The 60,652-nt window shown below is 34.6% G+C and overlaps 2 protein-coding genes, 2 long non-coding RNA genes and 1 pseudogene across 62 annotated transcripts; 2 read left to right on the top strand and 3 right to left on the bottom strand.

Moving 5' to 3' along the window:
- The first annotated feature begins 10,698 nt into the window (after positions 1 to 10,698).
- Positions 10,699 to 14,049, top strand: LOC144565025 (uncharacterized; annotated as a pseudogene).
- Positions 14,050 to 16,592: 2,543 nt separating this feature from the next.
- LOC144565358 (uncharacterized) lies at positions 16,593 to 19,970 on the top strand. 3 transcript variants are annotated; one of them, XM_078315087.1, is made up of 11 exons: positions 16,593 to 16,818; positions 16,910 to 17,104; positions 17,185 to 17,430; positions 17,537 to 17,899; positions 18,188 to 18,451; positions 18,530 to 18,843; positions 18,916 to 19,095; positions 19,189 to 19,302; positions 19,403 to 19,481; positions 19,614 to 19,709; positions 19,869 to 19,970. In XM_078315087.1, the coding sequence occupies exons 6-11, from the start codon at positions 18,689 to 18,691 to the stop codon at positions 19,962 to 19,964; spliced, it is 720 nt and encodes a 239-aa protein (XP_078171213.1). In that variant the 5' UTR covers positions 16,593 to 16,818; positions 16,910 to 17,104; positions 17,185 to 17,430; positions 17,537 to 17,899; positions 18,188 to 18,451; positions 18,530 to 18,688; the 3' UTR covers positions 19,965 to 19,970. The 3 variants fall into 3 exon arrangements, with proteins under 3 accessions (XP_078171213.1, XP_078171214.1, XP_078171212.1); XM_078315086.1 differs by lacking the exons at positions 18,916 to 19,095; positions 19,189 to 19,302; positions 19,403 to 19,481; positions 19,614 to 19,709; positions 19,869 to 19,970 and having other exon boundaries at positions 16,595 to 16,818; positions 18,530 to 18,685; XM_078315088.1 differs by lacking the exons at positions 17,537 to 17,899; positions 18,188 to 18,451; positions 18,530 to 18,843; ... (3 more) ...; positions 19,614 to 19,709; positions 19,869 to 19,970.
- A 5,127-nt stretch (positions 19,971 to 25,097) lies between these two features.
- Positions 25,098 to 44,292, bottom strand: LOC144565853 (uncharacterized). Of its 50 annotated transcripts, none has more exons than XR_013515036.1 (48): positions 44,182 to 44,292; positions 43,795 to 43,903; positions 43,408 to 43,516; positions 43,189 to 43,290; positions 42,986 to 43,099; positions 42,633 to 42,741; positions 42,246 to 42,354; positions 41,859 to 41,967; positions 41,472 to 41,580; positions 41,085 to 41,193; positions 40,698 to 40,806; positions 40,311 to 40,419; positions 39,923 to 40,031; positions 39,536 to 39,644; positions 39,149 to 39,257; positions 38,762 to 38,870; positions 38,312 to 38,483; positions 37,988 to 38,096; positions 37,601 to 37,709; positions 37,214 to 37,322; positions 36,995 to 37,096; positions 36,827 to 36,905; positions 36,439 to 36,547; positions 36,052 to 36,321; positions 35,665 to 35,773; positions 35,278 to 35,386; positions 33,308 to 33,451; positions 32,956 to 33,064; positions 32,569 to 32,677; positions 32,185 to 32,287; positions 31,967 to 32,068; positions 31,799 to 31,877; positions 31,377 to 31,520; positions 30,807 to 31,127; positions 30,639 to 30,717; positions 30,217 to 30,354; positions 29,647 to 29,973; positions 29,479 to 29,557; positions 28,487 to 29,200; positions 28,319 to 28,397; positions 27,327 to 28,040; positions 27,159 to 27,237; positions 26,772 to 26,874; positions 26,385 to 26,463; positions 25,998 to 26,100; positions 25,615 to 25,884; positions 25,396 to 25,497; positions 25,098 to 25,306 (listed from the first exon to the last, which is right to left on the bottom strand). It is a non-coding gene; the product is annotated as an uncharacterized LOC144565853 (long non-coding RNA). The 50 variants fall into 50 exon arrangements; XR_013515022.1 differs by having other exon boundaries at positions 26,385 to 26,487; XR_013515026.1 differs by adding an exon at positions 26,549 to 26,649 and having other exon boundaries at positions 25,998 to 26,463.
- A 2,231-nt stretch (positions 44,293 to 46,523) lies between these two features.
- LOC144565774 (uncharacterized) lies at positions 46,524 to 50,089 on the bottom strand. 8 transcript variants are annotated; one of them, XR_013514959.1, is made up of 12 exons: positions 49,988 to 50,089; positions 49,601 to 49,689; positions 49,214 to 49,322; positions 48,827 to 48,935; positions 48,608 to 48,705; positions 48,440 to 48,528; positions 48,053 to 48,161; positions 47,667 to 47,774; positions 47,446 to 47,547; positions 47,215 to 47,356; positions 46,891 to 46,969; positions 46,524 to 46,612 (listed from the first exon to the last, which is right to left on the bottom strand). It is a non-coding gene; the product is annotated as an uncharacterized LOC144565774 (long non-coding RNA). The 8 variants fall into 8 exon arrangements; XR_013514960.1 differs by having other exon boundaries at positions 48,053 to 48,131; positions 48,608 to 48,709; XR_013514963.1 differs by having other exon boundaries at positions 47,667 to 47,755; positions 48,608 to 48,709.
- A 599-nt stretch (positions 50,090 to 50,688) lies between these two features.
- LOC144564991 (uncharacterized) lies at positions 50,689 to 56,780 on the bottom strand. Its single transcript, XM_078314599.1, has 12 exons — positions 56,648 to 56,780; positions 56,040 to 56,165; positions 54,823 to 55,233; positions 54,210 to 54,429; positions 54,032 to 54,081; positions 53,683 to 53,709; positions 53,539 to 53,578; positions 53,092 to 53,436; positions 52,578 to 52,741; positions 51,672 to 52,064; positions 50,923 to 50,996; positions 50,689 to 50,830 (listed from the first exon to the last, which is right to left on the bottom strand). Exons 3-4 carry the CDS (start codon positions 55,229 to 55,231, stop codon positions 54,416 to 54,418), a joined length of 423 nt encoding a protein of 140 aa, XP_078170725.1. The 5' UTR covers positions 55,232 to 55,233; positions 56,040 to 56,165; positions 56,648 to 56,780; the 3' UTR covers positions 50,689 to 50,830; positions 50,923 to 50,996; positions 51,672 to 52,064; positions 52,578 to 52,741; positions 53,092 to 53,436; positions 53,539 to 53,578; positions 53,683 to 53,709; positions 54,032 to 54,081; positions 54,210 to 54,415.
- Positions 56,781 to 60,652: the final 3,872 nt, after the last annotated feature.

Below are 60,652 nucleotides of genomic sequence, written 5' to 3' on the forward strand. Positions count from 1 at the left end.
CCAAAATTATAAGGATTAATTGCAAGCAAATGTAAACCAACCACCGGACGACTTTGTGCTTAATTAGCTAGGAATTCTCAAAAAATAAAAATAAAAACATGTTCAACATTAAATTTTTAATCTTGCTCTTTAGACGTTGCAAAAGATGGGTTTCTAATTTCTTACTTTCCAATCAATATTCAATACAACATATGTAATGGTATGTAACGTGCAGAAGTTAAATTGTTTTCTTATTAATAGAAATGCATTGGAGCTCTCCATTCCAGAACCTAATGGACAACCAATTCAACAAAGAGAAGCAACATGCAGTACTAGTTGGTTCTATTATGATTAAATTGATATCTCTTTAATTATCACAGGATTAATAATGTTACCATCATTAATCTACGTACATACTAATTTTATATTGATTGATTAGTGTTCCTTCTAATTATCAAGTTTAGAGAATTTTTAGAGCATTTATTAATTTTATAAGAGTTTATAAGAGTTTCACAATTGAAGTCCTCAACTCAAATAATTATATATTTAATGATACGATACTTAAGAAACAAATATTTTATTCACATCGATCCCTTTCTTAATTGTTTAATAAAAAATGATTGATCTACTCCAATGACTTTAGATCAGATCGAATGTGCACCATATTAAAAATGTATTTAATTTTAAGCGCATCTGAATGAACGAAGCTGGCTCAAATCATGTCTATTATTAGATAATTAATAATGAATAGGAACAATTTATTTTGAATTTTACAACCTTCATTACGTAATTCTCTATTAGAACTATATATTTAGAAGATATTTATTGTATATAACTAATTAAGGTGATTAAATTAATGGAACCAACTCATTGTTAAAAGGAAGAGCTAGTAATTTTTGGGCCAATTGATAGATCAATAGCACATATTAATTGGTCCGTATTATAGATCAATAGCATATGGTCTTGATCATGCACACTCCACAATATATCTCCACTCAGTATTTTATTATTATTGTTTGGTAAAGTGCCCATTATGAAATAAATAAGACAATATGCAAGGTGAATATTGGGCCCCGAAACAAATTAAGCCCATAATTAGGTCCAATAAAATTTTAAGCAGTGCTCACTAATTGTTAGTAAAAACTTCATTTTCAATTTCATAGGATCGATGATCCGTTAAACACCATTTGGCCCAAGCAAATTGCCAACACCTAATTTCGTTAGAGTACAATAATAAATTTATTATAAGTTTGTTTTTTATTTTTATTGCAAGAACTTCAGCAAAATGCGAACTTCATGCGGACGGATCCAATCTGAATCCTTTATTTACATTTTGTTGAAGGTAGCTAGATGTTGATTGGCTTCCCTTTCTTCTAACATTATTATTAAATGTTTCCATGACAAGCATCAACTACAAGTGACACAATTTGTGTGATGTATCTATTTTCTGGGAAATTCCTTTTATCTCTTGGAAGAGTCTTCAACTCGGGCAACCAATACGATACATAATCCCCATCTTCATCATACGTCTTTGCCTATATATATAACAACAATTAATTAAATCCTTAATTAGTTACTATAATTCTACCATATCTCATCGCTTTTATCTCAAAAAAGCTTGATAACATATAAGAAGCCTCTTGTTGCCTGCTTAGGGATGCTGAAATAATGATTTTCTCTTGGGTCATTACCATAGAAGGAAAGATCAATATCGGTATCGGGATCGGTCCCAGCCTATACTGATTCCGAATCGGTGTATCGGCAGGTACCGGCCAATTCGGCTCGAAAAATCAGACTTTTTGGCCACAAACTTGTTTTACAATATAAATATAGGAAAAAATTGATAATAGAAATAATTTGTCAATAATTTATGTTTAGATAAATGATTACAATCAAATAATCCACTAATACAATATAATACAAGCATTAAAACTATAAACACACTCTTTCACTGTCAGAAACTTTGTTGTGCTGGCTAGATCACTTCATCGTCGTCTATATTATGATAAAAATGGAGATATTATTATCCGGAACCAAAAAAAGAAGACATTGTAGATTCAAATGAAGGATTGTTAATATTTCATATCCATATGCATATGGTGGCTGATTATACCCCCCACTAAACCTTATGTACTCAACATCTCATCATAAGAAATAACATTTTGACGTCTTGTTAGGTCATTAATATTTTTAAATCGCGTTTCTCATAGTTCAATTTATGAGGTAGGGCCCTATGGTTGTTCTCTGTGCTGATTAATCATGAGTTTTCCTCTATTTAACCACGAGTTCTCCACTATTTAATCACGGGTACACAGTGGATGTGCATAGTTCATTCTGTTTAAGTTGAATAATGACCAATATCATACCAGAATGGCAGAAATTGGACGAAAAGCACAGAATCCGCAGTATCGGATTAGTATCGGATCGGTCACGGCCGATACAGATACTTCCTTCTCACCGGGAAACCCTAGAGGGGAAGAAATTCTCTTATGTAATCCCAATGAAGCCGATCAAAAGCTTTTGCTAGATTCACCTTCAACCAAAATTCCGAGTTCTTATAATATTTTTGTTTAAAAGAGTGAAGCACCTCCTTGAAGAGAATCACATTCTCAGAGATATCAGTGATGAGAGATGAAAGCGCATTGAGAGTCAGAGATCAGTGATGAGATGAAAGGTCTCATTCGGTTTGACAGAATTTTAGAGATAGCTTGTACGTAGGTCACATTATAGACAGAAATTGGCTTGAAATGGGAGACTTGCAATGCACTCTCGGTTTTGGGTATTAAGATCAAATTAGATCTAGCTACAAGTGAACTCTTTGAGCCTCTTTGAAAAAAAGCTGTTACTTCGGCCCTAATAGCTGGCCCAAAATCCTTCCACCTATCTTGCAGCAATTTCCCATTGAACCCGTTTTGGTATTCTAAATATGTCAAATATGTTTACATGTTTCAAAAGCAAACAAATATAAAAATTAGCATATTTTTTCCAAATTGAGATAACCAATTGATCTTTGAAAAAACTTGTATGATTACATGATAACTAGAAATATAGAATTAATGTTAAAAAAATTACCTCATATTTGACATATTTAGAGGATCAGAACATGCCAAACTATATATTTGTCAGCTTCTGATCAGCCTATTCACATAAGAAAACAAATACCTGTTTATGTTACAAATGAAATACTTGAATCCCCATATCTTCAAATCAAACGAAAGACATGGTATTAATTTATACTCACAGCGAGAAAATTTTCATTAAAAACCTCCAAACGATAGTTTTTTTTTATATTCGGCCGAATATATTTTTCCGCATATTATCTATTCAGCCGAATATTTTCAAATAGAGAATAAGAATCCGAATAAAAACAGAATATGAACCGAATATTTTCGAATAGAGAATAATAATCTGAATAAGAATCGAATAAGTTATAATTTCATTTATTTAAATTTGAACTTATATTTTATTTATGCTTATTTGTAGTTTTGTAATTTGTACTGTGGATTGTTAACTTATTCTAATTTGTGTTATGTTTTATTTATTTTTATTTGTAATGTTTATCTATGTTTATTAGAGTTAATGCCTATGATTTTTCATTTGAAAATTCGAATATCCGGCCGCATACTGTATATTCAATATTCGGTGGCTTTCCGAATATCGAATAAGAACCGAATATTAAAACACTGCTCCAAACGATAACATATAAGTCACCTGTGAGACAATTTAAGAAAAATGTAAAACAACAAACACGAAAACCAAATATTGCAACTTTTAGAATTCACATCTAAAGCAAACAATAAATTTCAAAATGAAAACCTTGTCTTTTCACTAGTGGAAAACTTAGAATTAGTGTCGGCTGTTTATGGGTATTAGTGCCGGACATTGGGTGATACTAATGGAGCTGATACTAATACTTTGTAAATGACCGACACTAAAAGTAAGGCATTAGTGTCGGCTATTTAATAAAAAGCCCACACTAAATGTTTTTTTAAAAAAAAAAATTTAATATTTTGCCAGCATCTCCACTAGGCTTTCTATCTCTGATTTCTTTGCAGATTTAATCAGAGTACAAATAAGCTAATAAACAAACTATCAAAAATTCTTAAATTATCTTAACAAATCTCTGGAACTGTACCAGTATAGTTTTTACAAACCAAATATACCTGACAGTACGCAAATCAGCCCCTAAACTTTACCAAAACAGCCTGACACTAAGCAAATCAGCAAACTATATGTCTGTCATATTGTCGTACAAAACAATTATAAAATACCTTTGGATATATGCCATGTTCATTCTGGGGACAGTTCTTGCTCAAGTGCCCTGATTGTTTGCAGATAAAGCAGCTCGCAAATTTTGTACCACCTAGAAATAGACCATTGCATCATTACACAGCAATCAAACCTCTTAATAATAACAATTTTAACACAAACCTTATTTCTCTTCCACTGTCCTTCTTGGGGCAGAGCTTGGTGTCGTCAGATAGAGGGGCGGAGGTGCAATGCGCCTGGTGTCGCGAGAGAGAGAGGCTGAGGTGCGATGCCTGGTGTAGTCACTCAGAGTGGGCACGAGAGAGAGAGACGGAGAGGGAACCCTAAGTGAGCGGCGCAAAATGAGAGAGAGAGATGGAGAGGTAATTTATTCGCGTAGGAATGGAGGGAAGGAGAATTTGACTTATTAGTGTGGGCTGTTTATAAAGAGCTGACACTAATAACTGACAATTAGTGTCAGTTTTTTATAAACAGCCCACACTAAAGTATTAGTGTCGGCACGAGCCAGCTCGGTCGTTAACGAGCTATTTAATATACATAGTTTAATAGTTTAATCGGATTCGTTCACTTCAGATTGGGGATATTATGGTCTATGGATGTTATAGCCAATATTATGGCAATTGCACTTTGGACTGTGTTTAAGTTGATTGGTAATTTTGTATGGAATGTGTGTGAATTAATTATAAGCAATTAAGTTACTTTATATGAATTTGTTTGATTTGGTATGCATGAATTTAATCTGTAAATATGTTTGTATGAATTTAAAATTTTGATATATTTGTATGTATGAATTTAGCTGTAAAGTTAATTTATAGTAGTTGATTTGATTACAATTTAATTAAGAGTATTCCTCAGTAATTAGTCATATAAATATTATTTTATTTTAGTCATAATTAATAAGATGTGTTATGAAAATTTAAGATATAGCATAAAATAAAATATACAAATTTATAAATCAGCCAAGCTAGTAACAAGCTAGGTCGGCTCGCTCGAACAAGCCACGAGTCGGTCTTGAGCAATAGTTTTAGCTCGGAACCTAAAATTCAAACTCGCTTTCTCAGCTTGATACACTAACAAGCCGAATACGAGTGTGACCTAGCTCGCTCTTTAACTGCTCGTTGCCACCTATAGTACTGAATCCTTAAGAGCTTAAGGAGCCTTAATCTTGTCTAGCCGAACCGGGTCTATAAGCCTATCAGCTATATTATATATGATAATGATACCACTCAATTGACAACTAGAATACTACGGACGGTTACTACACCATCTATCAGAGTGCGTATAATCCTCTGAGATATCTCAACTTTGAAGTTGTACCAACGGACGCTAGTTGCGAAAAAAGATTATCGTTGATGTAATTCAAACTGTCTGATCCTAATCTAATGGTAAAAATGAACCCCGCAAGGATCCTCCTGATCTGGCACTTGTAGAGGTTTCTTTACCAAGAATTGCAAACTCACCGAAATGAATTCTGGACCTGGTCGGTTGAAATTGTATAGATTTTATTCATTTAAGATTTGACGTTTTAATTAAACTGGACAGTATACTAATTAATAGTCACTGCTTGTCCATGTGTCTGATTTTATTTTAAAAAATGATCTAGTAAAACTATTTAATGTTTATTAAGAGGGTTTAAAGAGTAAATATATTAACAATGTTGTATATCTTATCTATCTATCTATCTATCTAACTGTCAATTCACCTCCTTCCTCTCCTCTTTCTAGCAAAAAATCGAAGAAAGACTTGTATATATATGCTCGATGATTGAATTGTTTATTTTTGTAAAGCAAACGGCAACTCGACACAAATGATCTATCTTACCTATCTATCTATCTATCTATCTATCTATCTATCTATCTATCTATTTGTCCATTCACTTTCCTCCTCTCCTCTTTCAAGCAAAAAAGAAAAGAAAGGCTTGCTATATATATGCTCGATCATTGAATTATTTATTTTCGCAAAGCAAACGGCAACTCGACTCGACTAGTTATATTATTAAAAACAACATTTAGACAATAGCAAAATCAGATTTTAATATTATAATTTAATTAATTCGTACAAGATAGAGTAAATTAAATTAATATAAGACTTTTAGACGCTACGATATGTGTTTTCCTTTCCACCAACCAATGCATTAATTTTATCTGTACGAACTACTTAATTAATTAAACTTCTCAACCTGTACGTGCCTGTGATGAGAAATCGAAAAGAAAGGATCAAGTACATGAATTAATTAAGACCAAAGTGAATGACAATCAATGTATACAATTAATATCGATGTATTTAATTATATGATATAGATTTATTATTAAATTAATATTAACAAATCAATGCGATTAGGTTTACCTGGACTGGACTGGAGAGAATAAAATCTTTAATTTCCAGAAACAAACTCCTGGCCCTATATCTTGTTAAAGGAGCTCCTAGCTAGCGCTTTTTTCAAGAGACGATTACGGTCCGCATGTATGTTAAATTGTTTCTATATAAGGGTGGCAAAAAAATTCGTAGCTCGTGGCTCGATCGTAATTCGGCTAGGCATTAATTTATAAATTTGTATGCATTTTGTGTGCATTTTATACTGTATAGCTCAGTTCAGCTCGATCCAAAAAGTTTGTAGAATTTATTTTCTTCTTAAAAAAAGATCTAGACAGAGTCAGCTCATCAGCTCGCGAGCTAGCTCAGGCTGACTTGTCATGAGTTCAAGCTTAGGTTTTAACTCGGATGCTCTAGATTTAGCTCGCTAGATTATAGCTCGGTCCATAATTAACAAGCCGAGCTAGGGCCTAACTTGGACCGAGCTAGCTCGTTGACACCCTTATTTCTATACATAGTTGCAGAGAATAAGGATTCATGCTATGTGATGTGATACATTTCAGGAAATCTAATAGTTACTTGCAATTTTCTTTTTTAAGGGATCCCATATATGATCATGATCCCATCCCCCATCTTTTTTGCAGGGCTGAAAAGTAACTAGCCATTTCTTCCTTATAAATTATATATGCATACTAAACAATGAGCATACCGAATTAAAAAAAAAATGAAGCTATATATGATCTTCAAGTTTTGAAATTAATCAAAATTGAATGGAGTTCAACAATCATAAAATGCGTTAGTAGGATAATTCATTTCCACTGTTTATTCCTTTGAGATGAATATCAACATGTCTTGGATTACAGTTTAAATAGGATACCAAGTAAACCAAATATTAGCAAGTTTCTTTTTGGTGTTAGTATTAACACGATTCATATCTTTGTTTTTAAAATTCTATTGAATTATAGTAACAGGATTCATATTTGTTAGGTAGTTGGAAAATCACTCCTCTTGGATGGTCCAGAAATTTTTTGTTTCTAATTGCCTAAAAAGATAGTAAAAATATTTCGAAAAATATAAAAGTTGATCTTTAATTATATTTTCATATGGTAGTAATGTTGAACGGTTTAGATATTTAAACTTTGATAATGGAGATATGAAATCAATTCACATACCAATCCGCACATTGCAATGTACTAAAGATCGATATTGAGATTCTTTTTTTTACTTACACATTTCGCTATATTGGGAAACTTTACAAACTAATACTTTCGAAAAAAATCAAACAAAATACCCTCTCTAATTTTGTTGACAGAATACCGCCCTCTCTCTCTCAATTAATGTTACCCTTAATTATTTTATTTATTTAAACAAAGAACATGCAATTACCAAAATTTACTAATTAGTTTGTGAAATTACTATTAAAAAACTAATATTCACGGTGCATTTTTTAAAAGTATATATACAAAAACATCTAGTTATATCTAGTATCAATACATTTTTTTTTTATATATTTTCGTTAAAGTCTACCCACTGTTCAAACTAAAAAGAGAATAAAAAATTATATTAAATATCAAGTTTTACATAATTTTTAAATTAAAAGATGTTGATGCAAAAAAAAAAAAACTGAGAAATTACTTACTTTTATTCCCAATCTAAAAAAAAATTATAATTAATATATAATCCAAATAAATTCTAAATAAAAACTGGAACATTGGTGCTTTTGTAGATTTATTAGTGAGTTACTAAGATTGTATCGAAATCGAATAACTTAGAAACATGGCCTATAAAAATTAGTCTGCTTAATTTATTGAAAAAACAGCGCTGAAAACATTGGTTGAAATATTTTGAGATATGTAGTTGTGATTTTGTTTGTTTGTTTGTTTAATTATGTCGGATTTGATTGTGTAGAGATTTAGTTTACAATATTTAGGTGACTGATAAATGACTTTAATGCATAGACTAGCGGTAATAAAGCGAAAACACACTAGTACAAAAAGGTTAATTACTAACATGTTATTAGTCACAGTTCCGAAATTTTTTAATGAACCGTGGGTAATCAAGGAATTGAGATGGTCGGAGGACATATATACACGGTTGGACCGTGGTTGTTGTGGTTCAAAAAACTTTACCGTGAGTAAAGAATGAGGATTCTATTTACCCACGGCTTGATTGGATGAACCGTGGCTAATGAGGTGTGAGTAAAAAAAAATTCGCTATTTAACCATGACATGGATCGGTGAGTAAAAGGGGTGTGAGTAAAGGGGTGTGGCAAAATGTTTGAGCCGTGGGTAAAGAATGAAATAAAATTTTGGTTCCGTAAAAAGATAAAACTTCTTATTTTAAAAAAATATATGATTATGATCTAATTGGATAAGTAAAATGAACTGTTACCAAATCTAGCTACACGTGTCACAGCACATCTTTATTTAGACTTAGGTGTTTATGTGCTAAATTTTAAAAAATAAAATACAATATATATGATTCATTCGTATATATCATGTCATGTGACATAAATAAATAAAAGAAATTAATGACTTTGATATTATAGCAAAGAAGTAAATAGAACAATTTTCAAAAATAATAAATTAAGAAAAAAATTACAAAATGGGTCATGACCCATTTCAGTAAGAAAATATTTATCTAAATATATATATTTTTTGTATATGTCAGATTTTTTTTTTGTATTTTGGTTATTTTCCCATTTTATGTAATTATTTTTGTAATATGACAAAGTTAATTTTGGAACAAAGTTGCTATTTTTCACCCTCTCATACTTTTCATAGTATTTTTATAAAAAAAAATTCTAAAACTTAATGAATTAAAAAAGGCTTTCATTTTTAACATATAAAGTCCTATATAATTAGAGGGACTAATCAAGTTGTCTTTTATTAATTGGTGATACACAGAGTAAATTTGTGAAGAAAGGTGATTCTCATTATTGTAAAGAAAACTACCATTATATTTCACGGTGAGTTCCTCATTAATTTTCATTATTTTAACTTTTAGTCGGAATATTTTGTCTTCTTCATTTAAAACTTGTTATTTCCAATTAAATTGGCTTGCATTGGTAATTGATAATACCAGTAAATTTGTAAAAAAAAGGTAGTTATCATTAAAAAAAAAAAACCACCATTAGATTTCATGGGTGAGTTATTCAATATTTTTAATTAGTGTTTTAATTTTTAGTCGGAATTTTTTTGTATCCTCCATTTAAAACTTGTTATATCTAATTAAATTGACATGTATTTGTAACTTTTATTTTTTTTTATCAATAATTTTTTAATCTGCACAAAAAAAGATATTTTCATATATTTTTTTGTTAGAAAATTCACCTTCCAGTTCTCAAAATAAATAAAATAAGAAACAAAAAAATATATAAATTTGTGCAAACATCCAATGAGAAGAAGAAAATAAATATATCGTAATTTTGGAAATGTGACAAATTAATTTTGCCAATATAATATATCACTAATTTTGGAAAATATAATATATCGTTAATTTTGGAAATGTTACAAGTTAATTTTAGAAATAAAATATTTTGGTAAATTTAGGAAATATAATATATATATATATTTGTATTTTGGTTCTTGGCCTATTTTATGTAGTTATTTTTGTAATATGACAAAGTTAATTTTGGAATGAAGTTGCTATTTTTCACCCTCTCATTTTTTCCAAAAAAAAAAACGAATTGAAAAATATTTCTATTTTTAACATATAAAGTCCTATATAATTAGAGAAAATGATCAAGTTGTCTTCTATTGGTGATACACAGAGTAAATTTGTGAAGAAAGGCGATTTTCATTATTGTCAAGAAAACTACTATTGGATTCACAGGTGAGTTGTTCAATAATTTTCATTGTTTTAACTATTAATGGAGTTTTTTTTCTTCTCCATTTAAAAAAATGATACCATTTTCCTTATTTCTCATACGAGTATGTGTTCGTACGGATAGTTGATGTGTATCTTGCAAAAATGCTGTCAAACTTTCTTAAATTCAAAATCTGTTCATATGTGTTCATTACTGAGACAAATTAGTATTCAAAGAATGGTTTACGATTGTTGATCTGTCCATGTGTAATTCCTAAATTAAATACTTGAGGGTCTCTAACCATATTAAATTTCAATATTATATTATAGATGGATCGAAGTTGGATGTATGGAATATCACGTACTAGTGCTAAATATTTAGTCGGTGTGGAAGAGTTTATAAAAGTTGCTGAGACTCATAAGGAGCAAAATAGACATCACAATATCGTGTGCCCTTGTAAAGATTGTAAAAATTTTCAATGGCACTGTACCGCTGATGTTAGAGATCATTTGATTTGTCGGGGATTTAAGGAAAACTACACTTGTTGGATACGACATGGGGAGAGATCTGGAGAAACTAGTACCAGTAAAAATGTTGAGCAAGACCGTGATCAGAATGAATCGGATGATATGAACTTTATTGGTGTTGATCACATTGAAATTGATTTCGACAATAATGATGAACTGGACATCAGTAATGATGAAATGGATATTAATAATGAAGATTTGGATATTGATAGTGATGAATTTGATATTGATAATCATGATAATATTGAACAAATGTTACATAATGTGGAAGATCATTTTGGTGATAATTATCAAGAATTTGAGAAATTATTTACTGCATCCAAGGAGAAGTTGTATCCAGGGTGTACAAATTTTACAAAACTCTCGGCCGTGATGAAATTATTTGACTTAAAAGCAAGTAATGGTTGGAGCGATAAAAGTTTCACATCTTTATTAAAGGTTTCAGGAAAAATGCTCCCACAGGAAAACGAGTTACCTGATTCGGTATATCAAGCAAAAAAATTGGTGTGCCCCATGGGTCTAGAAATTGAAAGAATACATGCATGTCCCAATGACTGCGTGTTGTACAGGAATGATTATGCAAACTTGCATGCTTGTCCAATATGTGGTGCATCGCGGTATAAAAGGAAAGACCGGACAAATGGTAATTATGATGATTTGAAAAATGGACCTCCGGCTAAAATGTTATGGTATTTGCCCATCGAACCCAGATTGAAACGGTTATTTTCAAATGCCAAAGATGCAAAATTATTGCATTGGCATGCCGAAGAGAGAAAAAAAGATGGAAAACTAAGACACCCCGCTGACTCTCCTCAATGGCGAAACATTAATAGAATGTTCAAAAAATTTGGAGATGATCCGAGAAATATTCGATTTGGACTCAGTACAGATGGAATGAATCCGCATGGAAACATGAGTAGCCGACATAGCACTTGGCCAGTGCTTTTGTGCATCTATAACCTTCCTCCTTGGTTATGCATGAAACGCAAGTACATAATGATGTCATTACTAATTCAAGGACCCAAACAACCCGGAAACGACATTGATGTGTATCTTGCGCCATTGATTGAGGATTTGAAAAAAATGTGGAGTCAAGGCATAGAGGTGTATGATGCGTACAATAATGAGCAATTCACACTACAAGCAATGATATTTTGCACCATAAATGATTTCCCGGCGTATGGCAATTTGTCTGGGTATAGTACAAAAGGAGCAAAGGCGTGTCCTATTTGTGAAGATGACACACAAGATTTGTGGTTGAATAATTGTAAAAAAAATGTGTTCATGTGACATCGTAGGTTTCTACCAAAGCATCACCTATATCGTAAGCATAAAAAGACATTTAATGGGAAGGTTGAGTATGAAGTAGTTCGCCCACCATTAGAAGGGAAGGAGGTATATTCGCGGGTTAAGAATCTTAATGTTGTACTCGGAAAAGGTGGTAAATCCGTCCAGAAACATATTTGGAAAAAGAGATCTATTTTCTGGGATCTACCATACTGGGAGCATTTACAAGTTCGACATTGCCTTGATGTCATGCATATTGAAAAAAATGTATGTGATAGTTTAATCGGGTTATTGTTGAACACTCCAGGAAAGACAAAAGATGGCATCAAAGTTAGAAAGGACATGGTCGAAATGGGAATACGGACTAAGCTTGCACCTCTGGAGAAAAAAAGAAAGCGCACATACCTACCCCCTGCATGTTATACTCTGTCGAAAGACGAGAAAATTAGATTTTGTCAATGTCTTCATGGTGTTAAAGTTCCGTCTGGGTATTCTTCGAATATAAAAAAGTTGGTGTCAATGAAAGACTTGAAATTGCTTGGTATGAAGTCCCATGACTGTCACATTTTAATGACGCATATGATTCCTATTGCAATTCGGGGAATATTGCCAGTGCGCGTTAGAGAGACCATTACAAAGCTTTGCTATTTCTTTAATGCAATTAACGCGAAAGTGATTGATCCAGAAGTGTTGGATTCCTTGCAAAGGGAAGTTATAATTACTCTTTGTCAGCTAAAGATGTACTTCCCGCCTTCTTTTTTCGATGTCATGGTACACCTAATTGTTCATACCGTGGGAGAAATTAAGGCTTGTGGTCCTGTTTTTTTGCGATATATGTATCCATTCGAGAGATACATGGGTATACTGAAGGGGTAACTGAGAAATCGATATCGGCCAGAAGGCAGTATTATAGAAGGATATACTACTGAGGAGGTAATTGAATTTTGCAATGACTATCTGGCCGATGTAAAAAATATTGGCATTCCTAAATCTCGACATGAGGGGAGACTTGATGGTGTTGGGACAATTGGATCGAAGGTCATCGACCCAAATCCAGACCAATTACGGAAGGCACATTTTTTTGTCCTACAAAACATGACAGATGTTGCTCCCTATATATACGAGCACATGAGAATGCTCGAACAACAAAATTCATCAAAGGGTGAAAAATGGCTGACTAATGAGCATAACAAAACATTTGTAAAATGGTTGAAAGAGAGAGTAAAGTCAGATCCTTCGCGAGAAAGCGTTAACGAAACAGTTAAATGGTTAGGGAACGGCCCTCGACATGTTGTAACATCATTCCAAGCCTTTGATATTAATGGGTATACATTTTACACAAGAAAACAAGATGATAAAAGTACTGTAAGTAATAGCGGAGTCACATTAGTAGCTTCGTCCAAAGAATTTGCTAGAGGAAATGATGCTCGGGCGGTAATCGCCAAAAATTCATATTATGGTGTTATTGAAGAAATTTGGGAGCTCAATTACAGAAAATTTAAAATCCCTTTATTTCGGTGTCAATGGGTCGAAAACAAACGAGGTGTTAAAGTTGATGACACCGGTTTCACACTCATCGATCTTTCCAAAGAAGGATATAAAGAGGATCAATTTATCCTTGCCAGACAAGCCATCCAGGTCTTCTTTGTTGGTGATCCGAAGAACGATAAATGGTGTATCGTCCTTCCTGGGAAAAGACATATCGTTGGAGTTGAAAATGTAGTAGATGAAGAAGAGTACGATCAGTTTGACGAACTTCCCCCATTTTCTATTGGCATGCAATCTGACCAACCTTCAAATGATGATACTGACGAAACAATTTACATGAGATCTGATCACGCAGAAGGAATATGGGTTGATCAATGATCATGCTTGGTGAAGCTTGATAGGTACATTTAATAATAATTTTTTATTATAAAATTCAAATGTATTTTTAATTTATGAATTGACAATGAATATTTGTTATTGTGTTTTTCAATGCAGACTGAATAATATAAGCCGCAAAGTATTGTACGTTCAATAAGTGTTAATTAAGTTTTCATGTGTTAGACAAGAAAATTTAAAAAATAATTTTGTACTCTAATATTTAATTTTAAAAAAAAAGTGATTTATACATCTCATTTTATATTTCTTGTAATTTACATTTATCATAATTAAGCAAAATTCAAATTTTCTTCATTTAATACACTTCCATTTTCGAATTTTTTTCATAAACCATAATTAATAAATCAAAAATTAGGAAACCAATATGATTTTTTTTTAAAAACCATAAGGACCGTATGGCTCCTACGGTCTCCAAAATTACATTTTTTCAGACCGTAGGAACCATTCGGTCTTACAATTTTTTTTTATATAACAGAATTTTTTTTAAATTTTTTATTTTTTGTATTAAAATATTAGAAATGTTGAATATATTTCTTTTAAAATAGATGAAATACAATATAATTTGATTTATTAGAAAGGTTGCAACAAATAACCCGGATCAATATTTTTCAGGTCGAGTTTTTCGCGACTGTAAGAAAAATTACTATATTTCTTTGTGTTATTGGAAAAAAATAAAAATGCTTAGATTCTGAATTATTGGTCCCGGTTCAAAAGTCATTTCTAGGTAATCCAGAAAATATTATAATCTTTCTAGGACATTTAATTTATAAAAAATTGTATCTATTTTGAGAATTTTTTTTTAATAATAATCATTAAATAACTTAAAGTTTTTGTTTTTTTTTTTTAAAATAGATACAACTTTGGTTTGCAAAATTCATTTTTAAAAAAATCATCATATTGGTTCCGTAAAATTCATTTAATTATTTATGGTTTACAAAAAAAATTCTCCATTTTCATATACTTTTTCAATATTTCATTTTTAAATAAAAATCAATTGCATTGTTTATTTTTTTTTCTTAAAATATTACTTTTTGTATAATGAATGGAAACACAAACATAATTGTGTATATATAGTGACAAACAAATAATTCGACTTTGGTTTGGCGATGTAAATAAACACGAATAATTCGTAAATATATAAACACATATTAATATATTACTATGTGATTGCATGAAATTTCTTTGTTACATAAATGAATCAAATATGCAAATCCGGTTTCTCTGATTACTTATTTCCATATGGGTGATTTATGGTTGACACAGATTTATTGTGAACAAAAAACAAATGCCTTTTGTGTAATAGCTCAAAACTTTAAACATACTTCATTCGTTACACGATATTTCACAACTTTACATCTAGTATCTAGCAAAATGGAGACGGTCCTCTGTCTCCCTACGCAAAAATTGAATACAAAGGGTTTTTCAAGGGTTTTGTTTTGATTTCTCCGCCCCTCCACCGCAACTTCGTGTTTTTCAAAATTAACTTCTCTGCGATCAGCGATTTAGCCCTATGCTTCTGCCGCTCTCCTTCGGTTCTGCCCCTCCGCCGTTCTCCTTCGGTTCTGCCCCTCCGCCGCTCTCCTTTGGTTCAGGCCCTCCGCCTTTCTTTTCACCGCTCTCCTGCCGCCGCAACTATTTGGTACGTAGCAACCTCGGTTCAGCCCTCTCCTTCCGCCGCTCAGTGTAACGCTGCCCCCCGTCTCTCTACTGGTGAGTATCGATTTTTCTGTATTTTCATTCAGCAACTGTCTAAGATGGGTTATTCTAGTGGTCAAATAATTGTTAAAATGGTAGTTAGACCATACTATTTAGTTGTCTTGATGAACTATTTTAAATAATTTAAATAGTATGTTACAGTTTGGTTTAGAAATTGTGTGGTTAATTGATCTAAATATATGTATTATGCCATTGATTTGTTCTATTTATGATATATGCTTGACGAAACAGATCGATCCAACCATGATCTCATCTATGTGATCCCTATTATAATTAGTTATTTTCAGGACAGTCGAATAAAAGTTTTCGATTAAAATTGCACTGTAACCAGAAAAAGGATTATACACCTTATAAAGAAAACCATTTCAATATCATGATTCCAGTAGATATAAAGGAGCAAACAATTTCCATCAGATTTGGTCGATATTCGTATTTAGAAATTTAGGCCTCAAATAAGACAGATTTATTTTGGGTGTTGCTGTCTTATAATTTCAAACATATTTGATCAGTTATAGAATTTATTTTTAAATTAAAAAATTGGCCAAGCCCCTAATATAATACTATCTATTAAAGATACAGTATTTCACAGTAAGTAAATAGAAAAGAAATTTGTTTCTCAATCATTAATTGAATATCTTATTGTAAACTATTAAATCTGTCTTGTCTTGTTAAATTGCAGATTGGTTAAACCTAGGTCAGATCCATGTCAAATCAACCTAGAAATAAAGAAAAAAGAGGCCCTTCCTCGAGCAAAAATAGATCAGGTGAATTAATGCCGGATGAGGATTTCAGTGATCAAGTTAATAGAGCACAACCTAGAAATAAAAAAAAAAAGGCCCTACCCTTTGCAAAAATCAACCCGATGGAAAGGAATTTGATATTGAGTGGGACGAATATTGGAGACCCGTGGGCAAAAATGCGGGCAAATACGCAAATTGGGTGGGATTAGAGGCTAGACAACAAGTAGATATCCTTTATGATAGCTGGGATATGGTGGATGACGACAAGAGAGATGAACTCTGGGAGTCGGTCAAGGTAATATACATCCCAATCAATTTTTTTTTCCGTTGTCATTGTTTTAAGAGAAATTTACAATTATTATAATTTTCTGTTGTGAATATATCAGATTCATTGGAAGATCTCAAGCGATGAACCAAAACAACATACACTCAAAATGATGAATGAATCATGGAAACAATTCAAAAGCAAGCTTGTGACGAAATATATCAAAGAAAAAAAAGACCCCCTCTCGGTGTATACTTGGATGGATCGGGAAGTATGGGAGGCATATACAAAATTGAAGTCAACAGAGGAATTTAAGGTATATTGATTGATACACATGTATATTGATTTTTTTGAAGTACTATTTGTTTTAAATTTGATTTGACTATTTGTGTGAAGAATAAAAGCAAAAAGGGAAGAGAGGCCCGAAGCCATAACAAGTAGCCCCACCACCTAGGAACACGGGGATACTCTGGCAAGCAAAAAGAGTGGAAGGAAATGTTGAAAGCGGCTGGAGACTCTAATAATCCACTATTTTCAATACACAACAAAAGAAGTCAGAATTTGTTACTTGGCAGATCGATCATATCAGAGGACGGTTCACTTATCCTTCCTGATTCTTTGAGACCTGTGGCGGAGAAAATTGTAAGTAACCCTATTTCTTACTCATTTTCTTTACATTATTCAGTAGATATATATATATATTACATTAATTCATTTTAAAACTCATGTCATATAAATGCCTTAACAGATAAAGAAAGACCGTGAGGTAATATCGGGATCATTCAAACCCGAACGAGAGAATGATGTGCTCACTGCGGGGCTAGAGAAACCAGAACACACAGGTCGAGTGAGGGGTGTCGGGCACAACGTGTCTTGGAAAGAAGGCTTGCAACAACCAGTAGAGCACAAACGAAAACGTAGTGGTAAGGAAGCTGAGCTTGAACAATTAATACGTGCCGAGTATGACGCAAGATTTGCTGAGATGGAAAGAAGACTGATGAGCCGCTTACTTGGTGCATTGGATCAAAACAAGGTACCTGATACTGGAAGCCCAGAAGTACAACAGAGCAGTGCATCTGAGGTCTGCGTATATGGTTTGGACTTGATTGAGGTAATGTGCTGATCTGAACTTTTCTTCTTAATTATGTCAAAATTTGAGTGTATGCTTGTGAATTTTTGTTATAAAGAATGTCAGAGGGTCAAAACTGAAAAATTTAAGGGAGAACAAGTAAAGCAGTGGGCTTTTAGTTTGCTGATTTTATATAATCATTTAAATGTTCTTAATCTGTTGGGCTTTTGAATTATTGAGAAATTTTTTAGTCATAATTATAATGAAATTGTGTTTGGGTCTCTTTTAGGTTGTACATGAATTAAAAGAAATATATATTTGTACTTGCAGATACCTACCCCATGTGACCTTGTCATTTTTGAAAATAATGTTGCCGTCACCGTTGCTAAGGGGATGGTTTATCCACGGCCCAAAGGCGACAATACTATCCACCATGACAAGCTACAGTCCAACAATGTTAAGGTACAAGTGGATTTGGTTTCTGAAGGATTTGGTGATATTCATCTCCCCATCCAGAATGATGAAATGCGCTATCTTAAGGATGCATTAAACAGTTTTACTCAATAGCCCAAGATTGGAGTTATTTTGGACAAGGTAAAACATGTACAATTCTTACTATCTACTTTTATATTATATTTCTCATTTTAAAAATATGTACATTTATTAAAACAGATAGGGACGAATGATCAAGGCAAAACTAAGGCTATCAAAGTAGGCAGAGGAAAAAGAATCAGCAATGATGAGAGGCCACCCTCACTTGACCGACCTCTGGTCGAGGAAGATGAATGTACATTCCCGACATCTGACTTGAAAACACTTCACACTTGTTTGATGAAGTTACCTAAAGATCGGAGGTCCTTTGTTGTTGAAGTTCCACAAGGAGAATTTTACCATGACGGTGGGCCAATTCTGGTTCATTACAATGACATCAATCTTTTGCTAACATGTGGATGGCTCGATATCTCAATTCTGACTATTTTCACAATGTAAGTTTGTTAAGTTGTTGAATAGTATCAAGCATTTTTCTCTATTTTAATTAATTATCTAATAATTTGCAGGCACTTAAGCAAGTTGTGTTCAACAATGGAACAAAACTTTTGTGCTTTTCTGGATCCTGGATGCATTAATGAGGCATCTCTTGATATGGCACCCAAACAAGCAATAGATTACATGTGCAGTGCCCTCCTTCAATCCCAAGCCCAAGAGAAGCCATTTGTCCTTGCACCAGTCTTTCAAGAGTAAGTTGATTAGACTTACATCTATTACTTCAACTATTTATATTTAATTAATCTTATTTGTTGATTAAATATTAAAATTATCTAAAATTGCAGTAAACATTGGATCTTCTTCTTCTTTTGTCCTCGTAAAAATAGTGTGTTTGTGATGGATCCAAACCAGCCAAAAGATAATAAAACAAATTATAAGATCATGAAGTATTACAAGCGGTAAGTAATCAATTAAACTATCTTTTATTTCCATTCTTTTAAATAGTTATTCTTCTAATCTCTGATTAACACTATTTTACTATCCTTTATTTTTCTTAAGGGTTTTTCTAAAGTACACTAAAGAAGGAGGACCGCATGCTAAAGAGCTTAATTTGAAAATACATTGGAGAATGCTCAAGGTTAACACGCTAATTTAAATATAATATATATAGTTGTCATATTTACTTTTAATCTGAATTGGTTTATTTATATTCCTTTGTACAACTACCAAAAAAATTCAAACTAATAACCTTTCCACTTTTGCAATTCAGTGCCAGCAGCAGTACTTGGGTTGGGAGTGCGGATATTATGTGATGAAATTCATGCACTCATTCGTCACAAGGCATCAAAAAACATTTCCAAAGAATGTATGTTAGTTCTATTATACATCATTTTATCTAAGGGCATGCAGTGACCTTGCTGTTGCACAATATCCCTCTTTAGTTCATACTAAGGTTTTCCAAGAAAATTATGGGGTTTTCTAAATTTACTTGAGTTCATTTAACATTTTATAATCTTGCATGTAGTTTCCCTCACCAGGTGTTGCGCCTCTTCCAATGGATCAGCTCCATGAAATAAGGGGCATGTGGGCTAGAGTGTTCATGGATGAGCACTTCAAGTGATTAGCTTAATTCTAGTTATAGTTCTAAATACCTTGTAATTCTTACTGTTTAACTTGTCTAGTTTAGGTATGTGGGTTATATAGTGTAGGGCAGTGTTTATGTAAGTGCAATTATGATGTGGTCTTGAGAATTATCTAACTCTAAATAGTATTATGCAGTGATATATTGTTCAAATTGTGTGATTTTTGATATTTGCAATTGCTATTAAATATTGATATTGTTAGTCATGAAAAATAGATTTTAATATTGAAACTAAATTTGGGCTAAAAGAATAAGGGTGTGGCTAAAAGGTGAAATGAGTTAGAAATGAATTAGCCGTGAGTGAAGGGTGTGGCTAAAAGGGTGCAAGGGTGTGGCTAAAAGGTGAAATGAATTAGCCGTGGGTGAAGGGTGTGGCTAAAAGGGTGAAAGGAAACGCTAATCAAATTGGAGAAATGGTGTGGCTAAAAGGTGAATGAGTTAGCCGTGGGTAAAGGGTGTGGCTAAAAAGGCGAAATGAAATGCTAATCCGTGGGTATCCAGATTGGAGCGTTAATCTTATCACGGTTGCCGAACCGTGGTTATAAACCTTCACTTTTACTAACGCCCACATTACTCACGGTAGAGAATCCGTGAGTAATTTTAATTTTTGACCGTGGTTAATTTGTTATTCTGTACTAGTGACAAAATCTTCTCCCAAGAAATCAAGAGAAGGTAGCGTGTTAAATAAGTCACACATTCTTTTCTTTTCCCAAGAAATCAAGAGCAGACTTGTTAAGAGAGAGCTAAGCCTAAGGATCTCGTACTCATTCCTGGGATGGGAAGTTGAGGTCACAAGGCAATTAAGTCTTCTCTTCTCTTGTGAAAATATCTCAAAGGGTTAGTATTCCTTTGGATGTGTGCACAATAAAAATGAGGCAGCTGCAATTCTTTGAGGGTACGGGGTAGGCTCAGTTAAAACGAGTTGTTAATTAGTCATTTCACATTCCGTTCAATTTCACTTTCAGTCATAGTAACAAGATTCGCGTTTAATTTGCAAATAAAATGTTTTCAGGAAATTTCTACACTAAACATCAAACTATTTGATTAACCAAACCTTTGACCGAATAAAATGCAAATTTTACGAATAAAACACGAATTTTACAAATTATTCGTGTTTTTTAAAGATTATTCACGATATTTAAAGAAATTTCATTTTTGTGGGCCACTGTAAGTGCCCAGTAGGCCACGAGTCTCCTCTTGAAAAGATGACTCATTGAGGGCGTGTTCGGATGTCAAATTCCTACAGGAAATTTTATGGGTTTTGGGATGTTCCTGTTATTCCCATTTGAGGGTGTTCGGCAGACCAATTTTTTACCCAAATTTTTTCTGAGGGAATAACCCACTCTTCCCATTTCAATGCATTTTTGGGCCTCAAAATTCCCGACCTCAGAGTGCATTTTTTTGTTCCCATCTACTCCATCTCCGCTGGCATGGACCCCCTAATTAAAATATTCTCTCTTTCTCCACGTGACACATGAATTTTTGACTCTCCTCTCTCCTCTCTCCTTTTTTCCATCATGTTCATGGGAGATGGGTATATATAAATGATGCCTCTTCTTCTTCAAAATTGATTGTGGGACTAACCAAATTGTGGAACCGGATTTTTTTTCTTTTTTGCAATTGCTGAATTTATAAGTTGTTTGTAAAACAAATCACAAACTGTTAAAACTTTGTTCGGTGAATGTTTATTTTTTTAAATGATTTTAATTGTTGTTTTCTTATTTTTTAATTATATATTTTTAGTGTTTGTTTGTTTTCAAATTGGTTGTTTATATATTTTAAGTGTTTATTTGTTTAAAAATGTTTAATATTTTTAAATGTTTTTAAATATTTATTTTTTGTATATGTTTCTAATTGTTATTTTCTTATTTTTTTCAAGATTTACATATTTTCTTATTTTATATGTACCCATTTTAGGAATAATTTTTATTAGATATGTTTCATCTATTTAATATTATTATTTAATCAAATTTATTTAATTACATTATTATAATTTTATTAATAAAAATAATTGTATAATTTAAAAAAAAAGCAAACGAAAATATTGTATTAATCGTCCACAATTTTATTTAATTTCATTAATATAATTTTTTTTAAAAATATGTTTATCAAATGTTACAATTTACAACTCATTAAAATATTAAATTTATAGTATATTATTGGTCTAAATAAATAGATGGTGGCACGGAAAAAAATTTCCATTGTAATTTTATATTGAATTATTTTCTTATATTAAGTTAACTTTAATATAATTTGTTAAAATCAATACAGAACATAATGCTATACTATTCACAAAAAATCATTTATAACTAAACTAAACTAAAACAATCAAATAAATATACATATTTTAAAATAAATAAAGATTTCCCACAATTAATCCCATGATACAAACGAACACTTATTTTCTCATATTCTCATAATTAATCCCGTGCATTCCGTACCTGTGGATTCCCACTTTTTCAAAAGTGAATTCTCATTCCCATTCCTATTCTCATTCCGTAATCCCGTGACATCCGAACACGCCCTGAACCTGTTCAAATTGTACCTATTCTTATGCATCCCAACCTCCAATCAGAGGCGGAACTAGAAAATAGAGATTGGGGGGGGGGGCTGAAAAATCAAATATAGTGTAATATCATTTTATAAAGGGGGCTAAAAGATATTAATGCATATAAAAATTACAAAATTTAATGGACCAAACTATAAATTTTCAAACTATAAGGGGTGCTTAGCACCCTTTCCCCACCACTATGTTCCGCCCCTGCCTTTTATTATAGGAACTTTAGCGCTCTCATCATATTTTTTCTTTCATGTGGGACTAGGCTTGCGCAAGAAGCAATAGAAACTGGACAAGGTTTTTGCTCCAATTTTTCAAGACATTTATATTTTTTTTCATGAGTTGGCAGAAGCTGCCAAGTAAAATTTTATTATACAAAAGTAAATAATTACACGCTGCATTGGTTTAGGGGGATTTATATCCTACACACACTGCCATCCTTCAAGGCTTTTATATTGATAGCCTAATTTCATAGAAAAGGAAGTTCAAATTCTAAAACTTTTATGTCCACATAATTCATATGGTTTAAATTCCAAATAAAACTATTTGTTAATTGATTAAGAAAATAAATTATCCACTAATCCATATATATTCAATGGTTACTGCTTTTGTAGTGATGTAAAACATCTCATCAAATGTTTTAAATTGTCTTCTTCTTTTTTTCTTTTTTTGGGAATTAAGATTTCTGATCTAAACATAATGTATAATTTCCGAATTATATCCGAATTATACTCGACTCATGAACTTTTGACCTCACCGAACTGAACTCGAATAATTCATTTGTCACTATGCTTCCAGTTGCCTCATTCATTTATGTGGACCTCCGGACTCATCTAAGCTAGTTGTGAGCCCTCCTGTCTGTGATGGTTGGTTAAGGTGGGTGCTACCCATAGCATAGAGGGCCTCCGTGCAACGGCTCAATATTTGAGTTTTTTAAATTCTAATGGTCGATCCGAACCGTTCAACATGATATCCGTATGAATATGTACTTGCAAGCCAAATTTTACATTTTTTAGAATTTTTTTTACTATTTGTTTAGATAGGTAGAAAATCATTTGATCTGAATTTTCTTAAATTTTTGCAAACGATATTTTTGTTAAACAAAATTGAATCTAAATAAACGAATTATTTTGGTAAATTTGTGTTTCCCTCTTTGTCAAAATTTTTTATTTGACCCTCTGCCAAAAATTTAACTCTTCTCTCTTTCTTGCTGAGTACCAAAATCTCAAAATTTTATTTTCCCAAACCTAGCCACCACCTCCGCTGCCCACTCTCTAGCGGACCAACTGTTTTTGTCCAATCAGGTAATAAGGCAGTAATTAATTTCAAAAATTACTAGTTTTATATTTTTTTGGTTTAGCACTGTTGGTTAGCATTTGAATTGAAGACTAACCAAACATAAACTCTTGGTTGAAACATTTTATCAAATAGCAAGAAAGCATGACAATTTTGAACCATTTTGATTCAGGCATTTCATCAAATTAATCAATATATAGTTCTATTGTAGGAATATGGCCAGTATCGCTGAGATAAATCAGTGAGATATCGAAATTGTTTATGATTCAGTTTAGAGAAAGCACAAGCATCTCATATATATACATGTCAAGAAGGTTTTAGGGGTTTCGCTGCAAAAATTAACTGAAGAGCAAGCATCACTATTGGCTGGTATGTAGTTATACACACATGCTCATACTCTCTGAAATTGCAATTTGTCTCAGTTGACTTTCATGAGCAAATTACCTTGATATTGGGTAATTTCTTTATGTACTGTTTTTTTAGAAAACAGAAAATGACTTGATAATTTGAATAATATTGACTCAAGTTATATTAGACATGATATTTTTAACTTAAAAGAATGCTGGCTCCTTAGGCATGATATTATGTTAACAAAGAATGCTGGCTCCTTATATCTACACAACTCAAATCCCTTATTCCCTGTCAAATTCTAACTACATGAACTGCTCCCAATATTTACCTTTTCATTTGCTTCTGATATTTATTTTAGAATCGCATAAAGCACAATAACTGTAGATGTAATTAAAATTCGTATATACTGGTTTTTGATACTTAGACAAGTTAACTTCCTTGATGTCTCTTTTCTTTCAACTAAAATCCCTTAATGATAAATTGTCAGGTACTGAATTGATTGGTACAATTTCAAAACACTTCCAGATATGCAAAATATTAACATCTTTATCAGATATATGAATTTGTCGTGAAATTCTCTGCTTAACCAGACAACATCAAACGTGGAAAAGGAACCAGGAAATTCATGTATGAGTCCCAATAAGAGAAGCATGATCTCGCATATTCCAAATAGGAGTTATTTGTATTGTGTTTTTATTTTCTTATTTGAATACTTGTGTCCTGTGAAGACTCTTAACCTTTCTATGACTAAGTTGACAATGCATTATCGAATTTTATTTGTTGCTCTCTTGATAGGTTGATAGTTTACCTTGACCAACTACTCAAGTTAGCACGAGAAAAGATAAGGAACATAGCATTGCTAGTTCTGGTAAACTTGTCTTTTTGTTTACTGGGAATAACAGGAACAATGCCATCAAAATCAATGCCATCAAGTTGTGATTTGACATCCGAACATCCGAACATCCAAAAACATCCCAAAACAATGCCATCAACTCATTGTTTACTGGCTTCTTTCAATTAGATTTGCAGTTTAGTTACCTTCAAAATCAATGCCATCAAGTTGTGCTTCTCAGCTCAGCTGCCGCGGACTCCTCCCTTCAAATATTCCCCCAGCTTCCTTCAAAATGTCACAATAAAAGCCCTTAAATTAAAATGTAACAAAAAGTGAATTCAATTGAATGGGATGATAAAACAGAAATAACTAACAAGTCACGGCCAATTCAGCTTTAGTTGACTTCTACGGGTCAGGTATATGAAACTGCACTTCTAATGGGAAGCAAGCACACAAGCCAGCAATTCCTTAGCTATCTAATGCAATAGAAAGAAGGTAAAAAAAAGTAAACAACAATAATTGAAACGTACCTTAAATAAAATATGACAAGAATAATACCTGAATCAAACCAAACAGATTTGCAGTTTAGTTACCTTCAAAATCATTGACATCAAGTTGTGCTTCTCAGCTCAGTTGCCCCGGACTCCTCCCTTCAAATATCCCCTCAGCTCCCTTCAAAATGCCACAAGAAAAGCCCTTAAATAAAAATACAACAAAAAGTGAAATCAGTTGCATGGGATGATAAAGCAGAAATAGTTAACAAGTCACGGCCAAGTCAGCTTTGGCTGACTTCTACCGGTCCGGTACACGAAACTGCACATCTCATGGGAAGCAAGCACGTAAGCCAGAAACTCCTCAGCTATCTAATGCAATTGAAAGAAAAAAAAAGTAAACAACAATAATTGAAACGTACCTTCCATAAAATATGGGAAGAAGAATACCTAAATCAAACCAAACAGATTTGCAGTTTAGTTACCTTCAAAATCAATGACATCAAGTTGTGCTTCTCAGTTCAGCTGCTGCGGACTCCTCCCTTCAAATATTCCCTCAGCTTCCTTCGAAATGCCACAAGAAAAGCCCTTAAATTAAAATACAACAAAAATTAAATTCAGTTGCATGGGATGATAAAACAGAAATAACTAAGAGGTCACGGCCAAGTCAGCTTTGGTTGACTTCTACCGACCAGGTTCACGAAACTGCACATCTAATGGAAATCAAGCACACAAGCCAGCAACTCGTCAGCTAACTATTGCAATAGAAAGAACGTAGAAAATAGTAAACAACAATAATTGAAACGTACCTTGCATAAATTATGGCAAGAAGAATACCTGAATCAAACCAAACATATTTGCAGTTTAGTTACCTTCAAAATCAATGCCATCAAGTTGTGCTTCTCAGCTCAGCTGGCGCGGACTCCTCCCTTCAAATATCCCCTCAGCTCACTTCAAAATGCCACAAGAAAAACCCTTAAATTAAAATACAACAAAAAGTGAATTCAGTTACACAGGATGATAAAACAGAAATAACTAAAAAGTCATGGCCAAGTCAGCTTTGGCTGACTTCTACCGGTCAGGTACACGAAACTGCACATCTAAGGGAAGGAAGCACACATGCCAGCAATTCCTCAGCTATCTAATGCAATAGAGAAAAGGTAAAAAAAAAGTAAACTACAATAATTGAAACTTACCTTTCATAAAATATGACAAGAATAATACCTGAATCAAACCAAACAGATTTGCAGTTTAGTTACCTTACAAATCAATGCCATCAAGTTGTATATCTCACCTCAGCTACCGCGGACTCCTCCCTTTAAATATTCCCCCAGCTTCATTCAAAATTCCACAAGAAAAACCCTTAAATTAAAATACGACAAAAAGTGAAATCAGTTGCATAGGATGATAAAACAAAAATAACTAACAAGTCACGGCCAAGTCAGCTTTGCCTGACTTCTACCGGTCAGGTACACAAAATTGCACATCTAATGAGAAGCAAGCACACAAGACAGCAACTACTCAGCTATCTAGTGCAATAGAAAGAAGGTACAAAAAAGTAAACAACAATAATTGAAACGTACCTTTCATAAACTCTGACAAGAAAAATAACTGAATCAAACCAAACAGATTTGCAGTTTAGTTACCTTCAAAATGAATGCCATCAAGTTGTGCTTCTCAGCTCAGCTGCCGCGGAATCCTCCCTTCAAATATTCGCTCAATTTCCTTAAAAATGCCACAAGAAAAGCCCTTAAATTAAAATACAACAAAAAGTGAATTTAGTTGCATGGAATAAGAAAATAGAAATAACTAACAAGTCACGGCCAAGTCAGCTTTGGCTGATTTCTACCGGTCAGGTACACGAAACTGCACATCTAATGGGAAGGAAGCACACATGCCTACAATTCTTCAGCTATCAATTGCAATAGAGAAAAGGCAAAAAAAAGTAAACAACAATAATTGAAACGTACCTTTCAAAAAATCTGGATAGAAGAATACCTGATTTAAACCAAACAGTTTGCAGTTTAGTTACCTTCAAAATCAATGTCATCAAGTTGTGCTTCTCAGCACAGCAGCCGTGGACTCCTCCCTTTAAATATTCGCTCAGCTTCTTTCAAAATTCCACAAGAAAAACCCTTAAACTCAAATACAACAAAAAGTGAAATCAGTTGAGTGGGATAATAAAACAGAAATAACTAACAGGTCACGGCCAAGTCAACTTTAGTTGACTTCTACGGGTCAGGTACACCAAACTGCACATCTAATGAGAAGCAAGCACACAGGCCACCAATTCCTAACCTATCTAATGCAATAGAAAGAAGGTACAAAAAAGTAAACAACAATAATTGAAACGTACCTTTCATAAACTCTGACAAGAAGAATACCTGAATCAAACCAAACAGATTTGCAGTTTAGTGACCTTCAAAATCAATGCCATCAAGTTGTGCTTCTCAGCTCAGCTGACGCGGACTCCTCCTTTCCAATACTCGCTCTGATTCCTTTAAAATTCCGCAAGAAAAACCCTTAAACTGAAATACAGCAAAACGTGAAATCAGTTGAATGGGATGATAAAACAAAAATAACTAACAAGTCACGGCCAAGTCAGCTTTGCCTGACTTCTACCGGTCAGGTACACAAAATTGCACATCTAATGAGAAGCAAGCACACAAGACAGCAACTACTCAGCTATCTAGTGCAATAGAAAGAAGGTACAAAAAAGTAAACAACAATAATTGAAACGTACCTTTCATAAACTCTGACAAGAAAAATAACTGAATCAAACCAAACAGATTTGCAGTTTAGTTACCTTCAAAATGAATGCCATCAAGTTGTGCTTCTCAGCTCAGCTGCCGCGGAATCCTCCCTTCAAATATTCGATCAATTTCCTTAAAAATGCCACAAGAAAAGCCCTTAAATTAAAATACAACAAAAAGTGAATTTAGTTGCATGGAATAAGAAAATAGAAATAACTAACAAGTCACGGCCAAGTCAGCTTTGGCTGATTTCTACCGGTCAGGTACACGAAACTGCACATCTAATGGGAAGGAAGCACACATGCCTACAATTCTTCAGCTATCAATTGCAATAGAGAAAAGGCAAAAAAAAGTAAACAACAATAATTGAAACGTACCTTTCAAAAAATCTGGATAGAAGAATACCTGATTTAAACCAAACAGTTTGCAGTTTAGTTACCTTCAAAATCAATGTCATCAAGTTGTGCTTCTCAGCACAGCAGCCGTGGACTCCTCCCTTTAAATATTCGCTCAGCTTCTTTCAAAATTCCACAAGAAAAACCCTTAAACTCAAATACAACAAAAAGTGAAATCAGTTGAGTGGGATAATAAAACAGAAATAACTAACAGGTCACGGCCAAGTCAACTTTAGTTGACTTCTACGGGTCAGGTACACCAAACTGCACATCTAATGAGAAGCAAGCACACAGGCCACCAATTCCTAACCTATCTAATGCAATAGAAAGAAGGTACAAAAAAGTAAACAACAATAATTGAAACGTACCTTTCATAAACTCTGACAAGAAGAATACCTGAATCAAACCAAACAGATTTGCAGTTTAGTGACCTTCAAAATCAATGCCATCAAGTTGTGCTTCTCAGCTCAGCTGACGCGGACTCCTCCTTTCCAATACTCGCTCTGATTCCTTTAAAATTCCGCAAGAAAAACCCTTAAACTGAAATACAGCAAAACGTGAAATCAGTTGAATGGGATGATAAAACAAAAATAACTAACAAGTCACGGCCAAGTCAGCTTTGCCTGACTTCTACCGGTCAGGTACACAAAATTGCACATCTAATGAGAAGCAAGCACACAAGACAGCAACTACTCAGCTATCTAGTGCAATAGAAAGAAGGTACAAAAAAGTAAACAACAATAATTGAAACGTACCTTTCATAAACTCTGACAAGAAAAATAACTGAATCAAACCAAACAGATTTGCAGTTTAGTTACCTTCAAAATGAATGCCATCAAGTTGTGCTTCTCAGCTCAGCTGCCGCGGAATCCTCCCTTCAAATATTCGATCAATTTCCTTAAAAATGCCACAAGAAAAGCCCTTAAATTAAAATACAACAAAAAGTGAATTTAGTTGCATGGAATAAGAAAATAGAAATAACTAACAAGTCACGGCCAAGTCAGCTTTGGCTGATTTCTACCGGTCAGGTACACGAAACTGCACATCTAATGGGAAGGAAGCACACATGCCTACAATTCTTCAGCTATCAATTGCAATAGAGAAAAGGCAAAAAAAAGTAAACAACAATAATTGAAACGTACCTTTCAAAAAATCTGGATAGAAGAATACCTGATTTAAACCAAACAGTTTGCAGTTTAGTTACCTTCAAAATCAATGTCATCAAGTTGTGCTTCTCAGCACAGCAGCCGTGGACTCCTCCCTTTAAATATTCGCTCAGCTTCTTTCAAAATTCCACAAGAAAAGCCCTTAAACTCAAATACAACAAAAAATGAAATCAGTTGAGTGGGATAATAAAACAGAAATAACTAACAGGTCACGGCCAAGTCAACTTTAGTTGACTTCTACGGGTCAGGTACACCAAACTGCACATCTAATGAGAAGCAAGCACACAGGCCACCAATTCCTAACCTATCTAATGCAATAGAAAGAAGGTACAAAAAAGTAAACAACAATAATTGAAACGTACCTTTCATAAACTCTGACAAGAAGAATACCTGAATCAAACCAAACAGATTTGCAGTTTAGTGACCTTCAAAATCAATGCCATCAAGTTGTGCTTCTCAGCTCAGCTGACGCAGACTCCTCCTTTCCAATACTCGCTCTGATTCCTTTAAAATTCCGCAAGAAAAGCCCTTAAATTGAAATACAGCAAAACGTGAAATCAGTTGAATGGGATGATAAAACATAAATAACTAACAAGTCACGGCCAAGTCAGCTTTGGCTGACTTCTACCGGTCAGGTACACGAAACCGCACATCTAATGGGAAGCAAGCACACAAGACAGCAACTACTCAGCTATCTAGTGCAATAGAAAGAAGGTACAAAAAAGTAAACAATAATAATTGAAACGTACCTTTCATAAACTCTGACAAGAAGAATACCTGAATCAAACAAAACAGATTTGCAGTTTAGTTACCTTCAAAATGAATGCCATCAAGTTGTGCTTCTCAGCTCAACTGCAGCGGAGTCCTCCTTTCCAATACTCGCTCAGAATCCTTTAAAATTCCACAAGAAAAGACCTTAAACTGAAATACAGCAAAACGTGAAATAAGTTGAATGGGATGAAAAAACAGAAATAACTAACAAGTCACGGCTAAGTCAACTTTAGCTGACTTCTACCGGTCAGGTACACGAAACTGCACATCTAATGGGAAGGAAGCACACATGCCTACAATTCTTCAGCTATCAATTGCAATAGAGAAAAGGCAAAAAAAAGTAAACAACAATAATTGAAACGTACCTTTCAAAAAATCTGGATAGAAGAATACCTGATTTAAACCAAACAGTTTGCAGTTTAGTTACCTTCAAAATCAATGTCATCAAGTTGTGCTTCTCAGCACAGCAGCCGTGGACTCCTCCCTTTAAATATTCGCTCAGCTTCTTTCAAAATTCCACAAGAAAAACCCTTAAACTCAAATACAACAAAAAGTGAAATCAGTTGAGTGGGATAATAAAACAGAAATAACTAACAGGTCACGGCCAAGTCAACTTTAGTTGACTTCTACGGGTCAGGTACACCAAACTGCACATCTAATGAGAAGCAAGCACACAGGCCACCAATTCCTAACCTATCTAATGCAATAGAAAGAAGGTACAAAAAAGTAAACAACAATAATTGAAACGTACCTTTCATAAACTCTGACAAGAAGAATACCTGAATCAAACCAATCAGATTTGCAGTTTAGTGACCTTCAAAATCAATGCCATCAAGTTGTGCTTCTCAGCTCAGCTGACGCGGACTCCTCCTTTCCAATACTCGCTCTGATTCCTTTAAAATTCCGCAAGAAAAGCCCTTAAACTGAAATACAGCAAAACGTGAAATCAGTTGAATGGGATGATAAAACATAAATAACTAACAAGTCACGGCCAAGTCAGCTTTGGCTGACTTCTACCGGTCAGGTACACGAAACCGCACATCTAATGGGAAGCAAGCACACAAGACAGCAACTACTCAGCTATCTAGTGCAATAGAAAGAAGGTACAAAAAAGTAAACAATAATAATTGAAACGTACATTTCATAAACTCTGACAAGAAGAATACCTGAATCAAACAAAACAGATTTGCAGTTTAGTTACCTTCAAAATGAATGCCATCAAGTTGTGCTTCTCAGCTCAACTGCAGCGGAGTCCTCCTTTCCAATACTCGCTCAGATTCCTTTAAAATTCCACAAGAAAAGACCTTAAACTGAAATACAGCAAAACGTGAAATAAGTTGAATGGGATGATAAAACAGAAATAACTAACAAGTCACGGCTAAGTCAACTTTAGTTGACTTCTACCGGTCAGGTACACGAAACTGCACATCTAATGAGAAGCAAGCACACAGGCCACCAATTCCTAAGCTATCTAATGCAATAGAAAGAAGGTACAAAAAAGTAAACAACAATAATTGAAACGTACCTTTCATAAACTCTGACAAGAAGAATACTTGAATCAAACAAACAGATTTGCAGTTTAGTTACCTTCAAAATCAATGCCATCAAGTTGTGCTTCTCAGCTCACGTGCCGCGGACTCGTCCCTAGAAATATTCCCTCCGTTTCCTTCAAAATTCCGCTAGAAATCCCCTTAAATTAAAATACAACAAAAAGTGAAATCTGCGTGGGATGATAAAACAAAAATAACTAACAAGTCACGGCGAAGTCAGCTTTGGCTGACTTCTAACGGTCAGGTTCACGAAACCGCACATCTAATGGGAAGCAAGCACACAAGACATCAACTACTCAGCTATCTAGTGCAATAGAAAGAAGGTACAAAAAAGTAAACAACAATAATTGAAACGTACCTTTCATAAACTCTGACAAGAAAAATAACTGAATCAAAGCAAACAGATTTGCAGTTTAGTTACCTTCAAAATCAATGCCATCAAGTTGTGCTTCTCAGCTCAGCTGCAGCGGGCTCCTCATTTCCAATACTCGCTCTGATTCCTTCAAAATTCCACAAGAAAAGCCCTTAAACTGAAATACAGCAAAACGTGAAATCAGTTGAATGGGATGATAAGACAGAAATAACTAACAAGTCACGGCTAAGTCAACTTTAGTTGACTTCTACCGGTCAGGTACACGAAACTGCACATCTAATGAGAAGCAAGCACACAGGCCACCAATTCCTAAGCTATCTAATGCAATAGAAAGAAGGTACAAAAAAGTAAACAACAATAATTGAAACGTACCTTTCATAAACTCTGACAAGAAGAATACCTGAATCAAACCAAACAGATTTGCAGTTTAGTTACCTTCAAAATCAATGTCATCAAGTTGTGCTTCTCAGCACAGCAGCCGTGGACTCCTCCATTTAAATATTCGCTCAGCTTCTTTCAAAATTCCACAAGAAAAGCCCTTAAACTCAAATACAACAAAAAGTGAAATCAGTTGAGTGGGATAATAAAACAGAAATAACTAACAGGTCACGGCCAAGTCAACTTTAGTTGACTTCTACGGGTCAGGTACACCAAACTGCACATCTAATGAGAAGCAAGCACACAGGCCACCAATTCCTAACCTATCTAATGCAATAGAAAGAAGGTACAAAAAAGTAAACAACAATAATTGAAACGTACCTTTCATAAACTCTGACAAGAAGAATACCTGAATCAAACCAAACAGATTTGCAGTTTAGTGACCTTCAAAATCAATGCCATCAAGTTGTGCTTCTCAGCTCAGCTGACGCGGACTCCTCCTTTCCAATACTCGCTCTGATTCCTTTAAAATTCCGCAAGAAAAGCCCTTAAACTGAAATACAGCAAAACGTGAAATCAGTTGAATGGGATGATAAAACATAAATAACTAACAAGTCACGGCCAAGTCAGCTTTGGCTGACTTCTACCGGTCAGGTACACGAAACCGCACATCTAATGGGAAGCAAGCACACAAGACAGCAACTACTCAGCTATCTAATGCAATAGAAAGAAGGTACAAAAAAGTAAAACAACAATAATTGAAACGTACCTTTCATAAACTCTGACAAGAAGAATACCTGAATCAAACCAAACAGATTTGCAGTTTAGTTACCTTCAAAATCAATGCCATCAAGTTGTGCTTCTCAGCTCAGCTGCCGCGGACTCCTCCCTTCGAATACTCCCTTAGATTCCTTCAAAATTCCACAAGAAAAGCCCTTAAACTGAAATACAACAAAAAGTGAAATCAGTTGAATGGCACGATAAAACAGAAATAACTAACAAGTCACGGCCAAGTCAACTTTAGTTGACTTCTACGGGTCAGGTGCCCGGAACTGCACATCTAATGAGAAGCAAGCACACAGGACACCAATTCCTTAGCTATCTAATGCAATAGAAAGAAGGTACAAAAAAGTAAGCCACAATAATTGAAACGTACCTTTCATAAACTCTTACAAGAAGAATACCTGAATCAAACCAAACAAATTTGCAGTTTAGTTACCTTCAAAATCTATGTCATCAAGTTGTGCTTCTCAGCTCAGCTGCAGCGGACTCCTCCTTTCCAATACTCGCTCAGATTCCTTTAAAATTCCACAAGAAAAGCCCTTAAACTGAAATACACAAAAAAGTGAAATCAGTTGAATGGGACGATAAAACAGAAATAACTAACAAGTCACGGCCAAGTCAACTTTAGTTGATTTCTACCAGTCAGGTACACGAAACTGCACATCTAATGAGAAGCAAGCACACAGGCCACCAATTCCTAAGCTATCTAATGCAATAGAAAGAAGGTACAAAAAAGTAAACAACAATAATTGAAACGTACCTTTCATAAACTCTGACAAGAAGAATACCTGAATCAAACCAAACAGATGTGCAGTTTAGTTACCTTCAAAATCAATGCCATCAAGTTGTCCTTCTCAGCTCAGCTGCCGCGGAATCCTCCCTTCGAATACTCGCTCAGATTCCTTCAAAATTCCACAAGAAAAGCCTTTAAACTGAAATACAACAAAAATTGAAATCAGTTGAATGGACGATAAAACAGAAATAAGTAACAAGTCACGGCCAAGTCAACTTTAGCTGACTTCTACGGGTCAGGTACCCGAAACTGCACATCTAATGAGATGCAAGCACACAGGCCACCAATTCCTAAGCTATCTAATGCAATAGAAAGAAGGTACAAAAAAGTAAACAACAATAATTGAAACGTACCTTTCATAAACTCTGACAAGAAGAATACCTGAATCAAACCAAACAGATTTGCAGTTCAGTTACCTTCAAAATCTATGTCATCAAGTTGTGCTTCTCAGCTCAGCTGCAGCGGACTCCTCCTTTCCAATACTCGCTCAGATTCCTTTAAAATTCCACAAGAAAAGCCCTTAAACTGAAATACACAAAAAAGTGAAATCAGTTGAATGGGACGATAAAACAGAAATAACTAACAAGTCACGGCCAAGTCAACTTTAGTTGATTTCTACCAGTCAGGTACACGAAACTGCACATCTAATGAGAAGCAAGCACACAGGCCACCAATTCCTAAGCTATCTAATGCAATAGAAAGAAGGTACAAAAAAGTAAACAACAATAATTGAAACGTACCTTTCATAAACTCTGACAAGAAGAATACCTGAATCAAACCAAACAGATGTGCAGTTTAGTTACCTTCAAAATCAATGCCATCAAGTTGTGCTTCTCAGCTCAGCTGCCGCGGAATCCTCCCTTCGAATACTCGCTCAGATTCCTTCAAAATTCCACAAGAAAAGCCTTTAAACTGAAATACAACAAAAATTGAAATCAGTTGAATGGGACGATAAAACAGAAATAAGTAACAAGTCACGGCCAAGTCAACTTTAGCTGACTTCTACGGGTCAGGTACCCGAAACTGCACATCTAATGAGATGCAAGCACACAGGCCACCAATTCCTAAGCTATCTAATGCAATAGAAAGAAGGTACAAAAAAGTAAACAACAATAATTGAAACGTACCTTTCATAAACTCTGACAAGAAGAATACCTGAATCAAACCAAACAGATTTGCAGTTTAGTTACCTTCAAAATCAATGCCATCAAGTTGTGCTTCTCAGCTCATCTGCCGCGGACACATCTCTTCCAATACTCGCTCAGATTCCTTCAAAATTCCACAAGAAAAGCCCTTAAACTGAAATACAACAAAAAGTGAAATCAGTAGAATGGGACGATAAAACAGAAATAACTAACACGTCACGGCCAAGTCAACTTTAGTTGACTTCTACGGGTCAGGTACCCGAAACTGCACATCTAATGAGAAGCAAGCACACAGGACACCAATTCCTTAGCTATCTAATGCAATAGAAAGAAGGTACAAAAAAGTAAGCCACAATAATTGGAACGTACCTTTCATAAACTCTTACAAGAAGAATACCTGAATCAAACCAAACAAATTTGCAATTTAGTTACCTTCAAAATGTATGTCATCAAGTTGAGCTTCTCAGCTCAGCTGCAGCGGACTCCACCCTTCCAATACTCGCTCAGATTCCTTTAAAATTCCACAAGAAAAGCCCTTAAACTGAAATACACAAAAAAGTGAAATCAGTTGAATGGGACGATAAAACAGAAATAACTAACAAGTCACGGCCAAGTCAACTTTACTTAACTTCTACGGGTCAGGTACCCGAAACTGCACATCTAATGAGATGCAAGCACACAGGCCACCAATTCCAAAGCTATCTAATGCAATAGAAAGAAGGTACAAAAAAGTAAACAACAATAATTGAAACGTACCTTTCATAAACTCTTACAAGAAGAATACCTGAATCAAACCAAACAGATTTGCAGTTTAGTTACCTTCAAAATCAATGCCATCAAGTTGTTCTTCTCAGCTCAGCTGCCGCGGACTCCTCCCTTCCAATACTCGCTCAGATTCCTTCAAAATTCCACAAGAAAAGCCCTTAAACTGAAATACAACAAAAAAGTGAAATCAGTTGAATGGGAAGATAAAACAGAAACAACTAACAAGTCACGGCTAAGTCAACTTTAGTTGATTTCTACCAGTCAGGTACACGAAACTGCACATCTAATGAGAAGCAAGCACACAGGCCACCAATTCCTAAGCTATCTAATGCAATAGAAAGAAGGTACAAAAAAGTAAACAACAATAATTGAAACGTACCTTTCATAAACTCTGACAAGAAGAATACCTGAATCAAACCAAACAGATTTGCAGTTTAGTTACCTTCAAAATCAATGCCATCAAGTTGTGCTTCTCAGCTCAGCTGCCGCGGACACCTCCCTTCCAATACTCGCTCAGATTCCTTCAAAATTACACAAGAAAAGCCCTTAAACTGAAATACAACAAAAAGTGAAATCAGTTGAATGGGACGATAAAACAGAAATAACTAACAAGTCACGGCCAAGTCAACTTTAGTTGACTTCTACGGGTCAGGTACCCGAAACTGCACATCTAATGAGAAGCAAGCACACAGGACACCAATTCCTTAGCTATCTAATGCAATAGAAAGAAGGTACAAAAAAGTAAGCCACAATAATTGAAACGTACCTTTCATAAACTCTTACAAGAAGAATACCTGAATCAAACCAAACAAATTTGCAGTTTAGTTACCTTCAAAATCTATGTCATCAAGTTGAGCTTCTCAGCTCAGCTGCCGCGGACTCCACCCTTCCAATACTCGCTCAGATTCCTTTAAAATTCCACAAGAAAAGCCCTTAAACTGAAATACACAAAAAAGTGAAATCAGTTGAATGGGACGATAAAACAGAAATAACTAACAAGTCACGGCCAAGTCAACTTTACTTGATTTCTACGGGTCAGGTACCCGAAACTGCACATCTAATGAGATGCAAGCACACAGGCCACCAATTCCAAAGCTATCTAATGCAATAGAAAGAAGGTACAAAAAAGTAAACAACAATAATTGAAACGTACCTTTCATAAACTCTGACAAGAAGAATACCTGAATCAAACCAAACAGATTTGCAGTTTAGTTACCTTCAAAATCAATGCCATCAAGTTGTGCTTCTCAGCTCAGCTGCCGCGGACTCCTCCCTTCGAATACTCCCTCAGATTCCTTCAAAACTCCACAAGAAAAGCCCTTAAACTGAAATACAACAAAAAGTGAAATCAGTTGAATGGGACGATAAAACAGAAATAACTAACAAGTCACGGCCAAGTCAACTTTAGTTGACTTCTACGGGTCAGGTACCCGAAACTGCACATCTAATGAGAAGCAAGCACACAGGCCACCAATTCCTAAGCTATCTCATGCAATAGAAAGAAGGTACAAAAAAGTAAACAACAATAATTGAAACGTACCTTTCATAAACTCTGACAAGAAGAATACCTGAATCAAACCAAACAGATTTGCAGTTTAGTTACCTTCAAAATCAATGCCATCAAGTTGTGCTTCTCAGCTCAGCTGCCGCGGACTCCTCCCTTCGAATACTCCCTCAGATTCCTTCAAAATTCCACAAGAAAAGCCCTTAAACTGAAATACAACAAAAAGTGAAATCAGTTGAATGGAACGATAAAACAGAAATAACTAACAAGTCACGGCCAAGTCAATTTTAGTTGACTTCTACGGGTCAGGTACCCGAAACTGCACATCTAATGAGATGCAAGCACACAGGCCACCAATTCCTAAGCTATCTAATGCAATAGAAAGAAGGTACAAAAAAGTAAACAACAATAATTGAAACGTACCTTTCATAAACTCTGACATGAAGAATACCTGAATCAAACCAAACAGATGTGCAGTTTAGTTACCTTCAAAATCAATGCCATCAAGTTGTGCTTCTCAGCTCAGCTGCCGCGGAATCCTCCCTTCGAATACTCGCTCAGATTCCTTCAAAATTCCACAAGAAAAGCCTTTAAACTGAAATACAACAAAAATTGAAATCAGTTGAATGGGACGATAAAACAGAAATAAGTAACAAGTCACGGCCAAGTCAACTTTAGCTGACTTCTACGGGTCAGGTACACGAAACTGCACATCTAATGAGAAGCAAGCACACAGGCCACCAATTCCTAAGCTATCTAATGCAATAGAAAGAAGGTACAAAAAAGTAAACAACAATAATTGAAACGTACCTTTCATAAACTCTGACAAGAAGAATACCTGAATCAAACCAAACAGATGTGCAGTTTAGTTACCTTCAAAATCAATGCCATCAAGTTGTGCTTCTCAGCTCAGCTGCCGTGGACACCTCCCTTCCAATACTCGCTCAGATTCCTTCAAAATTCCACAATAAAAGCCCTTAAACTGAAATACAACAAAAAGTGAAATCAGTTGAATGGGACGATAAAACAGAAATAACTAACAAGTCACGGCCAAGTCAACTTTAGTTGACTTCTACGGGTCAGGTACCCGAAACTGCACATCTAATGAGAAGCAAGCACACAGGACACCAATTCCTTAGCTATCTAATGCAATAGAAAGAAGGTACAAAAAAGTAAGCCACAATAATTGAAACGTACCTTTCATAAACTCTTACAAGAAGAATACCTGAATCAAACCAAACAGATTTGCAGTTTAGTTACCTTCAAAATCAATGCCATCAAGTTGTGCTTCTCAGCTCAGCTGCCGCGGACTCCACCCTTCCAATACTCGCTCAGATTCCTTTAAAATTCCACAAGAAAAGCCCTTAAACTGAAATACACAAAAAAGTGAAATCAGTTGAATGGGACGATAAAACAGAAATAACTAACAAGTCACGGCCAAGTCAACTTTACTTGATTTCTACGGGTCAGGTACCCGAAACTGCACATCTAATGAGATGCAAGCACACAGGCCACCAATTCCAAAGCTATCTAATGCAATAGAAAGAAGGTACAAAAAAGTAAACAACAATAATTGAAACGTACCTTTCATAAACTCTGACAAGAAGAATACCTGAATCAAACCAAACAGATTTGCAGTTTAGTTACCTTCAAAATCAATGCCATCAAGTTGTGCTTCTCAGCTCAGCTGCCGCGGACTCCTCCCTTCGAATACTCCCTCAGATTCCTTCAAAACTCCACAAGAAAAGCCCTTAAACTGAAATACAACAAAAAGTGAAATCAGTTGAATGGGACGATAAAACAGAAATAACTAACAAGTCACGGCCAAGTCAACTTTAGTTGACTTCTACGGGTCAGGTACCCGAAACTGCACATCTAATGAGAAGCAAGCACACAGGCCACCAATTCCTAAGCTATCTCATGCAATAGAAAGAAGGTACAAAAAAGTAAACAACAATAATTGAAACGTACCTTTCATAAACTCTGACAAGAAGAATACCTGAATCAAACCAAACAGATTTGCAGTTTAGTTACCTTCAAAATCAATGCCATCAAGTTGTGCTTCTCAGCTCAGCTGCCGCGGACTCCTCCCTTCGAATACTCCCTCAGATTCCTTCAAAATTCCACAAGAAAAGCCCTTAAACTGAAATACAACAAAAAGTGAAATCAGTTGAATGGGACGATAAAACAGAAATAACTAACAAGTCACGGCCAAGTCAACTTTAGTTGACTTCTACGGGTCAGGTACCGGAAACTGCACATCTAATGAGAAGCAAGCACACAGGCCACAAAATTCCTAAGCTATCTAATGCAATAGAAAGAAGGTACAAAAAAGTAAACAACAATAATTGAAACGTACATTTCATAAACTGTTACAAGAAGAATACCTGAATCAAACCAAACAGATTTGCAGTTTAGTTACCTTCAAAATCTATGTCATCAAGTTGACCTTCTCAGCTCAGCTGCAGCGGACTCCACCCTTCCAATACTCGCTCAGATTCCTTTAAAATTCCACAAGAAAAGCCCTTAAACTGAAATACACAAAAAAGTGAAATCAGTTGAATGGGACGATCAAACAGAAATAACTAACAAGTCACGGCCAAGTCAACTTTACTTAACTTCTACGGGTCAGGTACCCGAAACTGCACATCTAATGAGATGCAAGCACACAGGCCACCAATTCCTAAGCTATCTAATGCAATAGAAAGAAGGTACAAAAAAGTAAACAACAATAATTGAAACGTACCTTTCATAAACTCTGACAAGAAGAATACCTGAATCAAAACAAACAGATGTGCAGTTTAGTTACCTTCAAAATCAATGCCATCAAGTTGTGCTTCTCAGCTCAGCTGCCGCGGAATCCTCCCTTCGAATACTCGCTCAGATTCCTTCAAAATTCCACAAGAAAAGCCTTTAAACTGAAATACAACAAAAATTGAAATCAGTTGAATGGGACGATAAAACAGAAATAAGTAACAAGTCACGGCCAAGTCAACTTTAGCTGACTTCTACGGGTCAGGTACACGAAACTGCACATCTAATGAGAAGCAAGCACACAGGCCACCAATTCCTAAGCTATCTAATGCAATAGAAAGAAGGTACAAAAAAGTAAACAACAATAATTGAAACGTACCTTTCATAAACTCTGACAAGAAGAATACCTGAATCAAACCAAACAGATTTGCAGTTTAGTTACCTTCAAAATCAATGCCATCAAGTTGTGCTTCTCAGCTCAGCTGCCGTGGACACCTCCCTTCCAATACTCGCTCAGATTCCTTCAAAATTCCACAAGAAAAGCCCTTAAACTGAAATACAACAAAAAGTGAAATCAGTTGAATGGGACGATAAAACAGAAATAACTAACAAGTCACGGCCAAGTCAACTTTAGTTGACTTCTACGGGTCAGGTACCCGAAACTGCACATCTAATGAGAAGCAAGCACACAGGACATCAATTCCTTAGCTATCTAATGCAATAGAAAGAAGGTACAAAAAAGTAAGCCACAATAATTGAAACGTACCTTTCATAAACTCTTACAAGAAGAATACCTTAATCAAACCAAACAAATTTGCAGTTTAGTTACCTTCAAAATGTATGTCATCAAGTTGAGTTTCTCAGCTCAGCTGCAGCGGACTCCACCCTTCCAATACTCGCTCAGATTCCTTTAAAATTCCACAAGAAAAGCCCTTAAACTGAAATACACAAAAAAGTGAAATCAGTTGAATGGGACGATAAAACAGAAATAACTAACAAGTCACGGCCAAGTCAACTTTAGTTGACTTCTACGGGTCAGGTACCCGAAACTGCACATCTAATGAGATGCAAGCACACAGGCCACCAATTCCTAAGCTATCTAATGCAATAGAAAGAAGGTACAAAAAAGTAAACAACAATAATTGAAACGTACCTTTCATAAACACTTACAAGAAGATTACCTGAATCAAACCAAACAGATTTGCAGTTTAGTTACCTTCAAAATCAATGTCATCAAGTTGACCTACTCAGCTCAGCTGCAGCGGACTCCACCCTTCCAATACTCGCTCAGATTCCTTTAAAATTCCACAAGAAAAGCCCTTAAACTGAAATACACAAAAAAGTGAAATCAGTTGAATGGGACGATAAAACAGAAATAACTAACAAGTCACGGCCAAGTCAACTTTACTTGACTTCTACGGGTCAGGTACCCGAAACTTCACATCTAATGAGATGCAAGCACACAGGCCACCAATTCCAAAGCTATCTAATGCAATAGAAAGAAGGTACAAAAAAGTAAACAACAATAATTGAAACGTACCTTTCATAAACTCTGACAAGAAAAATACCTGAATCAAACCAAACAGATTTGCAGTTTAGTTACCTTCAAAATCAATGCCATCAAGTTGTGCTTCTCAGCTCAGCTGCCGCGGAATCCTCCCTTCGAATACTCCCTCAGATTCCTTCAAAACTCCACAAGAAAAGCCCTTAAACTGAAATACAACAAAAAGTGAAATCAGTTGAATGGGACGATAAAACAGAAATAACTAACAAGTCACGGCCAAGTCAACTTTAGTTGACTTCTACGGGTCAGGTACCCGAAACTGCACATCTAATGAGAAGCAAGCACACAGGCCACCAATTCCTAAGCTATCTAATGCAATAGAAAGAAGGTACAAAAAAGTAAACAACAATAATTGAAACGTACCTTTCATAAACTCTGACAAGAAGAATACCTGAATCAAACCAAACAGATTTGCAGTTTAGTTACCTTCAAAATCAATGCCATCAAGTTGTGCTTCTCAGCTCAGCTGCCGCGGACTCCTCCCTTCGAATACTCCCTCAGATTCCTTCAAAATTCCACAAGAAAAGCCCTTAAACTGAAATACAACAAAAAGTGAAATCAGTTGAATGGGACGATAAAACAGAAATAACTAACAAGTCACGGCCAAGTCAACTTTAGTTGACTTCTACGGGTCAGGTACCCGAAACTGCACATCTAATGAGATGCAAGCACACAGGCCACAAAATTCCTAAGCTATCTAATGCAATAGAAAGAAGGTACAAAAAAGTAAACAACAATAATTGAAACGTACATTTCATAAACTGTTACAAGAAGAATACCTGAATCAAACCAAACAGATTTGCAGTTTAGTTACCTTCAAAATCTATGTCATCAAGTTGACCTACTCAGCTCAGCTGCAGCGGACTCCACCCTTCCAATACTCGCTCAGATTCCTTTAAAATTCCACAAGAAAAACCCTTAAACTGAAATACACAAAAAAGTGAAATCAGTTGAATGGGACGATAAAACAGAAATAACTAACAAGTCACGGCCAAGTCAACTTTACTTGACTTCTACGGGTCAGGTACCCGAAACTTCACATCTAATGAGAAGCAAGCACACAGGCCACCAATTCCAAAGCTATCTAATGCAATAGAAAGAAGGTACAAAAAAGTAAACAACAATAATTGAAACGTACCTTTCATAAACTCTGACAAGAAGAATACCTGAATCAAACCAAACAGATTTGCAGTTTAGTTACCTTCAAAATCAATGCCATCAAGTTGTGCTTCTCAGCTCAGCTGCCGCGGACTCCTCCCTTCAAATACTCCCTCAGATTCCTTCAAAACTCCACAAGAAAAGCCCTTAAACTGAAATACAACAAAAAGTGAAATCAGTTGAATGGGACGATAAAACAGAAATAACTAACAAGTCACGGCCAAGTCAACTTTAGTTGACTTCTACGGGTCAGGTACCCGAAACTGCACATCTAATGAGAAGCAAGCACACAGGCCACCAATTCCTAAGCTATCTCATGCAATAGAAAGAAGGGACAAAAAAGTAAACAACAATAATTGAAACGTACCTTTCATAAACTCTGACAAGAACAATACCTGAATCAAACCAAACAGATTTGCAGTTTAGTTACCTTCAAAATCAATGCCATCAAGTTGTGCTTCTCAGCTCGGCTGCCGCGGACTCCTCCCTTACAATACTCGCTCAGATTCCTTCAAAATTCCACAAGAAAAGCCCTTAAACTGAAATACAACAAAAAGTGAAATCAGTTGAATGGGACGATAAAACAGAAATAACTAACAAGTCACGGCCAAGTCAACTTTAGTTGACTTCTACGGGTCAGGTACACGAAACTGCACATCTAATGAGAAGCAAGCACACAGGACACCAATTCCTAAGCTATCTAATGCAATAGAAAGAAGGTACAAAAAAGTAAACAACAATAATTGAAACGTACCTTTCATAAACTCTGACAAGAAGAATACCTGAATCAAACCAAACAAATTTGCAGTTTAGTTACCTTCAAAATCAATCCCATCAAGTTGTGCTTCTCAGCTCAGCTGCCGCGGACTCCTCCCTTCGAATACTCCCTCAGATTCCTTCAAAATTCCACAAGAAAAGCCCTTAAACTGAAATACAACAAAAAGTGAAATCAGTTGAATGGCACGATAAAACAGAAATAACTAACAAGTCACGGCCAAGTCAACTTTAGTTGACTTCTACGGGTCAGCTACCCGAAACTGCACATCTAATGAGAAGCAAGCACACAGGACACCAATTCCTTAGCTATCTAATGCAATAGAAAGAAGGTACAAAAAAGTAAACAACAATAATTGAAACGTACCTTTCATAAACTCTGACAAGAAGAATACTTGAATCAAACAAAACAGATTTGCAGTTTAGTTACCTTCAAAATCAATGCCATCAAGTTGTGCTTCTCAGCTCAGCTGCCGCGGACTCCTCCCTTCCAATACTCGCTCAGATTCCTTCAAAATTCCACAAGAAAAGCCCTTAAACTGAAATACAACATAAAGTGAAATCAGTTGAATGGGACGATAAAACAGAAATAACTAACAAGTCACGGCCAAGTCAACTTTAGTTGACTTCTACGGGTCAGGTACCCGAAACTGCACATCTAATGAGAAGCAAGCACACAGGACACCAATTCCTTAGCTATCTAATGCAATAGAAAGAAGGTACAAAAAAGTAAGCCACAATAATTGAAACGTACCTTTCATAAACTCTTACAAGAAGAATACCTGAATCAAACCAAACAAATTTGCAGTTTAGTTACCTTCAAAATCTACGTCATCAAGTTGTGCTTCTCAGGTCAGCTGCAGCGGACTCCACCCTTCCAATACTCGCTCAGATTCCTTTAAAATTCCACAAGAAAAGCCCTTAAACTGAAATACACATAAAAGTGAAATCAGTTGAATGGGACGATAAAACAGAAATAACTAACAAGTCACGGCCAAGTCAACTTTAGTTGACTTCTACGGGTCAGGTACCCGAAACTGCATATCTAATGAGATGCAAGCACACAGGCCACCAATTCCTAAGCTATCTAATGCAATAGAAAGAAGGTACAAAAAAGTAAGCCACAATAATTGAAACGTACCTTTCATAAACTCTTACAAGAAGAATACCTGAATCAAACCAAACAAATTTGCAGTTTAGTTACCTTCAAAATCTACGTCATCAAGTTGTGCTTCTCAGCTCAGCTGCAGCGGACTCCACCCTTCCAATACTCGCTCAGATTCCTTTAAAATTCCACAAGAAAAGCCCTTAAACTGAAATACACATAAAAGTGAAATCAGTTGAATGGGACGATAAAACAGAAATAACTAACAAGTCACGGCCAAGTCAACTTTAGTTGACTTCTACGGGTCAGGTACCCGAAACTGCATATCTAATGAGATGCAAGCACACAGGCCACCAATTCCTAAGCTATCTAATGCAATAGAAAGAAGGTACAAAAATGTAAGCCACAATAATTGAAACGTACCTTTCATAAACTCTTACAAGAAGAATACCTGAATCAAACCAAACAAATTTGCAGTTTAGTTACCTTCAAAATCTACGTCATCAAGTTGTGCTTCTCAGCTCAGCTGCAGCGGACTCCACCCTTCCAATACTCGCTCAGATTCCTTTAAAATTCCACAAGAAAAGCCCTTAAACTGAAATACACATAAAAGTGAAATCAGTTGAATGGGACGATAAAACTGAAATAACTAACAAGTCACGGCCAAGTCAACTTTAGTTGACTTCTACGGGTCAGGTACCCGAAACTGCATATCTAATGAGATGCAAGCACACAGGCCACCAATTCCTAAGCTATCTAATGCAATAGAAAGAAGGTACAAAAAAGTAAGCCACAATAATTGAAACGTACCTTTCATAAACTCTTACAAGAAGAATACCTGAATCAAACCAAACAAATTTGCAGTTTAGTTACCTTCAAAATCTACGTCATCAAGTTGTGCTTCTCAGCTCAGCTGCAGCGGACTCCACCTTTCCAATACTCGCTCAGATTCCTTTAAAATTCCACAAGAAAAGCCCTTAAACTGAAATACACAAAAAAGTGAAATCAGTTGAATGGGACGATAAAACAGAAATAACTAACAAGTCACGGCCAAGTCAACTTTAGTTGACTTCTACGGGTCAGGTACCCGAAACTGCATATCTAATGAGATGCAAGCACACAGGCCATCAATTCCTAAGCTATCTAATGCAATAGAAAGAAGGTACAAAAAAGTAAACAACAATAATTGAAACGTACCTTTCATAAACTCTGACAAGAAGAATACCTGAATCAAACCAAACAGATTTGCAGTTTAGTTACCTTCAAAATCAATGCCATCAAGTTGTGCTTCTCAGCTCAGCTGCCGCGGACTCCTCCCTTCGAATACTCACTCAGATTACTTCAAAATTTCACAAGAAAAGCCCTTAAACTAAAATACAACAAAAACTGAAATCAGTTGAATGGCACGATAAAACAGAAATAACTAACAAGTCACGGCCAAGTCAACTTTAGTTGACTTCTACCAGTCAGGTACACGAAACTGCACATCTAATGAGAAGCAAGCACGCAGGCCACCAATACCTAAGCTATCTAATGCAATAGAAAGAAGGTACAAAAAAGTAAACAACAATAATTGAAACGTACCTTTCATAAACTCTTACAAAAAGAATACCTCAATCAAACCAAACAAATTTGCAGTTTAGTTACCTTCAAAATCAATGCCATCAAGTTGTGCTTCTCAGCTCAGCTGCCGCGGACTCCTCCCTTCCAATACTCGCTCAGATTCCTTCAAAATTCCACAAGAAAAGTCCTTAAACTGAAATACAACAAAACGTGAAATCAATTGAATGGGATGATAAAACAGAAATAACTAACAAGTCACGGCCAAGTCAACTTTAGTTGACTTCTACCGGTCAGGTACACGAAACTGCATATCTAATGAGATGCAAGCACACATGCCACCAATTCCTATGCTATCTAATGCAATAGAAAGAAGGTACAAAAAAGTAAACAACAATAATTTAAACGTACCTTTCATAAACTCTGACAAGAAGAATAACTGAATCAAACCAAACAGATTTGCAGTTTAGTTTCCTTCAAAATAAATGCCATCAAGTTGTGCTTCTCAGCTCAGCTGCCGCGGACTCCTCCTTTCAAATATTCGCTCAGTTTCCTTAAAAATGACACAAGAAAAGCCCTCAAATTAAAATAAAACAAAAAGTGAATTTAGTTGCATGGAATAATAAAATATAAATAACTAACAAGTCACGAAAAAGTCAGCTTTAACTGATTTCTACCGGCCAGGTACACTAAACTGCACATCTAATTGGAAGGAAGCACACATGCCAGCAATTCCTCAGCTATCTAATGCAATAGAGAAAAGTCAAAAAAAAAAGTAAACAACAATAATTGAAACGTACCTTTTATAAAATATGGATAGAAGAACACCTGAATTAAACCAAACAAATTTGCAGTTTAGTTACCTTCAAAATCAATGCCATCAAGTTGTGCTTCTCAGCTCAGCTGCCGCGGAATCCTCCCTTCCAATACTTGCTCAGATTCCTTCAAAATTCTACAAGAAAAGCCTTAAACTGAAATACAACAAAAAGTGAAATCAGTTGAATGGGACGATAAAACAGAAATAACTAACAAGTCACGGCCAAGTCAACTTTAGTTGACTTCTACCGGTCAGGTACACGAAACTGCACATCTAATGAGAAGCAAGCACACAGGACACCAATTCCTAAGCTATCTAATGCAATAGAAAGAAGGTACAAAAAAGTAAACAACAATAATTGAAACGTACCTTTCATAAACTCTTACAAGAAGAATACCTGAACCAAACCAAACAAATTTGCAGTTTAGTTACCTTCAAAATCAATGTCATCAAGTTGTGCTTCTCAGCTCAGCTGCAGCGGACTCCTCCCTTCGAATACTCGCTCAGATTCCTTCAAAATACCACAAGAAAAGCCCTTAAACTGAAATACAACAAAAAGTGAAATCAGTTGAATGGGACGATAAAACAGAAATAACTAACAAGTCACGGCCAAGTCAACTTTAGTTGACTTCTACGAGTCAGGTACCGGAAACTGCACATCTAATGAGAAGCAAGCACACAGGACACCAATTCCTAAGCTATCTAATGCAATAGAAAGAAGGTACAAAAAATTAAACAACAATAATTGAAACGTACCTCTCATAAACTCTAACAAGAAGAATACCTGAATCAAACCAAACAGATTTGCAGTTTAGTTACCTTAAAAATCAATGTCATCAAGTTGTGCTTCTTAGCTCACGTGCCGCGGACTCCTCTCTTGAAATATTCCCTCTGCTTTCTTCAAAATTCTGCAAGAAATGCCCTTAAATTAAAATACAACAAAAAGTGAAATCAGTTGCATGGGATGATAAAAAATAAATAACTAACAAGTCACGGCCAAGTCAACTTTAGTTGACTTCTACGGGTCAGGTACACGAAACTGCACATCTAATGGGAAGGAAGCACACATGCCAGCAATTCCTCAGCTATCTAATGCAATAGAGAAAAGTCAAAAAAAAGTAAACAACAATAATTGAAACGTACCTTTTATAAAATATGGATAGAAGGATATCTGAATTAAACCAAACAGATTTGCAGTTTAGTTACCTTCAAAATCAATGCCATCAAGTTGTGCTTCTCAGCTCAGCTGCCGCGGACTCCTCCTTTCAAATATTCGCTCAGCTTCTTTCAAAATTTCACAAGAAAAGCCTTTAAACTAAAATACAACAAAAAGTGAAATCAGTTGAGTGGGATGATAAAACAGAAATAACTAACAGGTCACGACCAAGTCAACTTTAGTTGACTTCTACGGGTTAGGTACACGAAACTGCATATCTAATGAGAAGCAAGCACACAGGCCAGCAATTCCTAAGATATCTAATGCAATAGAAAGAAGGTAAAAAAAAGTAAACAACAATAATTGAAACGTACCTTTTATAAACTCTGACAAGAAGAATACATGAATCAAACCAAACAGATTTGCAGTTTAGTTACCTTCAAAATTAATGCCATCAAGTTGTGCTTCTCAGCTCAGCTGCCGCGGACTCCACCCTTCCAATACTCGCTCAGATTCCTTCAAAATTCCACAAGAAAAGCCCTTAAACTGAAATGCAACAAAACGTGAAATCAGTTGAATGGGATGATAAAACAAAAATAACTAACAAGTCACGGCCAAGTCAACTTTAGTTGACTTCTACGGGTCAGGTACCCGAAACTGCACATCTAATGAGAAGCAAGCACACAGGCCACCAATTCCTAAGCTATCTAATGCAATAGAAAGAAGGTACAAAAAAGTAAACAAAAATAATTGAAATGTACCTTTCATAAACTCTAACAAGAAGAATACCTGAATCAAACCAAACAGATTTGCAGTTTAGTTACCTTCAAAATCAATCCCATCAAGTTGTGCTTCTCATCTCACGTGCCGCGGACTTTTCCCTTGAAATATTCCCTTTGCTTCCTTCAAAATTCTGCAAGAAATGCCCTTAAATTAAAATACAACAAAAAGTGAAATCAGTTGCATGTGATGATAAAACAGAAATAACTAACAAGTCACGGCCAAGTCAACTTTAGTTGACTTCTACGGGTCAGGTACACGAAACTGCACATCTAATGAGAAGCAAGCACACAGGCCACCAATTCTTAAGCTATCTAATGCAATAGAAAGAAGGTACAAAAAAGTAAACAACAATAATTGAAACGTACCTTTCATAAACTCTGACAAGAAGAATACCTGAATCAAACCAAACAGATGTGCAGTTTAGTTACCTTCAAAATCAATGCCATCAAGTTGTGCTTCTCAGCTCAGCTGCCGCGGACTCCTCCCTTCCAATACTCGCTCAGATTCCTTCAAAATTCCACAAGAAAAGTTCTTAAACTGAAATACAACAAAAAGTGAAATCAGTTGAATGGGATGATAAAACAGAAATAACTAACAGGTCACGGCCAAGTCAACTTTAGGTGACTTCTACCGGTCAGGTACACGAAACTGCACATCTAATGAGAAGCAAGCACACAGACCACCAATTCCTAAGCTATCTAATGCAATAGAAAGAAGGTACAAAAAAGTAAACAACAATAATTGAAACGTACCTTTCATAAACTCTGACAAGAAGAATACCTGAATCAAACCAATCAGATTTGCAGTTTAGTTACCTTTAAAATCAATGCAATCAAGTTGTGCTTCTCAGCTCACGTGCCGCGGACTCCTCCCTTGAAATATTCCCTCAACTTCCTTAAAAATGACACAAGAAAAACCCTTTAATTAAAATACAACAAAAAGTGAATTCAGTTGCATGAGATGATAAAACAGAAATAACTAACAAATCACGGTCAAGTCAGCTTTAGCTGACTTCTACCGGTCAGGTGCACGAAACTGCACATCTAATGGGAAGCAAGCACACAGGCCAGTAATTCCTTAGCTATCTAATACAATAGAAATAATGTAAAAAAAAGTAAACAACATGGCATATAATTAATGTAGTAATGATACTTGAGTAACCTAGAATTATATGATACAAGAAAATTACAAATCAATGTATACCTGGAAGATGACCAACTTCGCATCATATCTCTGTCCCATTTTTTTAAATATTGAGCCAAAAGAGCAATCTGCTGAATCAGAAAAAAAATATTTACTTGACTTAAAAGGAAAAAAAAATGCTTCCCCGACTTGCAAACTAAAACTAATACAAAGGACGTACCACTCGAGAAGAGATGACATTCAATTGACAAGGCCTATTCAAGGTAATCAACTTCACATTGGCAAATTCTTCACCTAGTATAACATACGGATAGCAATTAGAGCAATTAGAAGTTAATCACATTGAATCATAGGGTGCAACCTAAATTGAGTTGTCGAATTTACATTTGTTTTATCGCTTCTTGAATTTATATTTGAATCATACGGTGCAATTAGAGCAAATTCTATTCGTTTTATCACTTATTGGCTGATATTTATTTAGCATAGGGTGCAAATAATCTAAATTGAGTTGTTGAATTTAAATTGATTTATACTATGTAAAAGTGCCAAAATTTTGAGTCAGTAATAATTTCTAATTACTAGTAAATGAAAATACAATATAATGTACCTTACTCTATGGTCATAGGTTCAGATTGAAGACTGAAAAGATTAGTTGTTCAAGCTATTAAACAAATTTATAGAAGTTATTAAAATATTTATAAAATTAGCATTTGTTGAAAAAAAATATAAAACATAAACTTTATCTTTACCTGAAATCTCAATGTCCTTTATAACAAGTACAAATATTTAAAAAATATATTAATTACCTAAGAGAAGTATGGGAAAGAGATAAGATAAAAAGGATCAGTACAAATTCCAATAGCAAATTAGTTCTAAAAGGAAGCAAAACCGATTGTGAAATGTATCTGTACCAGCCATTTTTTTTACCTAATTGAACTACACTTAACAGAATTTGTTCAAAAATCTTACTAACTAGATGCATGCCTCGCTTTGCTTCGGTATCGGGTGTTGAGGCGAAAAAGAAAAATAAAAGATAGTTAGAAAGCGAGAACAATTGTACTGAGATATAACTAAAACTATATCACAAAGTATTAGATTATTATGCTACCTGAGATAAATTAACATCAACTTATCAGTTGTGTTTGGAATTGGAAGATGGATAAGCACTATGCTATATTGCTATGAGATAGCATGCTAACTTTTGTTACTATACTGCCAAACACAACTATTTTGTACAATGTTTTATCAAAAATGATTTCAAGTGTTTTGAACACAACAATATTTCCAATTAACAAAATATGTGAAATTGTTTGTATGATGATACAATATTCACTTTCTTCTCTTGCTTTGCTCCTTTTACTGCTGTAAAATGGAGAAATAAACGTGTTAGTTTGTTTTGTGGAGTGCAAGTAATGTAACAGGATATTTGGATTTTAGCATGCTTTTAATATTTGTATAAAATGTGTTTGTTTCCTTTTTATGCCTTGGTTGTGGAAGTACAACAAATGTTGAATAAGTGTGTACGAATATAGTGAACTATCATATCATTATGCTAATGGTGTTGCTATTGCTTTGGCTAAGCAAAATGCAAAGTAAAAATGGTACCATAGTTTGAAGGTTATTTCTGTCAACAAAAATTTCACAGAAAGCATTATGTTTTTACAATTAATATCAAATTTCATTTCAGTGAATGTCAAAAGAAAAGTGCCATGAAGGAAATTGGTTCACATTTTTTTTTTTAAATAAATAATTGGTGCATGTAAGAACATAAATTCCTATTTGGCCTATTTTCATTTTAAGAAAAGCATAAGAGTGAAGAAAGGGAAATAAACCAGAGAGTTGTATTTTAAACAAAATGAATATAAGCAAGTATACCTTGTAGTTTGCTGTACTTGATCAGATATCAAATGGCTTTCTGGTGGTCTATTAAATAGATAAACTTTCTGATTGCCCCCCTGTTGGAAAGAGAATTGTCACGGAGGAAGTTGGTTGATGTTCTTTCTTTTCCATGTATCAAAGAAAAGAGTGTATGCCATTTCCTATTTCGAATTCAAAAAGTCTTCAGTTAGTCATGAAAGATATGTCTAATCTGGTTTAACATAGACTTGCCCAGTATAGACTTGTTACACATAAACCCCTATGTGGGCTATATTTTATTTTTTAAGTATAAGAATAAAAAAGGGAAATAAATTAAAACATTTGTTTGATTTGTTTATAGCAGTCCTATGCTCCATTTCCTTGTGTTCCTATTGTGGTCTACAATGTTTTGTTGCTTTGTTCTGTAGGCTCTCTATCGAATCGGGTATTACAACGAACAGTTAATGTGCAAGGAGTAAGAAATTTCAATAAATGAATAAAGTGCATAAGAAAATGAAAGAAAAACAATTACCTAAGTGACCTCTTGAACCGCCATTAACCCAAAATAAAAAGGCCTAACCTACCCAACTGGTCCAATTGCAAATAGGGCAAGGCACAGAGTTGGAAATTGTAACTTTGCAGGCGAATGACCTCGCATGGAAAAAGCATAAGAGAAGAAAAAAATTTTGAGCAAAATCAATGAAACCCTAAATTGGGCGACATAAGAGAGGCAAACAATAAGAAACAAAAATACCTTAAGATAGAATAGCAATATAGAGGAGAGAAAATTGCACAATGGTTCAACTGCTAGCAGTAGTGAACAACTGGCCTAAGCGACTCTTGTGGAAGCAATATTGTAAACCATGATCCTAATCAGCTGATTAAAAAAAAATGCAACAATAGATTTCAGAAATCTTACCAATAGAGCAAGTAAAGGTCAGCGAGAACACGACTATGCTGAAGGAGAAGAGAGGTAGACCTTTGGAATTGTTGGGCTAGCGAGAGTGTCGATGACTAAGCTGAAGGACGAGAGAAGTAAAGCTTTAGTAAATAACAGAAATCAAAAGAATAATATTCAAGATCATTAGATTAGAAAATCACATCAGACCAGTCAACATCATACCAGGTTTAAGATTGAATGTTCGAGATTCTGAAAATGTAGGAATAATACAATATTGTTATAAATAGATGTGCAACAGAAGGAAAAGGTCCACTAATTGAATGTTAAATTAAAATAAAATTATCCTCTCAAGTTTCAAACATTTCATCTGACCTACCCATTCTGCTTGTTTTACATTTCATCATTTTTGGTACTTCTCTATGCATGTCCTTTAAAAAATCGATAATTAGACAGTGTTTTTCATTGCTTAAGGTTATATACGCTGGTATGGTCCTCAAAGCAGGATAACAAAAAAGCAGTACATTCATGGTGCAAAAAAAAAGAAAAAAAAAAGAAAAAATTGGATATTTACCCCAATGGTACAGGCCCAACGCATAGTGTGAAACATGACATAGCAGGCATCTGAAATAATAACATTAGATCATGTCATAAAATTGGTACAGTGATATTATGAAATTTTGGTCCTGTCGACTAGATCTCCAAATAACTAACTCTATCAAATAGTATAAATTCAATGGAAAGTCTCTTACCTTTTGAATTGCTCTCATCATCAACTTTGCTTGATTGTGCAATGGATGCCTTCATTTTTAGCTCAACAAAGGAGATTGGTAAACTCTCCAACAGAGACGAATCAAGGAGGTTGCTAGCAAGGGACCAGACCCCACCTACCCTATATTGTTCAATCAGAAGAGGTTAACTGCACATGTCACCCCTCAATTGGTTGTTGTGCTTGTTTTCAGCTCTTTTCACCTGGACAGTCAAGGCACAGATCATGAGAGATTTTTTAAATTGTTCAAACAAAGGAAACCTTTTTACCCCTGGCCTGATATAGACAGTGGTGCAGCCCCAAGTGTATTATTCTTATTCCAAACCCGTCCTGACAAACATTGTAGCTATCTGCACCATTTGTACATTTCTAGCTTTCTCATTTTATAAAATTTAACATTTTTGCAAATTAAAGAAGATTCAATTTGTTTATACTTCTCTGCTTGTTAGTGACACTCTCAAGAAACAACATGTGCTTTACAGCTTTTTTCTAGAAGTGAATCTATGCTACACTGTATAATTACCATATGTACATGCATTAAGGTATGTAGTATTATTAGAATTATGACATCATTAACAAAATTCTGAGCATAATACCATAATTCAACTTCTCTCTTCCATGCGGAATACCAGATTGAGCATAATACATGCATTCCACCTTTGGAACCTCATACTGGATGTTGATACCAGATTGAGCATTTAAACTTTCCCTGCGCACAGTGTCATGCAACTGGTGTAATAAAAAGGTATGTAGTACAGTTGGGCTTTCAAGCCAATCAGCCCAGGAATCTGGAAAATCTGCAAGATTACTTAAATTGGGCATATTCTTCATTAGTTTGGCTATGGCAACTTTATTGATAAACCCGGGATGGGTTTTATATGGACCCTCTTCATAGGTCTGATCAGTGGGTGTTGTTGGAGTGCTTTCTTTTGACATAGAGCCAGTGGATGTGCTGGGTGATGCTGGTCCAATACGAAACAAGTGTATATCCTTATCTAGATCCATTTCTGCACAAGGAGAAAGAACAATCAATTAGTAAAACATGTTCAAAATTACAAGTTTAAAGAGATATTCAGCATGCAAGATTAACAAAAGATTTTCGGAAGATACCAAAAAGAGAAAGATCAGTTTTGGCTTCATGCAGCACACATACTATAGAATAAAAACATTGCTGCATAGGGTTAGTGTGCTGCATGAAGCAAAAACTACTCCGTTAAAATTTTTACCCGAAAAAACCCTGCTTCATTATGAAATCTTGGTTCGTTCAAGATTTTCAAGAATTAAGGAAATGAAGAGAGAAACAAACTAAAAGATTTTAGAAAGAGAAATGGAATTTGTATTTCCTTTTTGAATGAATTTACAAGTGTCTCTGTCTGCTATTTATAGCATATTATAATCCCTCTTAACCTCTGTACTAACCTTGATTACAACTCCTAGCTCTGGTTTACATAGTAAAAAAGAAAGATATCTATAGAGTTGTATATTATTTTTTCAGTAAAAGTTCCATATAACCAGAATTGCAGCTCTCTGCAATAATTACTAGGAATGCCGAACAAGGATATATAGATTCCGATATATAGAAGTAAATGACCATTAATTACAAGGATATATTTGATCTTTTGATAGTGATTTTCAGCTTTCAGCACCATTATAACAAAAACTTATCATGCATTAGTAAATGAGAGAAAGAAAAACAAAGATTTCCAAAAGATACCAAAAGAGAAAGAACAAAAAAAATAAACTGCTTCATTATGAAATCTTGGTTCGTACAAGATTCAAGAATTAAGGAAACAAAAAGGAGAGATGAACATACCATAGCTCCTGAGCGTATCAGGATTACTGAGGATACGACCAGTGTGAATCAAACATTGCTCATCAGAGGGTATGCCGGTCTGGTCGACTAATGCCTGCTTCAACTGTTCGACCGTCTGATCAAGCTCTGTTTGTATGGAAATTTTGTTAATGATGTCAGAAATGAGCATAATACCAGATTGAATGTATAATTACCATAATACAGCTTTTTTTTATAATTTTGTTAATGATGTCAGAATTCCTTTTCTCTATCAACTATGTAGGGCTTAAGGTCAGTATATCAATGAAATCTTCTTCAATTTAGAATTTTCATATGAGAAAGTTGTTTTTATCTAGTTTTGAATGAGATTTAGTGAGAAAAATGATAAGAGCATCAAGTGAAAAGGAGAGAATAAAAACAGAAATAAACATGGCATTAATAGGAAGCTTTTATATCAATATCAGCAATGTTACCGCTTACCACCGTGACTATTATTTCGACTAGCTTAACAAATAGACCGGTTTATACGGTTCTACATCAATATCAGCTTAACAACTGAACTAATTTCTAAGAGATGGAGAGAGAGAGAGATCAGTTCCTGCCAACATTTTCAAAGAGAGAGAGGATACCTACTGTGGAGGAGATGAGTGAAGGGAGCTCGGAGGCGGCGGTGGAGCGGAGGCAGAGGATGGGACCACCGGAGAGGAGGAAGAGAGAACGCGGAGAGAGGAGAGCATGGCCTTTGGACAGATCGGTGGAGGAAAGGGGTTGTTATTTGGTCCGATTTGGGAAAGAGAGTTCGGGATTGAAGGACAGGAGACAAGATTCGAGAGCTGCTCCAAGCGGAGGAAGAAGACACTATTTATTTTACTGTAGCACGCCATCAACTATTAAGTATATAGAATAGATTTCCTTTCCATTTACAGAAAAAGATCTCAAAAGATGGCGATATCTCAAAAACAGAATATTTGTTATAAATGATGTGGATTCGATTTAATTTGATCTGGCGTGTAGAGCAAGCCACCAACATCAGCTCACTTTTATTTCACTAACAAACGGAATTCAGTAAAAATGTGTATCGTTTGTAAAATAAAATTTATAAATGTAAGCTCACGTGCCAGCTATGTATCCGAAATTTTTGTTCATATCATTTAATAAAAAAAACATCTTTGAAATTGAGGAATTCTAAAAATATCCAGACTGCCAATTCAATCTGCAGCACTATTTTTAGAGAGCACAGATTGAATTAGAGGCCTCCAAAAACCCTAAATATCATTATATTATAATATATTTTTGAATTTTTAGAGGGGCCTCCAATTAAACTTGCAGCCCTGTCCGAATGGGACTGCAGATTGAATTGGTGGCCCGGGTATTTTTATAATTCTCCAAAAAATGTGGTTTTTTGGTTAATTTGTTTTTTTGGAATATGGTATAACTAAAAATTTCGGTGCATAATTGCTTTAAGAAAAATATAATAATCATCTTAAATTCATCTTTTTCATATCATATACATACCCTAAAAGCTTCAGACGGTCATTATTATGGCATCGTGTGTATATATATATATATATATATATATATATTCATAATCACATTGTGTAGTTTCTATTATCATTCTTACTCTGATTTTTTTTTACCACGATCACCTCAGGCACATTCTTTTTTTTTTAAATATCAAAATAAAAGACACCCTCACAAAGATTTTCATTCATTTTCAAAGTTCAATTAATGACGTAGAAAATATAAATAATAGTAAATTAGAAAGAGAATATGATAATTAAGTTTAGTGGATTGTTAGTATATATATATATATATCACCTGAGCACATATCTTGTTTATAAGTGGATCATTGAATACTCTTTTTGTCTAATTAATAAAATATTAATGAATATTTTATGTTGATAGGAGCCTTAATATTTCTATCATTGGTAATTGCTACAAAGATTCTGAACGTACTGATGTGATTATTTGCAATAGAAAAATAAAAGTACTGATAGCACACAGACAGGTGCGCCATTAAATATTATTAAGCTCAAAAATTGGTTGGATTTATTTCACACGGCAAACTCAAACTATTGAAACTAATCTATTTGGTGAATGATGTGTTTATATGTAAAATTTATAATTATACTTTTGAACTAATTTAGTATAAAATCAAGTAATAAATAAATATATCAAATTTAACTTATAAATTTTCTTCTTTATACCGCTTGATTTTATACTAAATTAATTCGAAAATTAAAAATTTTCATGTAAGTATGTCATTTATAAAGTAGATCGGTGAGTAAAATTTAACTTGTTGACAAAAAAAATCAAAACTAAAACACCAAATTGTAAAATGCATGTATTATTGAATGTCCTTCAAACAATGAGTGGAGTGGTCTGATGGTATTTGGTCTAGTGTTCGATCTGAACAGTTTGATTTGCATTAAGATTTATCGGATTGATTTTGAACTACAAATCTATAATGCAGAAATCAATTAATCTCAGTAGTAATGCTCTTACATGTTAAATCTATAAATTTTTGAATTAATCTATTTATTTATTTTTCATTATTTTTTGACCGCTTGACTTATACTTTATGTAAAAATTTATAAACTTCACACATAAATACATCACTTGTGAAGTTGTTCAGTTTCACACATAAATACATCACATGATTATCTGCATATTGAAATGTGTTTGGATAACATATTGAAATGTGTTTGGATAACATATTTTATAATTTTTAGAAATTTCTTACTAATTGTTTAGAGAGATAAAAAAAATCACTATTTTTTAATGATCCATAATATTCTAAGAACATTGATTTTGTATCTATCTTAAAAAATAGCAAAACAATTTTAAAAAATATAAAATTTTGTATCCGAGCACATTTTAATATGGAAATCGTGTTGAATTGTTCAGATCGATTGTTTTAACTTTGAAAATAGAGATAATAATGTTAGAGTATGATGGAACACAAAACCAACGAGGCATTTTAATCCTATTCTTTTATTTAATGTTAAAACTAAATTGTTTGATATGTGCTAAGATTTGTGTGGGAGATTTTTTTTTTCTTTTGATAAATGTAACACCCGAAAATTTTTACAAATTTTGTAATACTTGTTTTGGACTTGTTTGTAATATTTGATAAAGTCAAGGTTTAAAATTTTAAAAAAAATGAAAAGGGCCAACGTGGCACCCATGCCACGCGGCTTGTTTTGGCTATCCACGTAACCCTTATAAAAGGCCTCCTTTTCTCGCTTTTGTAAAGAAAAAAGAAAAATAAACAAATAAAATCGAGAAATAAAGGTAAATGGAAACAGAGAATGGAAGAGAGAAAAAAAAATGAAGGAAATATTGTGATAAATATGTGGATATTTGATTTTATATTCGATTGAAATTCTGATTATGTTGCGTTGATTCCGAATAGCTATTGTATCTTGAATTGGATTTTTGAACTGATCGCTAACAAGTAATCAAACTTCTTTATAATATGTGTTTTCGATTTGTACGGTTGATTGGGTACTGAATTGGGAAATAACTAGAATTGCCTTTACAGATACTCCCAATATAAAAAATAAAAAAAAAGCGCAAGTCAAATTGGGTTCAAATTTTTTTTAGTTATTCACAGGAAAAAAAATGTTAAATGTAAATTGTTGGAACTTTTAAATCACTTTTGCATGGAAAATACGATTTTTGAATTGGCTTTGTGTTGGCATATATCATCTTTGTATTTTTGCCTAATTTGTTTATAAATGGTACTCGACAAAATTTGACCTTGGCGAACAATATGTAGCATCATAGTTTCATTACACCTTTTTAAAAAAATAATAATAATAATTATTATTATATACTACACTTGAATCCCTGTCCCCCACGGTACCTGAGGTATAATTTAGAAAAATAGACAGTTCAGATTAATTCAAGCGGATCAAATTCATTCCAGTGTCTATGAAGACTGTAGAGATTCATGCCAAGTAAAAATAACGGTCTGGATTTAACACTTGCACCTCATGTACCTGAGGTCATACCGATTCGTACGGTACACCTTTTTTTTAATCTTTTTAGGTGAGATTTATATTTTGGTTTGTTTTGTTCTATATTTTCGTGTGAGAAGGGCAGTACCGAATCTTTTTCTTTTTTTTGTAAAAGCAAAAAATCAATTTTTTTTATTTAATTATGAAAGATGAACAAAAATTGTGATGAGTTGGGCAGTAGATGTAAACACTAAACACAGAAGGAGAAAGGTCTTTCTGAGATGGTGGGTCCCACCTTAGGCAAGCAAATTTTACCTTTTATTTTATTTTATTTCCTTTTTCTTCTTTCTTCCGGTAATTCGATTTGATGTCTGATTTGATTTCGTTGAATAAGATTTATGCTTTTAATTTAATACACAATTCGCAATGCAACCAATAAACACTGTTTTAAAATTTTAATGAACGACCATGGTAGAGAGGGTTCATCAACTATTGTCAGATATAAAAGTTAACCAAATTTTTAGCAACTTTAATTTCAAAATTTATTGAATTGTTTTCAAACAAGGATCTGAATCTGCTGAAATCTGGGACCAGTGAATAACAATCCGAATTCAGCCGTCGAACTGTTTCGAGATGCGTGTAAGGAAAATCCTATTGTTTCGAGATGTGTTC

The sequence above is a fragment of the Carex rostrata genome, chromosome 14 (genome assembly GCF_964058835.1).
Source record: "Carex rostrata chromosome 14, lpCarRost1.2, whole genome shotgun sequence".
NCBI classification, from domain to species: Eukaryota; Viridiplantae; Streptophyta; class Magnoliopsida; order Poales; family Cyperaceae; genus Carex; species Carex rostrata.

Coding starts and splice junctions, on each gene's coding strand:
- LOC144565358 (XM_078315086.1), top strand. CDS start 17,284: ATGTTGAAAGCGGCTGGAGACTCTAATAATCCACTATTTTCAATACAC. Junction 17,431..17,536: donor GACCTGTGGCGGAGAAAATT/GTAAGTAACCCT, acceptor ATGCCTTAACAG/ATAAAGAAAGACCGTGAGGT. Junction 17,900..18,187: donor ATGGTTTGGACTTGATTGAG/GTAATGTGCTGA, acceptor TTGTACTTGCAG/ATACCTACCCCATGTGACCT.
- LOC144564991 (XM_078314599.1), bottom strand. CDS start 55,231: ATGGATCTAGATAAGGATATACACTTGTTTCGTATTGGACCAGCATCA.